At 55.6% G+C, this 60025-nt stretch overlaps 2 protein-coding genes across 9 annotated transcripts; one reads left to right on the top strand and one right to left on the bottom strand.

The window, feature by feature from the left end:
• The first annotated feature begins 1112 nt into the window (after positions 1 to 1112).
• On the top strand, positions 1113 to 19071 carry KATNB1 (katanin regulatory subunit B1). Of its 3 annotated transcripts, none has more exons than XM_070388359.1 (19): positions 1113 to 1241; positions 2390 to 2676; positions 9470 to 9587; positions 12693 to 12793; positions 13191 to 13232; positions 13871 to 13954; positions 14169 to 14284; positions 14635 to 14706; positions 14852 to 15002; positions 15149 to 15339; positions 15445 to 15575; positions 15985 to 16035; positions 16932 to 17023; positions 17145 to 17264; positions 17356 to 17505; positions 17705 to 17781; positions 17867 to 17941; positions 18179 to 18295; positions 18635 to 19071. In XM_070388359.1, exons 2-19 carry the CDS (start codon positions 2428 to 2430, stop codon positions 18765 to 18767), a joined length of 2070 nt encoding a protein of 689 aa, XP_070244460.1. In that variant the 5' UTR covers positions 1113 to 1241; positions 2390 to 2427; the 3' UTR covers positions 18768 to 19071. The 3 variants fall into 3 exon arrangements, with proteins under 3 accessions (XP_070244460.1, XP_070244461.1, XP_070244462.1); XM_070388360.1 differs by lacking the exon at positions 1113 to 1241 and adding an exon at positions 6868 to 6998 and having other exon boundaries at positions 2493 to 2676; XM_070388361.1 differs by lacking the exons at positions 1113 to 1241; positions 2390 to 2676 and adding exons at positions 6864 to 6998; positions 8455 to 8579.
• Positions 19072 to 19873: 802 nt separating this feature from the next.
• KIFC3 (kinesin family member C3) lies at positions 19874 to 54701 on the bottom strand. Of its 6 annotated transcripts, none has more exons than XM_014479462.2 (21): positions 54550 to 54701; positions 50224 to 50431; positions 47761 to 47903; positions 43909 to 44047; positions 40781 to 40983; positions 32180 to 32245; positions 31567 to 31710; positions 31186 to 31425; positions 30492 to 30665; positions 29869 to 30016; positions 29653 to 29783; positions 28380 to 28491; positions 26895 to 27076; positions 25803 to 25907; positions 23809 to 23939; positions 23175 to 23298; positions 22817 to 22946; positions 22499 to 22728; positions 21955 to 22089; positions 21450 to 21558; positions 19874 to 20738 (listed from the first exon to the last, which is right to left on the bottom strand). In XM_014479462.2, the coding sequence occupies exons 2-21, from the start codon at positions 50387 to 50389 to the stop codon at positions 20713 to 20715; spliced, it is 2838 nt and encodes a 945-aa protein (XP_014334948.1). In that variant the 5' UTR covers positions 50390 to 50431; positions 54550 to 54701; the 3' UTR covers positions 19874 to 20712. The 6 variants fall into 6 exon arrangements, with proteins under 6 accessions (XP_014334948.1, XP_070244456.1, XP_070244455.1 ...); XM_070388355.1 differs by lacking the exon at positions 54550 to 54701 and adding an exon at positions 50991 to 51055; XM_070388354.1 differs by lacking the exon at positions 54550 to 54701 and adding an exon at positions 20935 to 20963.
• Between the last annotated feature and the right edge of the window lie 5324 nt (positions 54702 to 60025).

Genomic DNA, 60025 nt, shown 5'->3' with positions numbered 1-60025 from the left:
TTGGAAGGAAAGTTATGACCAACCTAGATAGCATGTTCAAAAGCAGAGACATTACTTTGCCAGCAAAGGTTCGTCTAGTCAAGGCTATGGTTTTTCCTGTGGTCATGTATGGATGTGAGAGTTGGACTGTGAAGAAGGCTGAGCACCAAAGAATTGATGCTTTTGAACTATGATGTTGGAGAAGACTCTTGAGAGTCCCTTGGACTGCAAGGAGATCCAACCAGTCCATTCTGAAGGAGATCAGCCCTGGGATTTCTTTGGAAGGAATGATGCTAAAGCTGAAACTCCAGTACTTTGGCCACCTCATGCGAAGAGTTGACTCTTTGGAAAAGACTCTGATGCTGGGAGGGATTGGGGGCAGGAGGAGAAGGGGACGACAGAGGATGAGATGGCTGGATGGCATCACTGACTCGATGGACATGAGTCTGAGTGAACTCCGGGAGCTGGTAATGGACAGGGAGGCTTGGCGTGCTGCGATTCATGGGGTCGCCAAGAGTCGGACACGACTGAGCGACTGATCTGATCTGATTGTGATCCACACAGTCAAAGGCTTTGGCATAGTCGATAAAGCAGAAATAGATGTTTGTCTGGAACTCTCTTGCTTTTTCGATGATCCAGGGGATGTTGGCAATTTGATCTCTGGTTCCTCTGCCTTTTCTAAAACCTAGATCGCCGTTTTACCCCAATCCAAGATGGAAGGTCCGCGGCTTCACGCTGCTCCTGATGTCCCCTTCCTGTTGGCTATCCTGAAATTGGTTTTCCAATAATACGGTTGCTGATTGGTCAATTTTGGACGGTTGCTAAAGCGATTGGTGCAACCGCCCTTGGAGGGCGTTTCGAAAAAAAATTAAGTGCAAACTAGTTTTCGTGAGAGACGGAAAGGGGAGGAAAGGGAAAGCTTGAGGCGGAGGCGGAACCAAGAAAACGGCAGCTCGCATTGGTTCACTAGAGGCCTAGGGGCGGCTCTTGAACTCTCCTTCCTCGTGATTAGTCCAATTCAGGAAAAGAGGGCGGGGACTTAGGAGAGGCGGCAGAAGCGCCTGCTTCTATTGGTCATACCCGAAGGGCGGTGGAGTGCTCGCGGCGGCTGATTGGTGCTGGGGGTGAGGAAGGAGGGGCTCTGAGCCGGAGGTTTTGTTGTGAGGGTCGGTTGTCAAGCAGCGGCCAATCAGGCCAGGGGATGGAGGCAAGTGGGGGTCGCGCCTGGAGCGGAGCCTCGGCCTGCCGAACCGCAGCTGCAGGTGGAGTGGGCGAGGGGGCGAAGGGGCGAGGCGGCGAGGGGAGGTTGAGCCCTGGGCTGGGCCGAGCCAGGCGGGGCCACGCCGGGATGCGACGGAGAAGGCCCTGGGCAGAGGGGGGCCGGAGCCAGTACTGAGAGGAGTGGGAGGGTTAGGCAAGGCCGAGGGACCATTTCCAGCTTCGGGAGGGGCGGGACCGGTGTGGAGGCCCAAGGGGAAAATCCTGAGAGGCCGGAAGGAGAGCGGGGGGTCTGCAGGAGGAGGGGGGATGAATGGGGACTCTTGAAGCAGGAGAGTGAATGAATGGGGATACTGATAGCAGAGAGAAAGGGTGGGACTTAAGAGGGTCTGGCGAGGCAGGGGCCAAGTTAGGGAGCCCTGGAGACCGGATGTGCACACATAGGCGGCAGGGAGAAGGAGAGAATGGAGAACTAGAGAGGCAGACCTGGGGAATCCAGGAGAAAGGCTTGGGGGAGCGGATAGGAGACTCCATGAGGTCGCCTTTTAATGCTGAAGAGTCATACCGACTCATGTCCAGTCTGGAGGCCTAGTTCCCAGCGCTGTCCTTGGGAATGGCAGGGACCTGGAGTAGTTCCCTTGATACATACTGGACTCCCAGGGCCCTCTTCAAGACTCTCCCTAGAGAAAACTTAAGTCTCTCTCTCTCTCTCTCTCTCTGTCTCTCTCTCTGTCTCTCTCTCTCTGTCTCTCTCTCTCTCTCGGGTGCCTCTCGTGGCCCCCTAAACTTAGTCTCTGACTCCGCCCCCTTCCCATACGTCAGACAAAACTGACTCTCTGAGATCTATCAGAACTGCAGACATGTGGTCTTTCTTCCCCGCCCCACTGCAGCATTTCAGCTGCATTTCAGGCAGCCAGCCTCCTGGAACAGAACCTCCTCCCATCATCCTGGCCTCTGAGAGAACCTTCTTTTTCTCTGTGCTTCAGTCACCCTGCCTGAGATAGCCCCTCTCCAGATTCTCAAACCCAGCTTGCAGTGGAGCTCTTGTTTCTGGTGTCTTTGGTGGGTGTCTGTTTTTATCAAGTGGCCTTGGTCATCCAGGGAGCTGCAGCTGCAGTTCTGTAAACCCAGCGACCTCCTGAGCTTCCCCTGAGTGTTTACTAACAAGCCATCACCTCTGTTTGTATTCCAGCCCAGTGTTGAGCTGAGATGGCTCAAGCCTGACATTCCATGACCCAGGATCCCAAAAGGCATGCACAGGGTGCTGCTGTGGATGATTTAAAACCACGAGGTGGTCTGGAGACGAGGCATTCCCTCTGCCTGCATGTGTGGAAACTCCCTGCCAACTTGATTGGTGGATCTGGGGGGGATCCACCCCCACCCCACAAGGAAAGCACAGTCTATTGTGGGTGGAGCTTCAGGTGCCAGCCAGCTGAAGGATGGCCACCCCTGTGGTCACCAAGACAGCCTGGAAGTTGCGTGAGTGGCTTGCTTTCTTACCCCCTTTATCCCGGTAGCTGTTTGTTGGTGGGTGGCCTGGACCCTCAACCTTGTCTCCCATTCTTAGCACAAGGGGAGACTCCCAGGCTTTGGCATAAAAAAGACCAACATGCAAATCATGACTTTGGCACTGAGTGACATTGGCTCAGTGACTTAACCTCTCAGAGGTTTAGTTTCCTGTCTGTACGATGAGATCATCACGCTTCCATGCTAGAACTGCTGTGAGATTCAAGTGAGAAAATGAACATAATGAAGCACTTAACAGGATTTCCAGTTAGGCTAGCAGATGGGGTGGTGCCTCTCAAAGATGTCCTTGGTGTTTTCAGACGTCTCTCCAGTCAAGCTCCCCCATCAGATGAGAACATCTTGGGACTGGGGCGGAGGTGAGAGGGTAGGCAGAGGGCTGCTAATAACCTCTGCAATGTATCTGAATCCAGGTACCACCCACCCCCACCATTACTGTAAACTGACAACTCTAAACTCTTTGATCTTAGGACGCTTTTATATTCTTAAAACTTATTGAGAATCCCAAAGAGTTTTTGTTTATGGGACTCATATCTACCCACATTTACCACTTCAGAAGTGAATATTGAGACATTTGAAAACATATGCACAAACACACTGTTAGTGATGATGTCATCACATGTCATGTATCTTCTGGAAAACTCCACCATATTCTTGTGAGCAGATGAGAGTATAAAAGTCAAACTCCATCTTAGTATTATGATAAAAGTAGTTTTGTTGTCTTGGATCCCCTGAAAGGATCTTGAGGGTCCCACGGTTCCCTGGATCATCTTTTGAGACCTGTTGCTTTGCACCTGGTGCCTCTGTGGGCCATGTTCCTCTAGTAATAACTGGTTGGCATAGATCTGGTGTGTCCAAACTGGTCATCCTTTGCTATGAGCTGTCCCTGGGCTGTTTTCAGAAGCAGGGCCGGGCTCCTCCACTTTTTAACTGTGAGAACCTGAGCAAAACTCTCTGCTGCGTCTCAGTGTCCTCATTTGTAAATGAGAAGATTGGGCCATGTTCAAATTGCTCCTCAGTCCCAGGGTTTAGGGAGAATCATGTTATGGGCTCCCAAGGAGGTGCACTTTGGACAGAATGGCTCTGTATTTATTGGGGTTATGTATATATATACCTTTAACAGCTGGTTTTTCCTGAGAAACCAGGAAAGAACCAGGCACTGGGGAGCCAGTGGAGGGCAAAATAGGCAAGGTCCCGGTACAGTGGGGCTTAGAGTCTGGGGAGCACAGCACATGGGAATCAGGTAATCACACTCACCTGACTCTCCTTCTCTGATTTCAAGCTGGAACTTGTGCTTTAAATCAGTTCACTACATGATAGAGGGGTGGGAGTAGAGGAGTGTGGTGGGCTACCTAAACAGCATGTGGCAGGAAGCTTGGTGGGTTTCAAGGTCTTGGAGGAGGCCATGGGCTGCAGCACTTTGGGGGAAGAATGTGGTGTCGCATAGGCTGGTAAGGTCTTCTGGGACCTTACCCAGCCCTTCTGAGGCTTTGCCTTTATCTGAAAGGTGAAGCCAAGCCATCGGAGCATTCAGGTGGGAGGCGACGTGATCAGGCATTTGGGCATCTGCTGACAATTTCATGTGCACAGCAGTTTCCGTGGGTATAAATTGTCTAAAGAGCTCAAAGGCCAAATGACCTCTGGCTCCTTGTGGCTCTAGAGTCTGAGGAGGATCAGAAAGTGCTTGTTGAAGCCTAGTTCTTTGCACCTTCTGTTGGCATGCAGGTGCTTAGCACTTCTGACCAGAACACAGTGTCCCCCTAGCTCTGGCTGGGATGTGGGGTCCAGAGTGTGCCCCTGAGCTTGGGAAACCAGCGTGAGCCTGGGGCCCCATGGTAGAGCAGCAGCCATCGGCCTGGCCTGCCGTGAGGACTTCTATTTGTTTGCATTTAAATTTGGTACCCAGGCCCGGGCCACTGCAGGATACCATCCCTCAGGCCAGACTGGGAGCTCTTGGGCCAGTGCCCTGTGCCGAAGCCTTCTCTGCCTGATGCCTAAGGAGTGCCCCCTCTCCCCACCCCACCCACTGGTCCCTCCAGGGGTTCCAGCCAATCCCCTGGTCAGGCTGCTTGCAGGGGAGTAGTCTGAGCCCTTCTAGAGGGGCCCAGTCTTCAAATTCCACTTGCCCTAAAATCTGTGGTTCCTTGGGCTGGATGCCCTGTCCCCGGAGCCACCTGCCCAGGCTGGAGCATGGAGACGAGGACCTCATCACTGTCACTCCCCACCATCTCTCAGCGCAGGGCCTCTAGCGGACACCCAGGAAACGTTCATGCTATGTATTGATGGCTGTCTCTGCAGGCAGCGGTCTGGAGATGCAGAGAGGGGTGACAGTAGGCCCAGGAGACCCAGTGTGGTGGGACCCAGCCCGAACTTTCCCTGGGAAGGCTGAGAGGCAGGGTGCACAGCTAGGCCTCCTGGTGGGTCACGTGTGGAGGGCGTCACATGTAGGGAGTGTCTTCAGAGAAGGGGAGGGGCCGTGGGCTGGGGGGTCACAGTGCTCAGGCGGTTTGGCCTCTAGCTGGGTTGGGCAGTCAGTCTGGCCCAACAGAGGCTCATGAACAGATAACTCTGTGACCAGAGCCCCAGGGCACCCATACATCTGTGCTACAGTGTCCAGGGGACAGAAGGCTCCTTGCCGAGGTGTGGACCAGAGAGACGCCCAGCTTCCTCGACTCCAGGGGCAGGGTCCCCTAGGCCCTGGCTCACATTTGGGCCTGCCAGGAGCTCTCACCCGGCTGGGGCTGGCCCCGCCACCCCTTGAGGTGGGATGTCATCTGTGAGGTTGAGTTTGGGGCCTAGTCCCCCAGGCAGTTCTGGCATCCCCTGTGAGGCATGCCGCGTGGCCAGCATCCTTCCCCAGCCCAGCTTCCCAGCCTCCCTGCGGTCTGAGGCTGGCACCGCGGAGACCCCCAGGCAGGGCAGAGGCTGGAGCAGGCACCGTAGACGGGCCTCTGCAGAGCAGCTGCACCGCCCTCCCCCTCAGCATCGCCCAGGCTGGCCTCCCAGCTGCCTCAGCGCGTCAGCACGTTTCCCTCGTCTGTGTGGGGACACTGTTTCTTTTCTCCCTCTTCTTAGCAGAAACTACTCAGGCCCTGGCTCGGAGTCCCAAGCAGCCTCTTGGTTCCTTGCCTGTTCCTTCCCTGGCGATGCCCTCTGAGACTTACATCTGCTGCACCCTCACCCCCCCATGCCCAAGCCATGGGCCCTCGGGGCCACCCACAGTGACCTTACCTCCTTCTCTGTCCATTTGGCCCTCACACCTGACCCCTCAGTTCGACTGCCTCCTGCTCCCTCCTCACACAGCCCACCTCCTGGATTTCTCCTGGGCCGCAGTGCCCACTCTCCATGATGTCTAATCTGTAGCCTGCCTAGCAGCCATGAGTATTCAGCCCCTCAGAGAAGCTCACAGGATTGTCCTTAGTGAATCTTCAGCAGTCCAGTGAGCCACGTACCATTATTATCCCCATTTACCCCAGGACGAGTGCAGCACTCAGAGAGGGTGAGCAACTTGTCGAAGGCCACACTGCCTGCAATAGAGCGCAGACCAGAGCCCAGGCCAGGATTGTGACGCTGTGGGCTGAAGCCCTGGCTGAGCTCACCTGGGGACAGCTTGTTTGCCTTCGACCTATACAGTTCTGAAAATGGGTTTCCCCAAGCAGGAACACCAAGCGGCAGTTGAGAGGTTCTTAGGTGGTATGTGGGTCAATATTTCTTATTTCAATTGTTGTTTTTATTTTTCTTTTTCTATCATAGAAAAAATGTAGTGAACATATCAAGCTTGTAATTTTCATGCATGTTATTGCTTAAACGATAGAGCTAAATAAAAGTAGCAAGTCAGTTTTTAAAACTGATCATAGTAACTTAATAATAGTACCCATTCATATGCAGAAAAAGGAAAAAATTCATGAGGCTTAAGGGTAGGATGGGAGTGACTGAAGTTGAGAAATTATTTCTGTCTCAGGCCCAAGCCCTGCACTGTCTCACCGCTCATGGGGTGTGTCTGGGCACCAAAGGGAACCGCAGGGAGCAGGGCCCTTCTGGGCTTCCAGTGCCAGGGATGGGGGCCGAGCAGGATAAGGCCCAGCCTGCCTCCACGTGGCCTGTCAGGCCCCCGACTGTCTTCTCCCTCTGCTCTTCCCTGTATAGAGGAGATCGTGGCCCACGCCAGCAATGTGTCCTCGCTGGTGCTGGGCAAAGCCTCGGGCCGGCTGCTGGCCACGGGCGGGGATGACTGCCGCGTCAACCTGTGGTCCATCAACAAGCCCAACTGCATCATGGTGAGGTTCGGTCGGTGGGCGGGGTGGGGCAGATGGGCAGACCAGGGATGGGCGCTGGGAGTGGGCAGCTCTGCAGAAACCCAGCACATCAGTGCTCCCCCCACACTTGTCTGCTCAGGGAAGTCCAGGACAACCCAGATGGCTGGGACAGTGGCCAGTCCTCAGGAATGAGGAGCGGGGGCGGTCATCTGGTTGTGGGAAGGAACTCTGGGGAGCCTGTATGAAAAGGCTAAAATAAGCCTACAGGCCCGAATCTGAGCCTCCCCTGCCCATTGACCTGTCGGCTCACCTGTCAGTTACATGCAGGGTTATTTTGATTCATTACCCACCTCATTCCACAAAAGGGATTGGAATGCCCCTGGTTGGAGCTGGTTAGAGGACTGGTTCTTTAATAGTGTTAATGAACTCAACTTCACTTGGCTTGGGAGCCAATACATGAGAGGCAAGTGTTGGTTGAAAGGAAAGGTTGCTTTATTCAGGAGGCTGGCAGCTGGTGGGGAGGCGGTCTTGTGTCCAATAGCCAGTTCCCTGCTATTGATCAGAGGGCAAGAACTTTTACAGGGGAGTTTCAGAGGTGTGTAGTTGATGCAAGGGAGCTACGTGCGGAGCAGCACAACCAGGTCTGGCGTCATCTTGAAGTCGGTTGTGCGGTGGTCCACCCAGCAGCACCTTCAGCCCCACGGTCTGTTTGTTCCCGTTTCTTTGAGGCCAGTTCTCAGAACTGTGGCATCTTAGGCTGTGGTGACAGTCTGGTCGTCATGTAGTCAGCTTCTTCCATCTGGTGGGAGTTTCGATATCTACAAGACAGCTCACAAGATAGGGTTCAGATCAGTATCCACAGTCCTTGAGAAGGAACCAAAGTTCCTCAACTTTGTTTAATGACTAAGCTCTTATTATTTGGTCCTATTTGACTGCTTTCCTTTGCTTCTTCTGCATTTTCCTTATTTCTCTGATTAAATTTGTTCTCTGACAAAAGTTTTTCTCCAGACAGAAGGCAGGCAAAGGACATGGAGGTGGGTGGTGTCTGTCCTAGGAAGGCCCTGTAGGGTTCTGCTCCCATTTCATTAGCACTGTCCCCCTGGTTACACAACTGTATTCAATGCCAAAAACCGTTTTCCAAAACAGGAAATCACACAGAAGGGAAACAAATACAGAAATGAGTTATATGCAGTTTGATTATCCAAGGACCATTACACCTGGTACTTGGGTCTGTGTGCTGCTAGGGCCTGATACAGACACAGGTGCGTGCACGTGTGTGCAGACTTGTGCCTATGTGTACACGGGCAAACATGCCCACGTGCACACAAATATATAACAGCATGTTTCCAGTACACTGTCTTACTCTTCTGTAGCCTGTTTTTTTTTTTTAATATAGCAACAGTGCGAGTGTTTTCCTGTGTCAGCAAATACCCTTTTACAACACGATTTTTAATAGCTTTGTGGTATCCCATTGTAGGGTTGAGCCTGGCTCCCAGCGTGGAAGTCACCGCGAGGTTTTTGGCTCAGCCCAGCCACAGTGGGGCACATCCTCGTCTCCCTAAATCTTCAAACAGATCTGCAATCATAAGATTGAATCTGTGGGTGTGTACTGCTTATAAAGCTTTCAAAACATATTGCCAAACTGCCCTCCAGAAGTCAATTTACATTATCATCGATGGCACTGAAGCTTGCCCTCTCCCCCTACAATCTTGCCGCACAGGGCGGTATTCTTTTGACTCTTGACCGAGTAAAGATAAAAAGGAGGTGAGGTTTATTAGTAGAAACATAATCAACTCAGTGTTCTTATGAGATCCAGCAGACAGCTGAGATCTGACCCAAACCGCGGCCAGGGTTAAGGTCAGAACTGAGATCAGGTTAAGAAGAGAATTGAAATTGTTTTGGGGGTTTCAGATGTGTTTGCCTCTCCCTGAAAGTCCAGAGTAACACACCCTAATTGAAAAAGACTCAACAGAGGCTGGTCTGAATTGGGAAGAGTGTCCGTGTTTCCAGCAGAATCACTCCCGGGTCCTCTGGTTTCCAGAGCCCCTGCCTGAGAGCGTGGCTGGGTCCTCTGGTGGGGGTCAGCCCCTGGGGACCTGGGGGCTCCAGAGGCCGCTGACGGGTCAGACCTCAGTTCTGCCGTGAGGGCTGGGCCAGGCAGAGTAGAGATGAGAGCAGTTCTGCCTCTGGAGGGCTGGGCCAGGCAGAGTAGAGATGGGAGCACAGTCCAGGAGGACAGTGCTTTGGACTTGGGACTGAAGGGTCAGCTACCCCCCCGCAGGGTCACTCCTGCAGGTGACGTTCCTGTCGGGAGCACAGCGGGCAATGGTGGAGCATGGCTGGGGTCTGGCCCACTTTCAGCCCTGGGAGCCGAGAGGCCTGGGGGGGCCACAGGATCCCTGCTTGATGAGCTTCCCGGGGATCCAGGATTGGGGGCAGCAGCTGAGGGTCTGTTGACACAGCGCACCAAAGCTGCTACCTTCTCTCCTCAGAGCCTGACGGGTCACACGTCCCCCGTGGAGAGCGTCCGCCTCAACACCCCCGAGGAGCTCATTGTGGCCGGCTCCCAGTCGGGCTCCATCCGTGTCTGGGACCTGGAAGCTGCCAAAAGTAGGTGTCCACGCCTGCCTCCCCCCACGCATGCCTGCGGTTGTGCTTGTCCCCAGCTTTCCTGTCCAGCCACTTTCTCCAGGAGGCCTGTGCTGACTAGGTTGGGTGCTACTCTCCTGGTTCAGTGACCAGATGGTGTGTTTTAGGTTCCAGGGCTGCTTTGGGAGGTCATCCTAGATCCCTCACGCGGGACCTGCTTCTCTCCTCCCCTGCCTCTCTCTCTCTCTGTAGGCTTGTAGGATTTTCCTCCCAGTGTCCTCAGGTTTCACAGTGAAGGGCCTTGGTGGGCATGTTCTCGTCCCTGTACTGGGTCCTCACTGGGGTCTTGGTCTGTAGACTCATGCCCTCAGTTCTGGGCCAAATAGGGAGTCCCACTTTCCCTAGAATGGGAGCTGCCTCTCAGCCTCACTGGCTGTTGCCACACGGGAATGTGGGCGCAGTGTTGCCAGCTCTACAGATTTTTTAAGAGAAGCTGGGAATCTGGGCGTTTATGTGGAATCCACCCATTTCTAAAGGTTGACAGCTAACTCAACATACTTTTCAGAACACTGTGCAGGCTGACACTCAGAGGTCCAAGTAAAACCTGTTTGCTCACTGCTTTTGCCAGCCTCTAGTCTGGACCTCGCAGCATGCCAGGTGGGAGGCCATCTGCTCCCTGAAGGATGGGAGAGGAAGGAGTTGCGTGGTTTTTTGCCGAGTCTGCCTCTCCCAGAAACAATGCCCTCTTTGCTTGGCTGAGACTTAAAGGTCATTCTGGCCTCTCCTCTGGTGCCTGCAGGATGCTCTGCTGCAGGATGGTGGCCAGTGGCCACATATGCCCAGTGGCCACACATGCCCAGTGGCCAGGTTCATTCTGCTCTCGTATAGGTGTTCCTCAAGTTAGGACCTCACTTGAGCCTCTTGGGTGGTACTTGCCCACCCAGTGGCAGACTGTTTCAGAAAGACAGAGCCCCAGGACCTCTTAGATAATAAACAGGGGCTGCGAGCTTAGCATCTCAGCATGCAGTCCCACTGCCTGGCCACACATAGGACCCACAAGGCGGGGGCATCGCTGGACAAGGGGCCAGGGAGGCTGGGCTCCAGCCAAGAAAGCAGAAAGGCTCAGGCAGCAGGTGGTTCACCTCTAGGAAGCCTCTGCCTGCACCCAGATCCCAGTGGAGGGTGCCAGCCATTCGCCATTCACAGAGGAGCAAGACATAAAGAGAAGGCAAGAGCTGTGATTTCACAGCCGTGACTCTCACGCACAAGGGAGCGTGAGGAATTTCTTGAGGTAGGCAAAGAATGGAGACTAAAGACGTCTGGAATTCCTGAGCCCTGGGCTCCCAGGGCTGGCTGTTCTACAAGCAACCTGTGACACATCCCAGACCTCACTCCCAGAGAGACTGACTCAGGAGAGGGATGGGCCCAGGATCTGGCTTTCATAAGCTTCTAGCTGGTTCTGATGCAAAACCAGGTTGACACTGTCTCCTTTTTTGACAGATGGGTAGACAGGCCCAAGGAGGGCCCTGAGCTTGGTAAAGACTCCACGGCTGGGGTGTCTGACCTCGAATCCTGGTGTCAGGACTCCCATCCCAGTGCTGTCTGCCCTGCCATTTGGCAGGGGTGGGTGGGTTTCAGTGACAGAAGAGAAACTTGCCCTCAGCATTCTCGGCAGGAAGAGGACCTCGGGCCCACCTCCACCCCCACCCATGTGGGAATGATACAGAGGCAAACTGGCACCTCTCGCGCAGAAAGGGGTTGGTAAAGGGTTGCCTGGCTGTGGCTTCAGTTGCCCATCACTGTAGGGTCCAACTGCTCAGCTGGAGGGTTTGGAAGTTCCCATGTGGGGTAGACAGGCCCTGGAGGCCCCTGCTCTCTGCAGCTCCTGGATCCCGTGACCAAGTGGGGCATCAGGAGGCTCCAAGAGTCCTCCCAGGACCGAAGAGCGAGGGCAGAAATCACATCAGAAGAATGTGGTCCTGCCTGCTTTCCATGGAGAGCCAGAGGGCGAGGGCGGGTCAGCCCAGGATCCCATAGGAAGGCAGTCTGGGCTTCATGAAGCCGGCCTACGCAGGGGTGGGACCTGCCGCATCCTCTGGGGTGGGGCAGGATTTTAGAAGCCTGACTCTGGGATGCAAAGCAGGTGGGCTGGCAGGGGCGGCGTGGACTGGAGCATGTGCGAGAGGAGTGTGCACCCTCCAGGGCCTGGACTGGGCTTGCATGTGCCCGAAGACCCCTTGGCCAAAAAGGCAGTGCTGAGCCCCCGGTGGCATGTGACAACTACAGTGTGGGGAGGGCAGCTGCTCAGATTGTAGGGTCTTTGAATTTTGTCCTTAAAGCATTATGTCTGGAGTCTGCTTGAACACCTGCTCCAACAGAGCGCTCACCACCTCACAAGGCAGCCTGTTTCACCTTGGCTCAAACCTGAGGGTCACTGGACTGCCACACTTCTTTGCGCCAGCACCCCTGGCAAGATCAGTTTCATTCAAACAGCAGAATTATAAATCTTCTAAAAAGCAAGGCGTATGAGGCCAGAGAGAAGAGGCAAATTTGAGTGGTACCAGAGAAAGCTCTGATACAGAAACGCAAGCCTCCCTCATCCACCACCTACTGACATCCTGCTCAGATACCACCTCCTCCAAAAAGTCCCCCTGGATTTCTGTTTTCAACCTAGCAGCTTCTCCCCCACCTTGGACCGCTCCTGCATCCCTCTCCTCGCGCTGTCTCGGGTATGATGGGATGCCTGGCAGTCATAAGTTCCGTGTCCACAGGGCCTAAACCGAGTGCAGCAGCTGCTCGACTCTGCTGACTCCGGGGCTTCACTCTTGTGAGAACACGTTGGCACAAGCCCAGTGGCACAAGCCACATGGCGCTTGCAGGGAGTTTTCTGGGGGCTCATGTAATGGCAGAAATGGCTGGCATCTCTCGGGAGGAAAATAAGAAAAGTTAGTTGTTAGGGTGGTAGGACTCTAGTTGAGCTTCCTCCCCATCTTGAAAGTCTGTGTAACTGTTGTGTTTTTCTGTGCTGTCAGTATGAAAGCACACACAGAAACGAACACTGGAGCTCTTTCTCTGCTCGCCGTCCTGTTCGCCTCTCACACCACTGTCTGCTCTCTCCCTTGTTAGTCCTTCGCACACTTATGGGACACAAAGCCAACATCTGCAGCCTGGATTTCCACCCATATGGCGAGTTTGTAGCCTCGGGTTCCCAGGACACAAACATCAAGGTGAGACACCACTCAGCACCCTGGCTGTCCCAGGACTGGGCCGCCAGTGGAACCAGGCTGTTGAGTCCCACCCGAGGGGGTGGGCTTCGGCTCTGCGGGGGCACCTCCCACTTGTGCTGCAGCATCCATGTCCCCCCAGCCCCACCCAGGCAGGGAGATGTAGGAGCACTGGCCAGACATTTGTACTCGGAATGCCCAGCTTTACTGAGCAGTTTCCAGACCCCTGTCATTTTGGGGTGTAGTGACCTGGAGGTGCTCAGAGCCCCTCTCTGCTCATGGCCGTCTACTGCCCTCTGACCCAAGCTCCAGGACTGAGCTTGGCTAGGCCTCCCCAGCGCAGCCCAACTTTGTTGTGACCTGTCCTGACCCCGGCCCCTTTCTACTCCCCACTTCACAGCTCTGGGACATCAGGAGGAAAGGCTGTGTCTTCCGATACAGGGTAAGTGAGGCCCCTCTGTCCATCATTCCACAAGCACCCTGAGGGCATGGACCCTGGGGCGGTGCCCAGACCCTGGAAGGGGCTGGAGGAGCTGCTCATCCAGCCTGGGTGAGAACGTGAGAAACAAGAAGTCCAGATGAGAAACGTGCATCTGGAGCAGAGCAGGGGTGCGCTGGGTGGCCCACCTGGACACCCAGCTTTCCATGCCTCCCCACAGAACCGTGTTCACCGAACTGTGCTCCACAGTTTGTAGGCTGGTAATAGGTGTTATTAAGTGAAGTGGGTTCCTGTTCATATGAATTTCAAAGCACTGAGTTTAATAATTATTTTTCGAAGTTGTTAGACCCTTTGACATAAGAGGAGGCATTTAACTCTCCAAAAAGAGGCACAGGACACATTGCTCCTCAACCTGTAAGACCATGAGGTCTTGATCTCCTGGAGTGTCCTGTAGGACTGGGGGTCCGTGACCACCTGTGGAAAGGCGTTTCTCTGTGGCACCTCCCGCAGGTGGCCTTCTGTCACCTCTCTGCCTGCTCCCGGGAAGCACTTGCTTGTGGAGGGCAGGGAGGAGTAGGGGGTGGGGAGGGAAGCCCACAGGGCCCAGCCCCTCCAGCGCTCATGCTGTGTCCTGTCCTCAGGGGCACAGCCAGGCTGTGCGGTGTCTCCGGTTCAGCCCCGACGGGAAGTGGTTGGCATCAGCCGCAGATGACCACACGGTGAAGGTAGCTCCCAGCCAGACGTGGGCCCAGGGCTGGGGACTGGGGTCTGCTGATTACACCCAGGTTGGGTCTTCACCTCCCTCCCCATCGGGCTCGCCCGCCCCAAGACTGTCCAGAGTGGGAGGTGGTTCGTGGATAAAGAGCACGGGCTGGATGAGAGGGTGATCCGGAGGCTGAGGACCAGGCTGGTCCTGACCTCCAGCCCACCCTGCCCCAGCTCTGGGATCTGACTGCTGGCAAGATGATGTCCGAGTTCCCTGGCCACACGGGGCCTGTCAACGTGGTGGAGTTCCACCCCAACGAGTACCTCCTGGCTTCTGGCAGCTCTGACAGGTGAGGAGGAGGAACAAGGCCTGTGGCCTGTGACTGCCGCACCTCTGTCCTTTGGATGTGTTTCTGTCCCAGTCTGTCTTTGGGTCCTGGGTGTCACATCCTACCTGGACTGAACTGACTGCCAACCAAGCCAGCCTGGGACCCAGTCACATCTCTCTCCTGACTCCAGTTCCCCGGCCCCAGTGTCCTGGGCCTTGCTGGGGTGTCTGGATCTAAGGCAGATGTCCACCTCCCACATGCTTAAGAGTGGCCCTGACCTGGGGGTGGGTGGGCAAGTGTCTGCAGAAAAGCGGGTTTTCCCAGCCACCGGCCTGCGGATAAACCAGCATGGGGCCTGGCTTTCTCTGCAGGACCATCCGTTTCTGGGACCTGGAGAAATTCCAGGTGGTGAGCTGTATCGAAGGGGAGCCCGGGCCTGTCAGGTAGGCGGGTGGTGGGCGGGGCCTCCTCCTGGCCGTGGGGCATGGCTGCGGTGGCCCTTTCCTTTCTCCACTTCCGCTCTGGTCCTGGGTTCCCCGGAGCCTCTCCAGAGGCTTCTGACCCACAGGCCCCTCTCGCCTGGCCCAGGAGCATCCTCTTCAACCCCGATGGCTGCTGCCTGTACAGTGGCTGCCAGGACTCGCTGCGCGTCTATGGCTGGGAGCCCGAGCGCTGCTTTGATGTGGTCCTCGTCCATTGGGGCAAGGTGGCCGACCTGGCCATCTGCAACAACCAGCTGGTGAGAGAGCCACCGCCCACCTTGCATCTTTCTGCCGGGCCGCCGGCCTCCTCCCGCTCAGGTCCCCAACTCCCTCCTGGCCCTGTGGGGACCCTACCCTCAGAGCCCCGTGAAGGGTCCCGCCCCAGCTCTTCCATTTCCTGCAGATAGGCGTGGCCTTCTCCCAGAGCAACGTCTCCTCTTACGTCGTGGACCTGACGCGGGTCACCAGGACAGGCACGGTGGCCCGGGACCCCGTGCAAGACAGCCGGCCTCCGACGCAGCAGCCGCCCCACCCCAGTGCCCCGCTTCGCCGCATCTACGAGCGGCCCAGCACCGCCTGCAGCAAGCCTCAGAGGTGGGGTGCTCGGGGCCTTGGAGGACACTGGGGGGTGCAAGAGGTGAGCCCCCCGGCCTCACCGCCCCCCCCCCCCCGCCTCCCTTTGCTCGGCCGGCCCCCCAGGGTGAAACAGAACTCGGAGAGTGAGCGCCGCAGCCCCAGCAGCGAGGACGACCGGGACGAGCGGGAGTCTCGGGCGGAGATCCAGAACGCAGAGGACTACAATGAGATCTTCCAGCCCAAGAACAGCATCAGTGAGGCTCTCCCCTCCCTTCCCATCCCCGCCTAGCCCCACCATTCCCCTCTGGGACGCAGAGGCAGATGGTCCTTTCCAGGATGGTGTCCACGTTGCTGCGCCCCCCTAGCCTAATTTCTCACCCACATCTGGGCCTGGCTCTGTCCCCAGGTCCTCTAGGCCCCAGCAGAAGCCCAGCAGCCCCTTGGTGCTCAGCTTGCCAGGGGCCAGGGCATGAGGAGGGGCAAGCCTGAGGGTTCAAACCCTAGGAACAGATCACGGTCTACAGCTGTATGTGTACCCTGGAACCACTTGCCCATCTCCTGCATCCTATGGGGCCCTGGGGTCCCCGCTGACTGGGCCCTGAGGGCTCAGACAGCAGCCCTGGGCTGGCCCATGTGAGTCCCCAGCCCCCTTCACCTCTGCAGGTCGGACGCCACCCCGAAGAAGTGAGCCCTTCCCTGCACCCCCAGAAGATGGTGAGTCGGGGCAGAGCCTTGCCTCCCGGGCTCCCCAGTCTTCCTCTTCCAGGCTGCCCCTCCCACAGGACAGTTCCAAGCCTCTCTCTCCCCTTGGGTCTTTTCCCTCCATTCACCCAAAAAGCACCTAGTGTGTGCCAGGTGCTGTGCTAGACCCTGGTAACAGCGTGAAAAAGTAGGCAGGTGCTCACACCCAGTGAGGAAGGCAGGTGGTAGACAGCCGTGTGGGAGGAGGAGCCAGGCGTGGTGAGAGGCACTAGGGCCCGTGTAAATGGGGAACTGTGAAGCTCTGCAGAGGCGGTGCATCAGGCAGGGCTGGGGACCAGGTGAGGAGATGGGAGGGAACAGCCTCAGGTGGGAGGGAGCTAAGAGGAGGGCGGGGGTTTGGGGGGCCAGGTCCCCAGGCCCTGGGAGTTGGGTTTCGCTGCTGGAGGATTTAAGAAGGGGGAAAAACCTGATCTGCTTTATGATTGGAGAAGGTGGGACGGGGCACCCTCATCTTCCAGCCCAGCCTCACCCCTCCCCCGCCATCAGCTTTCTCCTCAAGGGGCCATCTTCCCGAGCCCCTAAAGCTGGGATCCTGAAGCACGTCTCTCTCCCACACTCCTATTCACCATCCACTCAGCACCAACCCCCCCTGCAAAACACACTCCATTCCTAGTGAGGTGTCAGGGCCACCACTCCCTGGGTCCCATCCACACGTGGTGCTTGGTTCCTGCTTTCTGCCAGACCTGTGGTTGAGTAGGTGGAGAGGGAGGGGCTAGGCCCACCCCCTCCGCCAGACCTCCCCTGTTAGAGGTGAGGCGCCACCCAGAGTCCCAGCCCAAGCCCTGCCTTCCCGCCTGTCCCTTCTCCCGACCTGACCTGACCCAGTGATCTTTCCCTTCTATCCCCAGACATGGCCACAGCCAAGGAGGCAGCAAAGCCCAGCCCAGCCACAGACGCACAGTTCCCGGTGCCAAACATATGTCCAGGCGGAGCGGGCACGGTATGAGGCTCAGAGAGGGCCTGGTGTCCTGAATCAGGGCTGGGGTGACCCTTGCTGGAGAGAGGGGCAGAGGGGGAGGCCTTGGGCTGGCTGGCTGCCTGCTAACTCCAGACCCTTCCAGCTTGAGGTCCTATCCCGGCCCCCAGTTGTCACTTCCACCCCTGCACCCAAGGCCGAGCCTGCCATCTTTCCTGCCACCCGCAATGAGCCCATCGGACTGAAGGCCTCCGACTTCCTGCCTGTGAGTGGGGGGCCCAGGCTGAGAGTGGGTGGAGGCCCATGGGGCAAGGGCAGAACTTGGCTGCCAGCATCCGGGCACCCGTCCCACACAGGCCGTGAAGATCCCCCAGCAGGCAGAGCTGGTCGATGAGGATGCCATGTCCCAGATCCGCAAAGGCCATGACACCATGTGCGTCGTGCTCACCAGCCGCCACAAGAACCTGGACACTGTGCGGGGTGTGTGGACCACAGGCGATATCAAGGCAAGTGCCACCTCTGCCTGGGCTTGGAGCTGAGCTGAGAATAGAGCTTCCTGGAGTGGGGTTGGAGGGGTGGCAGGCGGCTCCGGTCACCACACCTTGCAGTTTTATGTACACACCCCAATAAAGCCCATGATCACATCACACCCAGGCAGGGCCACTGTGTCCCTGGTCCCCACTAACAGGCGCTCTGTTTGCACAGACATCGGTGGACTCAGCCGTGGCCATCAATGACCTGTCTGTGGTCGTAGACCTCCTTAACATTGTCAACCAGAAGGCGTGAGTGGCCATGACGGGGGATGGGAGGTGGGGGGCGTGGGCAGGGCCAGGTGCTGAGAGCACGTGTCCCTGGCCCTCTCCCCAGCTCCCTGTGGAAACTGGATCTGTGCACCACGGTTCTGCCGCAGATCGAGAAACTTCTGCAGAGCAAGTATGAGAGGTACGCGTGGGGAAGCCACACCTGCCTCACAGCGGGGCGGGGTGGAGGTGGACCACAGGAAAGACCCCCAGGGCTGGGGCACGTGTGGAAGGGCTGCACCACGCTGCTGTCCCCTCCGAAGTTGGAAGGCCAGTGACCACAAGTCCATGCTGCCTCTGGCCCCGGCTCTGCCCCGCTTTGTCTCCGTGAGCCATGCGCTCTGTGTGTTTGATTCTATCCATCCCTCTGCCCTTGCAGCTACGTCCAGACGGGCTGCACCTCCCTGAAGCTGATCCTGCAGCGGTTTCTGCCCCTCATCACAGACATCTTGGCGGCCCCGCCCTCTGTGGGTGTGGACATCAGCCGGGAGGAGAGGTGAGGAACCCGGGCAGTGGGGAGGGCTGTGTGGCGTGTCTGTGTCTGTGTGTGCATGCCACGTCAGGCAAGAGCACACAGGCCTGCTTGTTGATGGGCCTGGTGAAACAGCCAACAGAGGCAATCACTGTGCCTGGGACAGTCGCTCAGGGCACGCGGTGGGGTTACCAGAGCCTGGGCTCCTCCATGGCCTGGTCTGGCCTGGGCCCTGCTCTTTGGGTCTCAGCCTTCCCCTGGGAGGAGGGCTGGTGTGGTTAGTACAGGAAAGGCCCTGGGGTTGGGCGGGGGTCATGGGACTGTGCCGGCTGGCCACCTCCAGTGCTGACCCTATGCCCACAGGCTGCACAAGTGCCGGCTCTGCTACAAGCAGCTCAAGAGCATCAGCAGCCTCGTCAAGAGCAAGTCGGGTTTGAGCGGCCGCCACGGCAGTGCCTTCCGCGAGCTGCACCTGCTCATGGCCAGCTTGGACTGAGGGGCCCAGAGAGTGGGGGCACCCTCAGGCCTGGCCTTGGCCCCCACTCCTGTTCCCTGTACGCCCACCAGCCCATAGAGCCTCTGCCCGGCCCCCACTGCTGCCCTGTGGCCATCCTGGAGGCAGCAGCGCTGGCCCACTGGCTACTCCTCAGCCCTGAATTCTGACAACTTCTCTGCAGCAACAGTTGCCCAGCTTTGTCCAATTCCTGCTTCCTGGGGTAGTGAACTGAGCCCTGGGGCTGCTGCTGTAAGGGGCTGCTGCTGTAATTTATAAGGTGAATTTTATTAAATTTGTAACTATTCCCTGCTTTCCTTGCTGGGAGGTGCATCCTCGGGCAGCCACAAGGCTCTCCTGGGCCCCTGATGGCTTCTTCAGAGAGCAGACCGTTCCTTCTCCCAAGACCCAGAGGTGGTGCGCCACGCTGGGTGGCCAGCAGGGGGCAGCAGAGTGATGGGCCGGTGGGAAGGGGTCAGTTCAGACTAATCTGGGGGAAGGTGGGCACAGCAACTCCCTGTTTCATGGCTAGAAGAAACAGGTGAGGGGTGGGCTCAGGCTCTCCAGCCCAGCCCCTCTGTCTCAGCCACTCCCACCTGTCCAGTGGATGCCTCTGAGGCCAGTCGGCAGCTGTACCCTGCAGGGGGCTGGGACTCCAGCCTTGCAGTGGGGCCACTTACTGTGGTGGCTGATCCAGAGCTCACCGCCCTCCCTCCACCCCCGGAGGCCTCCAGGGATGGGACCAGAAAGGCCACTACCCCATGCTCTGAACAGCTGCCCCTCCCTGCAGGGCCCCTAGTGCTGGCTGGCCAGAACAGCTCCCCTGACCCAGAGGTCACCCTGCTTCTCCTCCTGAGGCCACTTCAGCTCATTTGGTGCAAGGACCCCACAGAGCCCTGCACATGTTTCCCCAAGGCTGGGACCAGGTGCAGACCAGCACCACTTCCACGGTGGGGAGCCTGGTGGGCATGGCACCCATGGTTGGGGTGCTGTAGGCAGAGGGAGGAGGCGGGTAGCACTGACCTATGGCCATTCACCTAAGGGGGCAAGGCCAGGGCAGACGGCAGGCAGTGGAGTAGGGACCACTGTGGCTAGGTTTTTGGCAAGCCTTTGGAGAGCTTGAGTTTCCCGTTTATTAGGTGAAGGTGCCAGTACTTGTATGGGTCAATCATGATAAGGATGGGGGGAGGACACTTGATCCTGACTTAGTGGGTGACAAGCCAGAACTGGGGAACCACCCACAACATGCCAACACCCTGCTCCCTGCATCTGATCAGGGGCTCACAAGACCAACTCTTCCAGACAGTGCTTGTGTAAAAAGGTTATTTAATAAGTAAAAATGGCTAAGCTTCCAAAAGTTCTTAAATAGGATTTCAGAGGGAGGAAAATGTCAAGAGGCTAGTGAGCAGGGAGACAGCCTGGTGCCAGGCAGAAGAGGGGAGCAGCAAGATCCCCACCCACTGACCTCCTGCCAGCCATAAATAAAGCCCGACCCGCCGCGGGAGCGGGCCTCCTGTGTACATCTAGGAACACTATACACGCCTGGCGAGATGCTCTACTCCCGGAGAAGAGCAGGACAGGGCTGCCCACCAACCGCCCAGCTCCCACAGTTCCTGTGCCTTCTGGAGAGGCCCTGCGGGCTGGGGAGGGTTGGGCCAGCCCAGGCGAGGGCCCACCCTCCCACACGACACACTTGCCCTCCCCGCAAGGGCCCACACTGATGGCCTGGGCCTGCCCTTCCAGCCCGTGCCACCTGCACCCAGAGCCACAGCCAAGAGACGTGGTTTCCTTCTGAACATGTTTCTCATCTCTAAGGGGAGATGGGGTCAAAGAGGCGCCTCCACTCTGGCCTCTGCCTTCACAGGCTCCAGACGCTGCAGCAGGGGTGGGCCAGCCACGCATGGAGACCCAGTCGCTGGTCCCTGGTCCGGCAGGGTGGGCATGTCCATCACACAGGCAATGGCCTGGACTTCCCTATGGGAGGGGATAGGTTTTGTCAGCACCGGGACTGTCAGCCTCTGTCCTAGAGCAGGAGGCAGCCGGGCAGAAGCACACAGACAGCAGGCAGCGAGCCCCAGACCCAGCCAGCTTCCCGGCACAGCCCTGCAACCCGAGGCGGCCAGGCAGGCGGGTGGGCGGGCAGCCCTGGGCTGCTGGCCCCCACACTCACCTGGAGACTCTGCAGCCCCAGCCGTCAGGCTGAAATCAAAGCAACAGGTGTCTCACTGGTAGGCTTCCCTTGGGCTGGGACCCACCCCCCAGGACCCTGCTGCCCATACCCCCTTTAGACTCAAAACATTTGCCAGGCCCTTCTGTGAGGGGGTCAAGCTGGGGACTGGAGCCCCGGATTCTAATCACCCATCCACGGCCTAGTTGGGAGGCCATGTCTTTCATGAACCCAGCCTCAGAGAATTGCGCCCTGGGCCTCACATCAGCGGCCTAGCTAGGAGTCCAGAGGGCTGGCCTCCCCTCCTGACACTCCATCTCCAAGGGGCCTTCAGTTTCCCATCAATAAAATGGACCCAGCACTGTCTGCCCTGACTACTTCCCAGGGCCAAGGAAGGTTGTGAAAGTGGTCTGCAGAAGTTTTATAAATTTAAAGCCCACTCCAATAAGGGCAGCCCAGTGGCTGTGATCAGCCTATGGGGGAGGCTCCCCACCCTGGCTCACTCCCTGAAGACTCACCTGAGGGCTGCAGCTTCCTTCTGATGGAACCTGGGCGGCTAGTGGTCCCAGAGCCGGGGGCCGAATGGGCTCGCGCTGAGGGCTGTGGTGTCTGGCAAGCTGACTCCCACTGTGGGCAGAGAAGGGCAGGTGGGTGGGTCCCCTGCCACCCATGTGTTTCCCCTCCCCAGCCACCCCAAACTGTTTTCTCATCTGCAAAATGGACATGACAATGATACAATAACTATGGGAAGACGGAATTAATAAAGAAGTAAACACTACTGAGCATCTGTGTGCCAGCCTGCACCTCCCTGCCCCACGTCCAACCAGCTGATGACCCCTAGGTACCTCTGAGGTCAACAAAAACACCTGGACTGAAGAGACTACTGGGTTTGGGTTCAAGTTCTGGCTCCACCTGCTCTGGTATGTTCCCCTCTTCCCCACTCCAGGCTGTCCTCCCCACCACACCCTCCCTTCTGCCCATGACCGGAAGTCTTTGACCCAGTGCCGGCGGGGGTCCCTGTACCTCTAGGTGCTCCTGGCTGGACCATGACCCGAGCTCTGTCCTGCGGGACCCAGGGCCCAGCTCCACAGAGCGCACCCTCTCAGCAAACTTGAGGGAGTAGAGCGTCTCACTGGTGTTCTTCTCCACAGGGGACACCTAGGGGACACACGAGAGCTCACTCTCCACCTGGCTGGCCAGCTGTCCTCACGGAACTGGAAGGGGCATCAGAGGGAGCTCACAACCAGGGGATTCTAGAAGGCTCCCTGGAGAAGACGAGAAGGAGGGGAGCTGGGGTGGGGTGGGGTGGGGCAACTTCACCAAGGTGGCTGAAGTGGAGGAAGCTGCAAGCAAAGAGTGACTGTGGCCAGGTCTGTTGGGAAGGCTATGGGGTGGGGGGCACATGTCACTGACTCTGAAGCTGCTGAAGACAAGAGGCTTTTCTCTGCACAGCCTGCGGGCTACCTGGGCTGCAGGGGAAGGAAGGGGGTGGGAACCCCTGTTCTTGGAACTGGCCAAGTCTGTACACACTGATGGCCACACTGTCCGGCCCACCTGAGGCCCTCACCTGCACCACCATGAGGGTCTTGCTGTCCCCGCTGAGCGAGTCCTGCAGCAGGTAGGTGAGCTTGGAGTTGCGGAAGGGCACGTGGCCCTGACGGGAGCGCAAGGCGGCAATGACATCGCCCAGGGCTGACAGCGACTTGTTGATGTGCTGCGCCTCCCGCAGGCGGCTGCCCTCCGCCCCCGACTTGCCCACGCGCTCCGAGCCGGCCAGGTCCACCAGGTTCAGCTTCCCTGTGGGGAGGGCGCGGGCAGGTCAGGGCCGCCCCGGGAGAGGCAGAGGTGGGGGTGCTCAGGCAGGGCGCTGGGGGTCCTGGCTCACCTGTGGTGCGGAGGCCGGTGCTGCAGTCCACGCCGCGCACCGTCACGATGAGCAGGGCGTGCGAGCGCGAGCTGTGCTCGTTCAGGTTGGTGAACTCCGTGGTGCGGTTGGTGTGGCCGAACTCGAACACCTGGAGGTGGGAAGGCCGACGCACCGGCTTTAGAGTGGGGTCTTCGAAATCCCCAGTCCTGGGGCATCCCTATCAGGGGGCGTCACCCGCTAACCTCCTCAGCGGGAGGAAACAGGCTCCCAGAGGCCTGCGGACCCAAAAGAGCCTGCATCTGAGCCCTATCCCTTCGGGCGGAGCCGATCCGCTGTGGGCGGAAGCCTCCCAGCGTTGGCCCGCCCAGCTCCTCACCTTGTTGATGTCCTCCACGCTCTGCACCTGGAACTCGGTCAGCCCCGGCACGTATAGCTGCCCGCTGCCATCTGGACACAGCCGGATTTCCAGTTTCTCCTGGGGCTCCTGTCCCAGCAGGTCCCTGAGGGCAGGAAGGACGGTCACGCCCTCCTCCCAGTCTGCCTTCTGCTTACACTTGCACCGCCCCCCGCACCCCCCCAACCAGCCTGGAATGTTCTCCCAACCATCACACTTCAGGATGCCTTCCTGGACACCAAGGGGCTCAGCCCTTCTCCCTCCCCAGCCCCAGCTCCTCTCGGGCACTCAGTTTGCTGAAGGGCAGAGGCAGGAATGTTCCCCAAAAGTCCTGGGGTGGTGGTAACTCCAGTCCCCATGCTGCACTGAACCCCTGGAGGCAGGTTTCCCCAAGACCCCACTCTCACTTTTCACCACCCAGTGCAGCCTGCAGGTAGGGTGAGGGCACTTCCAGAGGAAAGGAGGGCCTTGGTCTGGGTGTCCCAGGTGGGCTCAGTGGGCCGCCCCCCTCCTGCCTGCTAGTGCCTGGAACCGGTGGATTCTCTGGGCCTAGTCACAACATTCAACTCCCACCTGAGGCCCCCATCTGAGGGCCCTTCACCTGAGGGCCCCTCACCTGAGGACCTCATTGTAGATCTCTGCGGCACTGACGGTGATGGTGTATTCCCAGTCGGACGCTTTCTCCTGCACCTCAGAGAAGAGCAGCCGCAGGGCCCGCTGGTTGATGCCTGGGTTCTCAGGGGTCCCCTGGGGTAAAATCAAGGCCCCAGTGAGCCAGGCCTCTCCCCTTTCCCCACAAAGGCTGACCTGTGCAGATGCTCCCCACCTGCTCTGGCTACCCCTCCCAGGCCGGCCTCCCCAACTTAAGCTGTCACATGCCAGCCTGCCCCCTAAACACCCTCCACCAGCTACAAGCCGCTTCACCTCCTTGGGCCTCAGTTTTCTCACCTTTAAAATGGCCCCACCCTGCCAAGATTGGGCCTGAGACTTAAAGCAGAGCACCAGGTGGAACTTGGCCTGGGCCCTGCACACAGGGCCTGCTGATGGACACCTGGCCCTGCTGGGCCCCCTGGGAGGAGCCACTGGGAATGTGTGACTTCCCTGCTGCTGCCCAGAGTTGGGGCTCAGTGTCAGGTGGGCCGTGAGCCAGGTTCTGCGGGAGAGCTGGCAAGTGAACTGGGGCCGGACAGGCTGGCTGGCCTTTCTAGAAACAGTCTGGAGTCCTCACCTGGGCCTCCCTTTGGATGGCACCTTCCACCCCCACTTCCGCTTCTGCCACTGGGGCCTCAGTGTCCTCCCCACACCCTCCAGCCCCGTGGCCTCTGCCCCGCTGTCCCCTCTGCCCCACATTCCTCTCTGACTGGCTTCGGTGTCTGCACCAATGTCACCTCCTCAGGGAAGCTTCCTTTCCCTCCAAACACCAGATCCCCCCCCACCTCACTGTTGGTTCCTTGTTCCTGGCTGAATTTTCCTCTCTAGCACCTGGAGGACACATGGTGACTTGCCGTGGGCACTGCCATCTCCCCATGGGTGGGCCAGCTCCTCAGGGCAGGCGCTCTGGTCACGGCTGAGCCCCAGGCAGGGTGCCTGATGCACGTGGAGCCTCAGCCTGGATGAGTTGGAGGATGGGTGCCCCTGGTGTCACCTCAACTCTGGGCACCCCAGACAGAGCTGGGAGCCTAAGGGTGTTGCACACACTCCCCTCAACCACCCCCTCCCTCTTCCCATCTTCTTTTGGCCTGCCTCTCACTAAACAGTCTAATCAATCCCTTCTTGAGGGAAAAGAAGGTCCAGATTGGGGAAGAAAGGCCCACCACGGGAGCCTTCCCAAAGGGTGTCCAACAGCCTGGGCCAGCAGGGCCCTCTCCCAGCCCTTGTTGGGACACCAGGTCACCTGCCCTCCTCCTCTACCTGGAGAATCCCGTAGCAACCCTCAAGAGCCAGGGAAATGCTAACAAACCAAAGACACGCCCTGTGACCAGCTTTCCATTTTTGTCTACAGTCAAAATTCTTCCTCCTCTCAACACCCCTATTCCAGGCCACAGTCCATGGAGGCATGGGGCGTGGGGGGGGGAGGGGTGGCACATGCGTGGAGATGAGGCCCTGCAAGCTGCAGGTAAGAGCTGGGCACCCCACAACAGCCTCCATTGGCCAGTCTCTCCCGCTGCCCAAGGATCTCCTTGAGGGTCGAGGTCCCCCCTCATTCATCCCGACACGCCCAGAGCCCAGCATGAGCAGCCATACAACAGGAGCCCAATACATGTGTGTGGTTGAAATGAGGGCAATCCTGAGATACGTCACAGCAATCTGCCCTGGACTCTTAGCCCAACCCAAGACACCTCTGGGGCCAGAGGCTGTTGTCAGCACACCTTCCCCTCCCCCGTACCTACTGGGACCACGCAGGTGTGCTTAGGCAGGGCACCCCCACTTCAGGCCTGGTGCCTTAGGGTTAACACAAATAATTATGGGCTCAGCTCTAAGGCTGTGAAGCCCAAGTGAGGCAAAACATGCCCCACACAGAACCTCAAGACCAATGAGGGGCACCCCCATCAATAGCAGCAAGGGGGCAGTCTTCACTCTGAACCCCTGCTCCACCCAGTGGGTACCCACCTCCATTGTGTATGTCTTGCCAGCACCCGTCTGGCCGTAGGCGAAGATGCAGACATTGAAGCCATCAATGCAGGAGGTGATGAGGGCCTGCACCTCCTGGAACACCTGCAGAGAAGACGTAGGATGGAGGATGTGGAGCTGCCAAGGCTGCTGGCCGCCCCCAACCCCAGCCACCTCCTCCTGACCACTCCCCTTCTTCAGCTACAATATGGCACATGTTATCATGGGCAACCAGCTCACTGTGGAGGAATTTGTGACTAATGAGTCATTTACACTAGTCATCAGTGGGCAACCTCATTGCCGAAAGACTGAAAGGAAGTCAGGGTAGTAATTACTGCCCACTGGCACCTGAGGAAGGGGCAACCTGGGCCAGGAGCTCAGGAGCCCTCCCCCAGCTTTTCCCCCTCTCAAGGGAGAGGCAGCATGTGCCTGGCACCTCCACTGGCTTGCCTGCCAGCCAGCAACAAAGGACGGGGGCAAAGATAAAGCCTAGCCTGGGCACAAGCAAAACAGGCCTCTCAGGTTGGCCCTTGCAATGTGAGGGAAGAGCAGATGCTGAAAACACCTGGCTCACACAGGCTGCAGGCTCCTCCCTGGGGTCTGCGCGAGCAGCATGGAATCCCTAGAAAGGCCCGTGGGGCTGATAAAGGTGGTGCTCCTGGCTGGAGAGGCCTGCCTCCACACAAGCCAGGGTCCAGTGGGTGGGCGGGGCCATGTGAGTGGGAGGGGCTGAGAGTGGGTGTGGTTGATTATGGGCGGGGACGGTTGGGTGGGAGGGGCTATGAGGGTGGGTGTGGCTATAAGGATAGGAGGGATCACCCGAGTAGGATGGGCCCAAGAGTGGGTGTGGCTGAGATGGGCGGAGCCACGGGGGGGTTGCTCTAGCTTATACATGCATCTGCCCTTCCGAAGCCCTTTTTGCCTTCCCACCCTCTTCTCTCCTCCAGAGGTAAAGAGAGGGACCTTGTAGCCCTAGGCTTCTCCATCCTGTCTCCCCTCCCTTACGTTTATTTTCGTCCAGCCCTCACCCATCTCTCCCCCTTCATGTGAGGTGTGTCTCTCTGTCCCTCTCTCGGCAGGGGCCACACTCACGTCCTGCTGTGAGGCCTGTGAGGAGAAGACCTTGTCCAGCTCGAAGGAGACAGGCTTTCCTTTGTGCAGCAAGTGAATGATGGAGTCGTCGTCGGGATCAAAGGTCACAGCATTGGTCGCCTCAGGTCCTTCCCCGTCCTCTTTGGTGACTGGCCGGACACGGGCAATCACCCGGATGTTTCCTAGATTTGATGGGGCAGGAGAGATGGGTACAGGCCAGGTCAAGACCAGATTGCCTCCACACTGGTGTCCACTGGTGTCTGGAGCAGGCCAGTGGCTCAAGAGATCCTACCTTCTTAGTAAGGCCCCCAAGGGCAAGGTGGCCCACAAAGCTGTTCTTAGTCATTCACACTATACTATGAATTCATGTATCAATACATTTTTTGCTAAGCAAAGCAACTGAGGGTGGCAGCCTCACCTTGGGGACATAGAGGAAAGGTCAGTTTTCAGAGTTGAGACTTTGCACCTTGCACCCAGTTTGAGTGGGATACCAAAATGGACAACTCATTACACATCTGGACTTCAGTTTCCTCACACACACAATGAGGGGCTTGGATCCCACTAAGCCTAGGAGCTTGTTCTCATTCTAGAAGGGCACTGTGAATGCCAGGACAGAGTCTGGGAATCAGATGGGCTGACGGGACCAGGCAGAAGATGGGCACAGGCAACAGAGCAGCCCCGGGGTTGACTGGGGCACAGATTCAATCACGCCACCCGCCTTGCTTCAAGCCCTTAGATGGGATCCCAGAGGCTTGAATGAAGAGAATGAAGAGAAAACTCCCCATCACATCTAGCATGGCCCCACCTCCCTCCACCTGTCCACTGCAGCTCACAGTCCAGGTCTCAACCCTGGTTCCACCTCCTACAAGAAGCCCCCTCGACACCCTCAACTCTCAGATATTTAGGAGCTCTGAGAACCCCTCCCCAGCCCAGGTAAAGGGGCACTGATGGGGTTCTCAGGGTGATTAATGATCACTGTCTGCTCCCCTCCACTGAAACTGAAGGGAGCACCATGAGGGCAAGGGCAGGTTCTGTGGGGTCCAGAGACATATCCTCAGTGTCTGGAACAGCATGTGGCACAGGGCAGGTGCTCTCTGGACCGCTGGGCAGTGAACGGGTGCTCTCTCAAGCTTGACCAAGCCCTACATCAGAATAAGTGACATTCTAGCCACCCACCACCCAGTACTTCAATGCCCTGCTCCTCCAACACCTGGCAGGCTGCCATGGGCACGAGGAAAGGCTTCAGAGTTGGATGGATCCAAGGTGCAAAGTTTGTTTACTCGCCATGAAGTTTTGAGCAAATTCCCTGTGACATTCCTGTGCCTCTGTACCCTTATTTACAAAGAGGGCATCACAACAGTCCCTCAAAATGACAGGGCACAGCTCCAAGGACTGGCACTGGGGGCCAAAGGCAAGGGCAGGAGCACCCCCGAGGCAGGTCAGGGCCCCCTCTGCTGGGCACCCCCTAACCCACACGGCAGTCACCTTTCAGCCGCACGAGCTCATTGTGGCACTTTTTACGCAGCTGCAGCTCCCGGCGGTACTTGCGCAGCAGTTCCTGGTTGTTGCTATTGACCTCCTCGATGGCCTGGCCAATCTGGTGGGGGAAGGGCAGTGCCATCAGGGGGCCAGTTCCACCCACCTCACATGCCCGGCCGCTGCCCCCCCACTGACAGCCTGCTCATCGCTGCCTGCCCTGGACTGGGCACCTAAGCTGAGCTGTCACACGTCAGATTTTCCCAATAACCCCTCTGGGTAGGTACTGTGACCAGACCCATTTTACAGAGCAAGAAACTGAGCCCCAAAGAAGCTAAGCCAACCTCAATGTTGCCCTGCTGATGAGCAAAGAGCTGGGACTCAGCCCTCACTCCACAGCACCAGCCCTTGACTACAGGATTCAGTTGGACCCAAATCTCAGCTCTATTCTGAAGAGCTGGGAGACCAGAAGCAACTGGCTCAATGTCTTCGAGCCTCAATTTCCTCATCTGTAAAATGGGAATTCATAGGAGCTGGTGATAAAGATTTCAAGTTCCATTCATAGGGAAAAGAAACAAGATGCAGGCTACACTCACACCTGTTCCCCTTTGTTGGGAGAAAGGGAAGTGCGTGTACATGCACATACATGTCAATAGTTTTCAACATGCTCAGGATACCCTTTAGGGGACATGCTGGGAGAGGTTTCTTTTGAGGAGCGGGCTGGGTGGCAGAGAGAGGCCTTTCCTTTTCATCCGACGCCCATCTGTGAAGTCTGTAGTTGCAACATGTCCATGTATTATTGACATGATTTTTTTTATTAAAGGAGAAGAACTATTTTCGAGTCCCCAAATATATGTCTATCCTGCGGAGCTGTCACACAGACTCAAGGAGCTGATGGCTATAAAAGGCTCGGCATGTAGGAGGCACTTTAGAGACGTTGGTTATTCTCATACTGCACAAGTACAGCTTGAAAAAATTAAACCTAACAGATGTAAAGATATGTGTAGCATGTTTGAGATATAAAGATATGTGTAGCCCATATGGAATATAAAGATATATGTGACGTGTTTGCTTTACAGACTCATAACAAGACAAATATCCAAATACCTACCCCTGATCAGACTGTTTTTCCAATGGTCTGAGGACAGCTGTGTGTGTGGTAGGGAAGGGAGCTGCCGTCTGCGGGTTTGTCTGAGTTTGAGAAGGGCGTGGTAGGGGATGCTGTGTCCACCCAGGGGCTCCAGAGCCTCTCCCAGCCCCGCCACCCAGGGCCTGCACTCACCTCGGCCTTGACACTCTTGAGGGCCTCCTGCAGCAGCAGCGGGAAGCCGCGCACCTGACGCTTGAGCCCATTGTAGTCATTGGTCAGGGTCCGCAGTGCTGGCTGCAGCGTCAGCAGGTTGGTCCGGACGCCTATGGGGACACAAAGGGGTGAGAGGCAGATGGGGTGAAGGGCCGTGGTGTGAGGAGCAGGCTAGCGCTCAGCCGGCCGGCTTACCTGCCAGGTTCTCGTGTACCGCCTTCATCTCCACCTGGGCTCTGGCGAAGGCCTCCTCGATGGCCCGGTTCTTGTCCTCCTCCAGGGACTGCATCTCTTCCAGCATCTGCCCGTGGGCCCTCTCCAGCTCCGACTCGTACATGGCGATCTGAAGCCAGGGTCAGGAGCTCAGTGCAATGCCCCACGGGAAGGTGAGATGCCCCCCCACACACACACATGCACGAGGGAGGGATAGGATGGCCGTCTCTCTCCCCAAAAGGGCTGCCAGCTCCGTGCAGCTACTTCCCAGCATCAGCCCAGCACCATCCAAGGTCCCATAGGCCCTGGGAAGCAGGGGAGAGGATCTCTCATCAGTTATGATACGGACCAGGGTACCCTTCCAAGAGCGTTGTGTGCCAGGCCCTGAGTCAATCTTGCAATGAGGTCAAGCCTCACTGGGAGCTGGGTTCTGCGATCAGACCATTTTACAGATGAACAGAAACTTGCCCTTGGTCACGACGGCCAGCAGGGAGAGGGGGACTGGAACACGGGTCTGTGGGACCCCAAGTGCTCAGCCTCTGCACTGTGCCAGAGTGCGACCCCAGCGTCATGCCGCCCCGACAGCCACGCGATGACCCACACACCTGCGCCCGGAGCTGTGCGGTCAGCTGGTGCGAGCTCTGCAGCTGCTGCTCCATCTCCTTCAGCACCTGCCTCTGCATGGCCACCTGCTCCTGCAGGTGCTGGTTCCGGGCCTGCGACTCACTGAGGGCCTGCTTGGTCTTGGACGACTCTACCTCCACTGTCTTGATGACATACTGCGAGGAAGGGGCGGAGGGGCAGGCACACAGAGGTGTGTGGGTGCCTTGCCCTCACCCTGGGACCCTGAGGGGACCCTCAGGAGCATCCCACTAACATCCCGCAGAAAAAAACTAGAGGAGCCCTGAGGTCTTGGCTTTCCAGAATGCTGCAGGGGCCTCCTGGAATCTTCTCATTTTCACGAACCCACGAGGAGCCTGGCTGTGGCCCAAGACTGGGCACAGAACAGACAAGGAGGGCAAAGACGAGAGCAGAACATAGTGAAGCATCACATCCATGCCTGGCTCATAGCAGGCACCCCAAGCCTCGGTTGCTGGACGCCTACATGGCCTGACCCTGGACAGCAGGAAGGGGAAGGGGCCAGGCTGAGTGCAGACCTGGAAGGATTCCTTCAACCCCTTGCACCTACTTATTCACCAAGACAAGCCTGTTCTACGTCTGGCCGTCCTGGGCTCCAGAGACCAGTGCCGAGGCACAGCCCAGGTGCATACAGCAGGCAGCCACCCAGCCCCAGCTCACCTTGATGGGCGGTGACTGGGCGCGCAGGCTGGCGATGGTCTCGTGGCTGTCTCGCAGGCGCCGGCTGAGCCTCTCCTCCTCCTGCGCCTTCTCAGCCAGGCAGTCCTTGAGCCGCAGCTCCACCTCGGCCAGCCGGTCGGTCTTCTGCTGCACCTCCAGGTTCAGCTCTGACAGCAGGCCTTTGTTCTCCGCCACCTCCAGCTGTAGCTGGGACAGTCTGTCGCGGAGCTGGGCACTCTCCTGCAGACGGACAGCCACAGAGGCATGGGAGGTGGGGATGGGTCAGGTGTGAGACCAGCAGGCAAGAGTCAGCGTGAGGAGCTGGGGTGACTGCTGGGAATCAAGCCCCCTGTCCCCCGACCACACTGGTCCTGGGCCCACCTGGCTGTGCTCGCAGCCCGTGCAAGGGGCCGCCGGCTTGGCCCTCAGCTCCTGCAGCTCCGCCTCGCAGCGCCGCATCTCCTGCCTCAGTCGCTCATTCTCCACCATCAGCAGGTCCCGGTGCTTCTCCAAGTCGGTACCTCCCTGCAGAGAGCCAAAGTCGAGGTGGGGGCATGTGGCCAGGGCAGGTGGGGGGAAGGATGGGGCAGCGGGGAGGCAGAGACAGTACAGGGTGCAGTGGGCAGAGGGCCAAGATGGGGAGGAAGAGAGAAGGAGTAAAGAGAAAGAAAGGCCGGTGATGGACGGAGAGAAGAGAGAAGGGGCTCCAGAGAAGATAAAGACAAAGATGAGGGCAGAGGAGAGAAGAGATGGAGGAGGGTGGTGAGATAGGAACGGCTCCTGGCTACACCCCAGCCCTCTCATTCTATTTTCCTGAGTGTGAAAGTAACAAGGAAAGTCATATTTATATACACAGAGATCACACTCCTGCTTTACACCAGCAAACAAGTATTAACCTCCCTCCCATTATGGGTCATGCAAGCTCGTGGTGATAAGTACCCTGGAAGCTTCTCCCCACCCCTCAGCCCCGTTAGGATGGCGTTGTTGGGCTCACCAGCTCAGATCGAAGGCGGCTCACTTCCTGGGCCTGGCTTATAAGCTTCTCCTTCAGATGTTCCACCTGCCAGCACAAAGCCGGGGTGGTAAGCCTGGTTCCTCACTCCCAGGCCTCTCGCCCAACCCCATGGCCCCAGCCCTCCCTGTGTTCATACATCAGACCACACCTGAACTCCAGATGCAATGCACCTGACCTGGTCCTGACAGCTCTCAGCACACTCTCCCATCACAGAACCGGCCAGCTTGGGCTCTCAGGAGTCCAGGGAGCAAATGCAGAGAAGTGACCCCTGGGCCCACTCCAGGGGCAGCTTGACAGGGGCCTCAAGGGGCTGACCCTCAGGACACCTGCCTTGCCCAGACCCCTGCCCAGGCCTGTAGCTACTTTTGTATTTGTAACTTTATATCTTTTTTTTTCTTAAAAGGCCTCCAAATTGTATAAACTCCAGGTACTACAAAATGTGGATTGGTCCTTGTCCAGCCCCTAGAATTTCCCACTCTGAGTGGTTCCTGGGGAGTCTGTCTATGGAGACACCAGCCTGCCAGTGACCAGCACAACTTTAGGATCTGCGTCCACCCTGGCTTCCAGTCTGCCTTGCCGGAGAGCCGTGGGATGTGCACTCCATCAGGAGGTGAGGGTGACCTGGTTCAGCCAGAGCCCAAGGAGGAGAAACCAGCCCCCAGAGAGCAGGGTTCCAGGGGGGCTGCCTGTTCTCCCCGCAGGCCTAGACCCTGGTTCCACATCAGCCTGCCCCCAGGAACTCTCCCCTTGGAAATAACCCAAAATGCAGATGAGGACTTTGGCACCAGCATTCATCAGAGCACGTGTAGGGATTTCCCTGCAGAACATTCTGTGATGACCACAGGGAACCTTGGGAAAGGTACCGTGAGAGAGTCAGGCTTCCTCCACGGAGATAAGGAGATGCAGTTTACACAAGCAGGCCACAAAGCCTTGGGCTGGCTATTACTACACACCAGGAGACAAAGCCTACTGCCTACAGGGTTCACCAGCCAGAAAAGCAGGTGAAAGGCAGAGCAGGAGCAGACGCCCAAGATCCAGCTGAAGAAGGTGGGAGTGCGGCGTGAGGTGGGGACACAGGCCCAGTGTTGCCAAACTTCTGACCTTTCAAGCGAGGCCAGACATGGGGATTTTCAGGTTGTGCATATTAAATCTCCCCACTACGTATGGCTGAGATGTCATCAACAATCGGTTGAGCACAAGCTCAGAACCAACCATCTCCTGGGGCTGGAGAAGGCAGCTGAACCACAAGTTGGTCTCTGCTTCTCTGAGAGGGTTGGGGGAGGAACTGGGTAACAGGCGTGACCCCACCTCCGAGGAAAAGACCAGTGACACCAGCGAGCTGCTTCCTTATAGTTGAGGAGGTGGAGTACAAGACCCAAGACCCAGAGAGGGGTTGGGAGGACCAACCTGGCTGCCCAAAGCCTGCTGGCTGGCAAGCAGGTGACTTAAGGGAGGGCACCCAAGAAGGTCACCTCTGTCACCTGCTCCACCAGCACATTCCTTCCTAGCAATGCACGGGACGTGGACCAAGGCAGGTAGCAAAGCCTATGCCACTTCTCTGCCCACTCCAGCGCCCCCTTCTGTTAAGAGCCTGACACACAGAGCGTTCAGTCCCTTTGCCCTAGAGGGGAGTTTGAATAAAGCAGCCTATCATTCCTTAGTCATGAAACTGGCAACAACCTGAATGCCCAGCATCAGGGGACTGCTTAGGTGGGTCACGGTAAATGCACTCATACACTACTGTGTAATTGTTGCTTATATGCTTATCATGAATTTGAAATGATGTAGGGAATGGCTCCTCAATGTATTAAGTCAAAGAAAAATACAAAAACAAAATTGGATTTGTAATACAAGAAAGTAGAGGGTGCTGGATAGCAGGATTATGTTTGACAGGCGTTTAGCACTTTGCAGTAATTTTTAAGTCTCAAAGAATATATATTTCTCTTGTACTCCTCCCACCCTGAAATAGGTGGGAGTCCACCTCGTTTTGAAAGGTTGGGGTCTCCCACCTCCCTTCCCTTCCTCAGAAATCACCCAGTAAGATCCACTTGCACAGAGTTGGTGCCCCAACAGACTGCTTCCCTGGCGCCGGGCTGGGGGTGCTCAGACTTCGTGTGTCCCCGACACCACTGGCACTCAGATCCAGTGCAGAGAAAGTGGGGGTTTCCAGTGTTTACCTGAGGGGGGTGGTCAGGATGCTTACCTGCCACCTGCCTGCAGCCCAGTTCCTATTCTCTTCTTACATCACAATCGGAACTCTAGGAGCACCAAGCCTCTGTCTGGAATTTCAGAGGGGTACCCCCAAAAGGCAGAGGCTGCCCTGGGGGCCCAGGCTAGGGGTGAGGTGGGGCATGAGGAAGAGGCTGTAAAAGGCCCCTCTTGTCAGAGATGTGAGACCCTCGTCCTCTCCCGGCTTGTGTCGGGCAGTGGGGGACACACCAACACCTTTGGTCAGGCAGCAACCACCCCATGGCGTGCGGTGGCTGCGCCCTAGCTGGCCAGCTCCACTAGGGGCCTGGGAGTGAAGAACACGTGCTGCCCAGGCGCAGGATCCCTGCCCACCACAAAGAGGGCTCAGCTTTAGCGGGGGGGCCACGGGGAAGATGGCAGCTTTCTCCCAGCCTGGGAAGTGGAACAGGTGAGTCCCTCAGAGTCAGGGAAAACAGTGGGCAATGGAGACAGCGACAGGAGGCAGGCTCAGAGCAGAGACGGGGAGCTGAGGGTGAGCCTGACCCAACAGGAAGCAGAGCTTCCTGTTGGAGGGGGCCCCACAGGCCCCCCCGCCCACCCACCCAGCACAGCTCTGAATCAGCCACCATACCAGCATCTGTACACAAAGAGGGTTCAAAGAGTCAGCCAGAAGGCCAAGCAGGCTCCTAATAGGCTGCCATGACGACCCCAGAACAGCACGCAGGCAACCCCAGGCTGAGAAGGGACCAGGCTGAGTTTGTGCAACATTCTCCCTGGGGCTTCCCAGGTGGCACCAGTGGTAAAGAATCTGCCTGCCAGTGCAGGAGACATAAAAGACACAGGTTCGATCCCTGGGTTGGGAAGTTCCCCTGGAGGAGGGTATGGCAACCCATTCCAGTATTCTTGCCTGGAGAATCCCAGAGGAAATACAGTCCATGGGTCATAAAGAGTCGAACATGACTGAAGCGACTTAACATACACACACTGCCTGAGCTCAGTCTCATCATCCAGAGAAACTGAGTCACAGGCCTGGTGCAGGGCAGCCTCAGGGGAGACCTGGGAGATGGGGCCCGTCTGCTGACCTGACGCCAACCCATAGTTACATCTCCCAGCAGAAGCAGGCTCAGCAGAGGGTGGGGCTGCTCGAGCTGGTCTGCGTTTTCCCAGTTGTCTGCTCCTCTCAATGTAGACAACCTACTGATTACCTACCCTCGACCTCCCACCAAGCCTGGCCCTCCATCATCAGCTGTCTTCGGAGGAACGGAGGGCTGTCCCAGTGGCGAGACCAAGGGATTCCTGAGCTGGGAAAATGAGAGGGCCTGCAATCCAGACAGCCCCAAGGAAACAGTCCAGAGGCCTGAGGGGCAGCCCCGGGAAGCATACTGTCTTGCCCCCAACACACTCCCCATTCCACGAGACCTGACTCCTGGCTGCCTACATATGTGACCAATGACCAAGCCTGGCTGGCTACGTCCACCCACCCTGCCTCTACTGCTGGGTTTTCACATGTGAGTTCTCTGCCACCAAGGGTCACTGGGATTATGGACTCTCAGGCCGGACTTGCCCAGCTTTGTAATACAGACATTGCCCTAATGTGCCGGACAACCATGGATATGTCTCAAGTCCACCATGCCTCTCTCCATATCCTTGGCTGTAGAGTGAGGCTACCTTACCGAGGAGGTCTGGAGGATTAAGTCAGATTACAAGAGATAACATATATGCAAAGTGCTTAGGACAGGGCCCAGCACCGTAATGAGTTCTATTAACAGAATGAAAGTTCAGATATGCAGAGATATTTGTCTATTGTGTCAGCGGTGTACTCCCAGTGCCTAGAATGGCACCTGGTATACAGTAGGTGCTCAGTAAACACATATAGAAGAGTGTTGAATGCCTGAGTGAGCTGAAAGGCAGGGCACGGGGCAGCAAAGGTGGCACAGGCTGGGGCTCACTGAAGGATGCTCCCTTCCAGCAAAGGCAGGAGTGGCTACTGGGCTGCAGGCAGTGGCTGCCATGTGGGAATGTCGGCCCAGAGGTGCCACATCTTCCGATATTTTATGACAAAAAAAAAGGAAGCTGAGGTTTTTATACGAACTTAACTAAGATTTAAATGGTGGCAACTAACTTGAGCATTAAAAAAATCAGGCCAACTGGAACTAATAAATTCAGCCAAGTTGCAGGATACAACACATTAAAAATCAGTTGTGTTTCTATGCACGAATACTGGACAATACAAAAAGGAAATTAAGAAAACAATTTCATTTACAATAGCATCAGAAAGAATAAAATATGTAGAAATAAAGCAACGATGGAGGCAAAACCTTGTTCACTAAAAACTATAAAACGTTGCTGGAAGAAATTAAAGATGATAATGGTAATGGAAACACATCTTGCATTCGTAGTTTGGAAACAATATTGTTAACATGTCAACACTACCCAGAGCAATCTATAGATTCAATGCAATCTCTATTTAAATCCTAATGACATTTTTTGCAGAAATAGAAAAGTCCATCCCAAACTTCATATGAAATCTCAGAAGATTTCAAAAAAAAAAAAAACAATTTTGAAGAAGAATAAAGTTGGAAGACCCACACTCCTTGATTTCAAAACTTACAACAAAGCTCCAATAAACCAAAAAGTGTGGAATTGGCATAAAGACAGATATATAGACCAATGGAGTAGGACAGAGAGCCTAGAAATAAACCCTCATATATCTGGTCAACTGATTTTTGACAAGGGTGTTAAGATTTCTAATGAGGAAAGGATAGTCTTTTCAACAAGTGGTGCTGGGAAAATGATATCCACACGCAAAAGAATGAAGCTGGACACTTACTAACACCATATACAAAAATTAACTCAAAATGGATCAAAGATCTAAACACAAAAGCTAAAACTATATATAAAATTCTTAGAAGAAAACAAGGAGAAAGCTTCATGACATTAGATTTGGCAATGATTTCTTGATTAGATCTTTACTTTGAACCCCTCAATCCTCTGAGGTACATACTATTATTATCTCCATTTTACAGGAGGAAAAACTGAGGTCCCAAGAGATTAAGCCTTGGTTAATCTTGCTCAAGGTCACTGGACTATTAAGTGCTGGTGCTAGAATTGGAGCCCCTGCAGAGCCCTCAGTCTTAACTACTAGGCCACGTGGCTTTTCAGGAAGAGCAACATGGCAAAGCCAGTTGAGTTCAAAGACAAGTCTGGACAAGAATGGGAACCAGGAGGCATCCTGAGAATGAGGTGGAGGGTACTCCATGGTGGGCTTTTCTTAGAGAAGCAACATATAGAAAAACCGAGAAGGTCAATCTGTGTCAAATCACAGTGAGGCTGACAGGAAACCAGAGCACACAGATGTGACACCTCACGAGGCACAGCATTTTACAGTTTATGGTCCACTCTTCTGTCCAGTTTCACAACTGAGCTGCTCAGTAACCATGAAGCAACATCTATTAGACCCAGTTTAGAGATGGGTAAATGAAGACTCAGACAGGAAGTGACTTACTACAGCTGCACAGCCAGTACTCAAACCCTGCGCACGTGATTCCAAATCCAACACTCCTCCCAGTAACAGTGAGGGTACTGATGGCGGTGACACCAATAACACTGGTCCTCTCACCAGATACTGTTATTATGTCCATTTTACAGATGAGGAAACTGAGGTGCAGAGTGGTAATTAACTAACCCAAGGTCACACAGCTGATGAGCAGTGCCAAAGTCAGGACGTGGATGGGACTCCGGGCCTCTCAGCTCCACAGGGTGAGACCCTTCCAAGAGTGATTCAGAGACCTGAACCTTCAGGCGCACCTCCTGAGATACTTTTTCAGACAAGAGCTTGCAGGAATAAAACATGACCCAAGACCGGGAACCATTCTGAATTCTCCAGATCATCCAGAGGAGTGGAGGCTGGGATAAGGGAAGGGGTCAGGACTGCCTGGAAAGCTGCAGCTCAAAGACACCAAAAAGGCTGAGATGCTTAACACTCAGCTTCCCGTCTAAAAAGTAAGTCAATTTTGCTAATTAAAGGGAAAAAAAAATGTTTCTTAAACATTCATTTAGGGGCTTCCCTGGTGGCTCAGTGGTAAAGAATCTGCTTGCAATGCAGGAGCCACAGGAGATGTGGGTTCGATCCCTGGGTTGGGAAGATCTCCTGGAGAAGGGCACGGCAACCCATTCCAGTATTCTTGCCTGGAGAATCCCAAAGACAGAGGAGTCTGGTGGGTTACAGTCCATGAGAGTCACAAAGAATCAGACATGACAGAAGAGACTTAGCATGCACACACACAAACATTTGTTTAAAGTCACAATAGGCCACATATTATTTCATTTATATGAAATGTTCAGAAAATATCAATCCATATAAACAGAAAGCAGGGCACAGGACTTCTCTGGTGGTCCAGTGGTTAAGATTCCATGTTGCCAATGCAGGGGACACAAGTTTGATCCCTGGTCAGAGAACTAAGATCCCACATGCCATGCGGTGAGGCCAAAAGATTTTTTAAAAACCCAGAAAGCTGGGCAGTGGTTGCCAGGGGTTGGGGGAAAGGGCACATAAGGAGTGACTTAATAGGTCTTTGAAGGGTGACAAAAATGTTCTAAAATTAGACAGTGGTGATGGATGCATCATCACCTTAATATACTTAAGACCATCCATTGTATACCTTAAACGGATGAGTTCTATGGAATGTGAATTCTATCTCAGAAAACTTCTTCAAAAAACAAAACTTGTTTCAAAAGTGAAGTGCCCAGACAAACTAAACCAAGGGAAGTCGGGGAAGGAGGAGCTCTCCCCGCTACAGGTCCTGATCTCCCTGACAAAGGCATCTGGTAAGGGCCCGCATGCCCTCTGTGTGCGCCCGCCAGCAGAGACTTCGTTACTCTCCCACCTTTACATAAATGCAAGTGACAAATGTCTGTCCTCCCCTAGACTGCAGCTGCCACAGGCCAAGGCATGCCTGTCCACCTGGGCACCCCCACTGCTCAGCTGGGTGCCTGTACAGACCAGGCACCCAGCAGCCATCTGAGGCAGGAAGGCAGGAGGTAACGGTGATACAAAGTTGGTGTGTTACACCTGCCATGAAGAGCTCCCACGAGTGGGGCACACCAGCCCAGGGCAGCAAACAGTGGGGTCAATGTACGAGGAGACAGACAGACTGGGCACCAGGGAGGCCCCAGGGAGGCCCACCCAACTCAGCAAAGGACAGGTGGTCAGGACAGAGAGAGCCTGAGGATACACTTATAAGCATTTTTCCAAAACGCTGCATCTGGAAAGTGCATGAGGACTTCCCTGGTGGCGCAGTGGACAAGAATCCACATGCTGCAGAGTAACTAAGCCCGTGGGCCACAACTACTGAACCTCAGCGCACCTAGAGCCTGTGCTCCGTCACAAGAGAAGCCACCACAATGAGAAGCCTGTGCACCGCAAGGAAGAACAGCCCCCGTTGGCCGCAACTAGAGAAAGCCCACATGCAGCAACGAAGACCTAGTGCGGCCAAAAATAAAAAAATAAATAAAAGTGCATGAAAATAATCCGCTGCCCCCGGAACTGAGAACAAGTCACGGCATCCAGTAATGAGGAACAGAAGATCCACAGGCTGGGCAATCACAGAGAAAGAAGCTGGTCCACCTGAAGGCAGGGCGTTCTACAGAGAGTCAGGCCCGGGAGCGCAGGCACAGGTTCCAACACGGAGATGGTGTGCAGACAGGGCTGGGGAGCTTGGGGAAGTGGGAAAGGTCAGACTCAGGCCTGAGAGACACTGACGATTAGAGTGGGGAGTTGAGCCCTAGGAAAGGGGCCTCGGGGCCCACATGATGGTGGGAAGGAGTGAATTGGCCAGGCACTCGGGGGAAGGCCAGGGGGTCAGCCCAAAGGGCCTGTGGCATCCCCAGCATCCTCCTGGCCAGCTAATGCAGGAGACAACACTGGCTAGCATGAACCTTTGCTTTCTCTGGCTCCCAGAGATTTGTGAGCTCCCTTCTCTCCCTGGTACACACCCCAGCCTCTCTTCTCCTGCCAGTTTTCCATGGGGCGACCTCTGCGATGAGTTTGGTCCATGTGGGCTGCCCGAGCCAGGCCAACTTAGAAGATGGAGCGGACTCAGCACCAGCCTCAGAGCAGGAATATCCCTGCGCCTTCCTGCTCCGCCCACGTCTACACATGCTGCCTGTCACTCATGGAGATGCGGATCTGGCCCCCTGGTAACCACGAGGAACGGCACGTGGAAGACCAGGACGGGAGGCCCAGGCCTCCATGTGTTCCCAAGCCAGGGGAGGAGACCCCATCTGTCCATTGTGCGGGTGGCCTGGAGGGTCCCAGGTACCCTGGGCGATGTCCTCTGACCTGTTCCACGGTGGGCAGTGGCCTCAGCCCGTCCCACCCTCCCCAGATACCTGGTTCTGCAGCTGCGTGGACGCGGCTTGCTGCTCACTGTCGCGGACAGCCAGCCTCTCCCGCAGGGCCACCAGCTCCTCCTGCAGCTGGGCTTTCTCCTCCCGCAGCTGGGACATGGCCTCCACCATCCTATGTACCACGGGGGCGGCACTGGGTGACCCCGACAGGCTTGAGCACCTCCCGCTGCCAAAGGGCCTCCCACCTATGAGCAAAGTAGCGGCTGATCAGCGGGGCAGCAGAGGCCTCAGCCTGGCTGAGGACAGGGGGCCTGTCATGGCAGGATGGACCATGGGGATGGGGAGTGGATGTAAGCAGAGGGGACAAAGGAGCTGGGCAAGGGCTGGGGCAGCAGCGGGAGTTAGCGGGTGCTGGTGGGTTAGTGGGGGGGTCTCCAGGGCCTGCCTTGGAGGAAGCCACTTTAGTGGGAAGTTTCTGGTGGGTAGAACTGCCTGGACCAGGAGTCAGGAAAGCAACTTCCACTCATTACTCCCCCAAAGCCTATGTTCTAGGTTTGATGGGCAATATCCTCTCCATGGCCAGCCTGCAGGGACCTGCAGTTGAGAAAGATGTGCCTCTGGCAACCGCTGTTGTCTCCCCGGAAAACACTATCCTTGGTGGAAAATGATTTCTTTACGCCCCAAACCTTCTCCAGAGTAGAGAAGAGAGGTGGGGGCTCACCAGCCTGGCCCCTGCCCTCCGCAGGGAGTGATCACTGCACAGAGAGAGAGAGCAGGCGGAGGTGTGCGTGCGCAAGGGACAGACAGACCAGGACACAGGAACAAACGCAGCAGCATACAAGCAGAAACATCACCAAGCGCGCTCCCAGGCAACCCCTGTGGGACTGAGTGCAGGGACCACACAGGCAAGAGGGAGGGATAAATACTGGGGTGGGCGGGGGGTCTCCGCCTTCCACCATCCTGTCACCAGCAGAAGAGACACAGACAGACGGACAGGACAGAGACACAGAATCAAGGCCTGGGACCTGCTAATGGGGCCTGGCATGCCCATCACAGCCTGCTTTGATGGCACCAAGAAGGACCACTGTCTCTGCAGGTGGGGAGCTGGCAAGGGGGTGGGGCAGTGGACAGAGGAGAGGCTGGAAGGGCAGGGATCTGCCTCCCACCTTGGGCAGCCTAATCCGGGTCCTGGCCAAAGTAGGTGAGGCAGGATGAAGTGTCCAAGAGAGGCGTGAAGAGTTGCTGCAAGCCTCCACCCTCACGGAGCACCAGAGCGTCCAGGCTCCCTCACATGAGGTCCCAGAAGCTGCAGCCCTGTGTGGGCAGGACAGCGGGGAGACCCCAGACTCCAGAAACAAAGCCATCTGCACCTGAAGTCACACAGCCCAGCTTCAACCCACAGGAAGGTGACAGGTGTGTTCAATGAGACGGCAGAGAAGCTGAAACGGCAGCCTGGCTCTTGGACTAAGCGGGAACGTGGGGCACAGATGGCACTGATTCCAGGCTGGACAGAACAGCTCAGCACTGGGCCCAGGAGGGGTGGACAGTGAGAAGACATCCACTATTGAAGGAGCAGGCCCTACACACACAGACTCCCTTTCCCTTCCTCCCAACCCCAAGGGTTGGCTCTGACTCAAGGCCTTCTGGAGAGCCGGAACGGGGGCCAACGCTGGTTGGCCAGGGGGCTCTGGCCAAGCGGCCTGCATGTGACACAGCATGCATGTCACACACAGCTGGCCAGGCTTCTGCTCTCTGTTCTAGAGAGCTCGAGGTCAGATGGATGCTTCCAGGCCAGCACCCAGAGCTGCCATAGACAGCATGTGACCAGCACAGCCCTGTGCTCTCTGCAGATTGCCATGGGGTGGCAGGAAACGCTCTCAGCTCTAGGTCCAAGAGTTGGCACTGCCACTTCAGAGCTGGGTGGGAGGATCCCTCTGGGGCTTCCCTTGTGAAACAGGGACCATGGTCCTTGTCCAAAGAGGCAACCTTGGGCAGGCACCTGGAACCCATGAGGGGTGCACGGGTGTGTTGCCCAACAAGACTGGAATAGCCCTCCTTGCTGGAACACGGCTCATCTCACCCTCAGCCCACAGCCGGGGGGCTTCATCCTAACCTTGGCATGGTGCCCATGTGCCAAGGGAGCCGCAAGGGGCCTGGAGAGCATTTACTGGGGAGGAAAAGACCTTGAGGAAGCTAACAGAGAACAGCAGAGAAGGGAGAGATGCGATTAAAGGAGAACTTAAAAGGGGGCTAAGGGACCACTGCACCATCATAGTAGGTCAGCTGTCCATCCACATTCTCAGAAGACAGTTTCTTTCTCTGAGACCCTGCCTGGACACTGCCCCTCAAGGGCACCCAGGCTCGGGGAAGCTCAGCCCCGGACCCACAAACCAGAGTCAGAACTCTGGACTGGCTGGACAATGGCCCTGCTTCCACAGCCTGGCCAGACCCCAACACCCGGCCCCAAATGAATGCTGGGCCCAGACAGGTGAAGGAGGCCCTGGATCAACCTCAGAGAAGGGGGTGGCTCCTTCCACCTTGCAAGTTCAGACACAAATCAATCTCTGGTGACAGGAGAAGGCAAACAAGAGGACGGCCAGCTCCTTTCCCCACTCACTCTTGGCCTTCCCCTCGGGCTTCTTGAGAATGCCCTTCCCCAATAGCTGCTGGGCTCTGGGTTCCTGCTGGGGAACTCCACAAAGGGGGCCCACAGAATCTTCCAGAACTGTCAGCCTCGCCGGAAAAGACTGGAGCCATCAGCTCCTCTTTCCCAGCCTCGACACAGCAGAGCAAATCCCCGTCCTAGGGCCTCTGGGTCCCTGACGGACCCACAGATACACAAGTGGAGGGGGTCAGGCCTCTCTCTGCAGGCGGTGGCGTCTTCGCGGCTGCCACCCTTGCCCTGCTTTTGACAGGCGCTGGGGAAAAGACAAAAAAGCAGGGAAATTCAACCCCAGCGTGTGCTGGCCAAAGCTGCTTATCACCGGCTGGCGCCCAGCGGCACCGGGAGGAAGGTGTCCCTGGAGTCAGGATGAGCAGGCTGGGGTCTCCGAGTTCCATGTCAAGGCGGCCACTCCAGGTGAGGAGGACAATGTCTGGGGACAAGAGCCTCCCCTCCGACACCAGTGTTAGCCAGGGCTGTGCCAGGCGGGTGGGCAGACTTCCTTTACCTGTTTTCTCTACATTCATGGTGCCACCAGCTTCCTGGGCCTCCCGGTCCCTCCTGGGGGCCGGCGCCTGCCTCTTCAGGGGCTTCTCTTCTTTCGTCCCCTGACTCTTGCTCTCGCACCCCTTGTCCTGCAGGGCTTGCTGCCAAGACACAATCAGAATCCTCACGTGAAGAGGGGGGATCGCAGTGGGGAGGGGACCCCAGTGGAGCCTGAAGATGGTGCATGCTCCCGGAGCTGGTGAGGTCCCCAGACCTAGCCGGTCCACCCCTCACTGTGTGGGTAGATGGGAACAAGGAGGCCCGGAGTCCGGAAGAAAATGCGCCCAGATCTCACAGCGAGAAAGGGCAGTGAGTTCCCCTGGCCCTCATTGGCAGCCGGCCCTCAGGACCAGCAAACAAGGTTCTTGGGCACATAGAAATCCTCAGGTGAAGTTCAGCTGGCCGACCTGTGAGCCCTGAGTCACCAGTGCAGTGGCCTGCTTGCTTCAGGTGTACCCTCGACCCACCATTCACAGGCCTGTCCAGCCCCAACAGGCACACGGCAGTCTCAGGGCAACAACCCCAACCCGTGACGTCAGCTGCCTCCATCCCCCTGCAGACAGCACCAGCCTGGGACTGCCAAGGAGTGGGCACACAGGTCCACACGAGCAGGGCAAGGCCATGGTCCACGTGCAGGCATGGCTATCTGGGACCATGAGACCTTGTCTCCAGGAAGGAGGAATCAAGGCAAAGAAGGCTGGAGAGAAGAGACCAGTGAACTGGCAGGGAGATGAGGCGAGAGGCAGAAAGAGGCTTTCAACCAGAGAAAATCACGTGCAACTCACACAGGACAACAGGTAAGGTGTGAACAGAACCACAGGTAAGGTGTAATCCCATTTAAGGATAATGGAAATAAAAGAGGCTTGCCCCTCCCTCTCCAAATCTGGTTTCCTCTGGAGGCTGGGTGATGTTACAGGGGTATCATCTAAATTTGGGGGGTGGGCTTCCTTGGCGGCTCAGTGGTAAAGAATCCACCTGCCAATGCAGGAGATGTGGGCTCAGTCCCTGAGTCGGGAAGATCCCCTGGAGGAGGAAATGGCAACCCACTCCAGTATTCTTGCCTGGAGAATCCCATGGAGAGAGGAGCCTGGCAGCAAAGAGTCAGACATGACTGAGCAACTGTGCACACACGCAAACTCTGGGGAAATCAAAAGAAACTTGTTGCAAGAGAAAGTGGAGAGAAAGGAAAGGCTTTATGTTTCATTCTGAACCTTTCTGGCATTTGCATTTTTAAGCTTGTAAGCATCTGTGGTGTTCTGCTTTGTTATCTTTGATAACAGAAACTATCCAGAACGGGAGATTACAGGCACTTTTTGGTGTGTCTTTGTGCCAACCTTATTCAAAACAAAAAGACAACTGCTATATTTAAAAAATATTCCAAATCTAGAGTCGGAAAGGCCTGGGTGTGAAGCCTGACTCAGGTGAGCTGTGTGACCACGGGCAAGTTACTTAACCCTCCCTAAAGCTTCATCGTCCCATTCTTAAAACAGAAACTCCACTTTCTACTCCAGAAGGAACGGTCGTGATCATGTCTCGTATTTAGGAAAATTCCCGCCGACTTAATTTTATCCCCACCCTCTGACCAACTGCCACACCAGCACGAGCAGCCTTGTCACTGGCGGCGGCAACAGCGGCAGCTGGAAGTTTCCATTTGCCGTCCAGAGCAAAGGTTACACTATTTCTGGCCGGTTGGCCAAGCCACAGGAAGGGCAGACAGGCCCCTGGGGGTTGGGAATTTCTGCAGCCTCCAAACGAAGCAACTCGGGTTTTAACTGCTTGAGAAGCTGGTGGGGGAGGTCACCAAGCCCACCAGGTCACTTCACTGGGTCTGGGTCCCTGTTTGAGCCTCACAACCCCCATCTCGAAGCTCCTATAAACATAACGAAGCTTCACCAGCCCAGAAGAACACGCATGTGGAAACTGGTGGCTGGCGGCAGCGTCTCACATCCTCAGTAGATCTGCTGACCCCAGGACTCAGCAGCAACCACAACCCAACAGCCCATAATCAAAATTCAAGAACAGAGCCTCCACCCAACTCAAGGCTGCCTGTTTCTGACCACCTCCCGATTTAACTACCAATGGCTTGAGTTAGATTAAAAAAAAAAAAAATGATTCTCCAGTTTTTTTAACTGTTCCTGCACCAGACCTGCATTTCTAGCAGAACTTACAGTTAAAAAAAAAAAAAAAAAAAAACGGACCATTCAGTTCTATCTTCAGATGAACCACACCAGAGGGGATGAGAAAAACCAGGAAGCCCAAGACTATCTCTGAAGCAACAAGCAAGGGGTTCATGTTCAGATCAGGACTTGAAGCCACACGTTCAAAGGGCACCTATCTCCCACACCCACCCTGCCTTCCATCTGCATGGGTCCCTTCAAGGTAGCCCCTGCCACACACAATCTTTCTTGTGGGGAGGGGCCTTGGCAACACCTCCTGATAACTCTGATCCTTCATCCTCAGCCATTATGTCAATGTTTGCCCATCCTGGCCTCTCTGCTAGACTGCCGGGTCTATTTCTCTTTTTGGCTGTGTGCCAGCACAGTCTTCTAACATAGAGTAGGCACTTGCAAAAATATCTGTTAACAGATGCATCCATTTAAAAAATTACAAGGACTTCCCTGGCAGTCCAGTAGTTAAGACTCTGCACTTCCAGTGCAAAGGCCTCAGGTTCAATCCCTGGTCAGGAAACTAAGATCCAACATGCTGTGTGGTACAGCAAAAATAAAACTGCAGAGCCTGTGCTATCCTGAAATTGCTCAAAGTTTTAGGTGCACAAATGCATCGGTATTTGTTTAAGGAGCTCTTTGCAATCAGAAACCATACAGAAGATCAGTGAGATAAACCCTGAAGTAGAATATTATGCGGCAGTTTAAAAGAATGAAACAGTTCTCTATATATTGACAGGCATGAAGAAATCACCAAGACTCACTGTTGAGGGAAAGAGCTAGTCACAGAATAGAAGGCAAAAATAAAGAATAAAAACTGTATAAACGCAATCAAGTAGTTGTATAGAAAAGATAAATAAATTAAGAGTGGATTTCTCAAAGACACAGGACCACAGGAGACATTCAGTTTCTAGATATTACATGCCACATGTGTGAGTTCTTTATACCATTTTTAAAGCTGATCATGTTCAGACCCCAGCTTGCTGTGTGACCAGTAGCAAGTCACTTAACCTCTCTGAGCCTCCTTTACTTCACTCATAAAACAGTAACTATGTCTTGGACTGATGTGAGACATATAATATATGCCACAATGTCTGGTATAAAGCCAGCGTTCAGTAAATATTATTACTGCTATTAGGACGTCTTCATTCTACAACCAAATACTATACATATAAATGTAAAGTCAGTGTTTTGAAAGTCCCATGATAACTGACTTGCAGTGATGACTGCAAGAGAAAAGAAATCAAGTTTTGGGAAAGTCCTCACTTTAAATGAGGAAATTTAAGTATCGCTGCCCCCATGGACTCATATGCCCCAGTGGGAATATACAGCTCCCCTAAAATCCTGCCCATCTTTCTAATAGCTTCTCACTGAAGGCCCCACATTTCCCACTTTAACACTTCAGTCAGGGCGTGGCTGAGAAGCTCCTGTCATCTCCTGTGAGATTTCCCGCCAGATAACCTAATAAAGCAAATTGTCCCATGTAGGCAGGCTCCCAGTGGGTGTGCTATGAGGAGCTTGGCAGGAGGTGTGAGACCCATCTCCTTCGTGGCCTCCTTCCCCAGAGGAGCCCAGCGGCTGGTATTCAAAGGGCCATGGCATACCTGCCCGGCTAGACACCTGGCTTTTCTGACAGCCCCTGGACTTACCTGCAGGGTCAGGTAGAGCCTGTGGGGGCTCCCGGGGCCAGCCCAGTCCACGCTGAGGGCTCGGCACTGAGCCAGGGCCGGGCGAGCTGCACTTCGGGTGCCCAAGTCCTCGTCACCGCCAGCCGGGCTATCTTTTCCACGCCCTGTCCCAGGACAAGAGGAGACGGGTGAGATGCCGGATGCTGGTTGGAGGCTGCTGGCCAGGGATCAGTGGCCAGAGCTGAGGCTTAGCTCCCCTTTCACACACTCAGGGCGGCCCAGGCACCGCCAGGAGGGACTCACACGCCCTCACATGCTTGCCTGGCACAGAGGGAAGGCCTGGCGCTGAGCAGGGGCTGCGCTCTTTCTTCACCACAAACCGCCAGGGGATCCTCTGCAGGAGGTCGCCCAAGACCTCCCCCCGGAGGTGGCGGCTTCCTCTCCCTCCACGGTGGCCTCAGGGCTGGCACGTGCCCACCAGCAACCCACTACAGAGAGCAGCAGAAGGAAGCCGACGCCACCCCGGCTGTGCTAATCCTCACAGGAGGTGCACCCCGGGGCCGTGACCTCATTACCAAAGCCGCCTCTAGGTGGCAATTTCTCCCCTGCCTTCAAAAAGAGCAACCCCACACTGGGTGGCCTGGTCCTCGCGGCCTTCAAAAGCGCATCCAGGACCAGTTAAAGCACATCCTCTCGAGTCTCTGACACATCGCCTCCCTCACGGGATGGCGGGAGAGGGCTGACTGTGGCTTCAATACCCCATTCACCCCTAATCCCCAGCCCTCCACCGCAGCTTGTGGGGCTGGACGGGATGGGAGAGGGGACACCCTGAGAGGTGTGAACCGGAGGCCCGGAAGGGTTAATAATATGCCCAGGGTCACCTGAAGCCAGTGTTCCAATCCCATGTGCTAACCCACCTTGTGCTTGCTGTCTCTTCTCAAAGTGGCAGTAAGTGGGGGGGGGGGGGCGGGTAGAGGGGCCTAGGGACACCCATACTGGCTAAAACTCTACCCAGTAGCAGGCACCATGATTGGCATTTCACACACAGGATTTCATTGGACCTTTGTCTTAAATTTTAAAAGTGGATAAAAGTCTGTATGGTCATATAAGCCTCATAATACTAATTTAAGAGAGCAATATGCACATGCAGGACTGGAAGGAACTATATAAAATGTTTAGTGACAAGCTTCTAGGTGAGTCTTCTTTTTTATACCTTTCTGTGGTTTTTTTTTTTTTTTTTTTGGCTTTCCAAGATAACATGTTTTTGTTTTTCAATTCTTGCTTTCTTTTTTTTTTAAGCCAGAAAAGCAATACTATTCATTCATATTACAGTCTTAATCCTTTGGACAATCTGGTGGAGTAGAGACCATCTTCAGCTCCTTCCAGACAACTGGGGCCACCTGATTCAAGAGCCCAAGCTTTCCCAGGAGGACTCCAGGGTCAACCCCAGCCTCACTGTCCCGAAGAAGAGACAGACCGTGGAGGGCAGCGCTTTGGCTGCCACTGATGGTACAAGTGAGGTGGGAGACAGGGAACTGGAGCTTGCTATGTGCCCACTCTGGGCCTCGGTTTTCCCTTCTGTACATGGAGGGGCTTGGCCTTATGTCCCAGAAGGGCTCTGCTAACTTAGACAGGCTGGCCTTCTACAGCCCTCTCCCAGTAGGTCAGGAGCAGTCAGACAGCAAACTCCTGAAGGCCCCCTGCCTGAAGACACACCCTCTGCCCCCACACTTCCAGGAGGACCTGCCCAAGCCAAGGCTGGCAGACACCCAAGGGCAGCTCCCCAGGCCTGATGATCTAGCCCCCACCGGGAATCACAGAAGCCGCCCACTTCTTGATGTTGGCAGCGCCAGGGGACATGACCCAGAAAGGAGAGCCCGTGTTGACAGCTCCCCCAGGGGGAGGGAGGGCCCAGACTCGGGGACTCCCTCACTACCCACCTGCTGTCGGGGCCACCTTGGATGGCACCTAAAAGGAGCGCATGGCACCCACCCTCTGCCAGGCCACGCTGGGGAACAGCCTTTCGTCCACTCCGCGCTATCCGCCGGAGAGCCCCGGCGGGATCAAGTGTCGGCACCGCGCAGGGCGCCGGGCAGCTCTGTACCTACCTTGTTTACCAGCTGCGGGCAGAACCCGGGGCGAGACCACGAGTGCTCGGCCGAGGACGGGCGGATCACAGAGCCACAGCGACCCGGCCGGTCAGGGAGCGCGTGGCTGTCCGCCGCGTTCTCCGCTCCGCGCTACAGACTGCGTTAACGTTTAACTCGGCGTCCCGGGCCGGTCTTTACAGACGGGCGGGCGCGGGGCAGGAGCGCCCAGAGAAATTGACGCCCTGACTCCACGCCCGGCTCGCGGGCTGCCGGTACCCTGTAATTACCTGACAGCTCTGACTGAGTCTAGGAACTTGCGAGAAACCCCAGTCTCATCGTTGGTATCTGGAGGAAGGAAGGGAAATAAAGAGGCATTTTAAAAATGCGGACTCACCAGTTCTCAACCTCCCCGGGCCGGTGTGTGGGAAAGGGCGGGCGGCCGGGCTGGCTGGGGCGGGGCGAGCCATCCCCGGGTCGGGCTCCCCGGCCCGGCCCACTCGCCACAGGCCGCGCAGCGAGGGCGTGGCTCCCAGGTTCCACGTCCTGCGAGACGGGACCATGGCCCGGCGGGGCTTAGTAGCCTCCTCCGGGCACCGGGCAGCCTGCGGAGAGAGCAAGAAAAGCGAGATTGAAGCCCGCTGGCCGGCACCTTCCCCCGCCTCAACCCCAAGCAGATCGGAGACTGCCATCTGCAAGGGTCCAAGGGACTGGGTCACCTGTTAACCCAAAGCCCCAATTCCAGCGTCCCCCAGGGACCCCCCTGGGCTCACGCAATGAAACAGGCCTAGCACCATTTCAGGGTGCTCATTAAGGAGAAGGGAGGCTCAGAGGTGGGCAAGCAGCCCACCAGGTGCACCTGCAGCACAGTTGGAGACCCCACATCTCAGCCCTCCCCTCGGAGCCTGGCAGCATACAGACAGGGCACAGCCCCACATGGAGGCACCACCAGGGCCTCCAACAGCATCTCCATGAATCTATTATGAGGGGACCCTGACTGTGGCCCTGACAAGTCAGGCTTATATACATCAAAATTCTCTTTAAATCAGCTCATTCATGTATTCAACTAGCCCTCACACTGTACTACGACTGGCAGACACCCTGCTAGGACTCGAAAATACAAAGATTCATTCATTCTTCATTTAATACTTATTTACCCAGTACCTGCTGTGTGCCAGGCACCTGCCTGGGGTCCTCTTTGATCAGCAGAGACATGGCCTCAAAGCTCCCTGTCAGGAGGGAGGTAAACACTTCAACAAACCTTCACAATCAGAACAGGAGGTAAGGGGGCTCCAGGTGGTATGGAGAATGGGGCTGGGGGTAGGAAACACTGGTCTGGGTAGAAAGCCCCATAGGGCCCTTATGCACTGAGCAAATGAACAAGACAGACATAATTTACTTTACAAGTCTATGGAACACCTATTGCGTGCAAAGTGACTCTGAAGGCATTTAAGGTGATACACCAAGCTACAGTCCCAGACTCAGACAGTAAGTGGTGCCATGTTTGAAAGAAGCCAAGTCAGCTCGGAGAGGTAATGTGGAGTTTGCTTTGGGTTTAAAATGGAGTTGGAGGCACCCAAGGATTTCCTAATGATGCCACCTGGGCTAGAGACCACTCTCCCCATCCCTCACTGCACTGATTGCTTTCTACCAGACTATTTAAAGCTATTTAAACAGTGTCCATTCCCCCTGACCTTCTACGGTTCCCCAGGGTGAGTCCCATGGCACCCAGCCTGGAGCAGCAGCTACATCCACACCAAACAGCTGGTGAAGGCTTACTGGGTGAATGCCTTGATAGGAATGCACACGAAAGCCTGAACTGAAAGCTTGGAAGACAGCAGGGCTAGAGATGAAATCACTGAGTTGAGAGGCTGATGGGGGTCACCGTGCTACAGGTGAGGATCCAATCATCAAAGGTAGTGCAAGATGAAAGGCAACCAGGGAGGACAGAGGTGACTCCGAGTGGGAAGGAAAGCTGGAGAAGGAAGGTCAGAGGTGGCAGAAGCAACAGACAGGTGCAGAGTCCTCAGAGGTGACCAGGAGTGAGGAGAGGATGGTCAATTACCAGGGAACCATGCCACGGACAGATCAAATTGGAAGAAAGGTCAATGGAGCAGAGCAGAGGGCAGGCCTGGGAAGGTCTAAGGTGGGGTGAAGGTGGCTAGAGGAAGCTGCCACTTCCTTCTCTTTGGAGAAGTTGGCTAGGACGGGAAAGAGAGGATGTGGACTTTAGAAAAGGAGAGATCTGCACATTCTGGGTCAACAGAGGAACAGGAACAACTGAAGCATCGAGAGGCAAGAGAAGGAAGAGCCCAAGGATGGGTTGCGTGAGGTTCGCAGAGCTGAGCCCTGGAAGACTGAAGAAGACCCAAGAAGGCTCTTGGCTAGGGAGTCCTGGTCTCTGCCTTCCTTGATTAAGGAAGACACCTTGGAGGAGGAGTCTCCTGGGTGCCCTCTCCCTGGCAGGGGTCAGGACTGCGGGCGCAAAGGGTAGAATGGACGTTAATGCTGCCTATAGGCAGCTCCGCTGAGGAAATGGAGATAGACCAGTGTGGAGTGGAGATGTAGCCAGACATCCCCTTCTCCAGGCTACTCAGCACAGAGCTGGGCACACAATCTGCCCTGAGGATCAGCTGCCCAGTGGGTAAAGAAGGAGGGAGTGAGACAGGCTCCACCTGCATGCTGAGCTGCTGGAAGGTGAGATGGCAAAGGGCACTGAAGGTCGATTCCATGGTTGAAGGAGACTTTCACGTGCCTCTGGGCTTAGTTGTGTTGGACTCTTTGCGACCCTTTGGACTGTAGCCCACCAGGCTCCTCTGTCCATGGGAATTCTCCAAGGAAGAATACTGGAGTGGGTTACCATTTCCTTCTCCAGGGGATCATCCCTACCCAGGGCTCATCCCAACCTAGGGATCGAACCTGCGCCTCCTGTGTCTCCTGCATTGCAGGCAGATTCTATATGCGCTGAGCCATCAGGGAAGCCCCTAGAAGACTTTTAAGGAGATCAGCTAAGCCTGAGGGGCAGGGACACAAGGACACATTATTTCTTGGCTTTCAGGAAGGGAAGTTGGGAGGCAGGAAGATATCAGGAAGAAAGAGGAAGGGTGTGTGCAAGATCCTGAAGAGGAAAAAGTAGCTGAATTTACCAGTCTGTGGGATGTGAGAGTCAAACGCATCAAGGACTTTCAAACAGCCCAAGACTGGAGACTCAAAGACCTAGGTCATAGGACGGGGTGATGGGGGCACGGTGTGGTTACGACCAAAAGCTAGTTCAGAGCCCAGCTGCGCCACTTAGTAGATGTGCAACCCTGGGAGAATGACTTTGTCTCTAAGCCTCAGTATTTCCATCTTTGAAATGGGAGAACTCTACCTTAATAGTGTTGGTGTAAAGTTTGGACAATACATATACACAGCATTAAGAACAATACTGACATATACAAAGAACCCTCCCCCCCACAAATTTAATGTTTCAGTGACCTATGTCCAGCGGTGGGTGAGCGCAGGGGCAGGCTGCAGGAGAGCCCCATCGACCTCTCCATGTTTAGGCCAGGGTGGCAGAGGTGCAGCCCCCTTCCCCCAGACCAGGGTTGCTGCAATGATTGAGGGACAGACTTGACAACTGCCCAGAGACCACTGCCCAGGAAACATAGTCTCCGTCTTCCTGGGAGAGGGGGCAGAAGGTCTGGGAGGGTGGACAAGGGCTGGACCTCCCCTGCGCACAGTCACACATCCTGGGTATCGCAGGTCAACCCAGATTTCAAAGCCTCTGTTCCTTGGTGCCCAGAAGGAAAGCAGAACTCATTACCCCCACATCCCTCAAGTCCAGTCACTGCAAATACAGGGCCCCATTCTCAGACTGCATTCTTCGCAAATGACGCTCTGGCCAAGGAGAGGGCTACTTTTATCAAGGGCATGGGGAACAGCCTGGGCCAGCAGAGTTGCTCGCTCAGCCTCAGGCGCACAGAAAGCCAGAGAAGGCGAAAGGCCAGGTGTGGCCAGGACCCCCAACCTTGAGACAAATGTGTGTGGGGGGGGGCGGGGGGGAGCTGGTGACAAATCGTACTTGAGAATTTAAATACAGCTTCCTCTTTAAAATCTGCCAGGACCAGGCCCTTCACTGCGCCAGAGTTCCGCTCTAACTCACAACAGGGTGCTGACAGAGGTGGCTTGGGCTGGCCCTCCCAGCTGGGAACCCCTCCCCAACCAGGCTGCAGCTGTCAAAGGCTCAATTTCCCCACTGCCCAGGGGGACGCCGGCCCAGGCCCTCCTTCCTAACCTGCGGCTAGCCCACCCCATCCCGGCCCTGCGAAGGGGAAAGTCAACTGCCCAAGGGACCTACGCGGTGGGAGGGCTGGAAACTGCAGCGTTCAAGGGAGCCTTGCGGACCCGGGGACCTCGGCCCGGGGAGGGGGCGGCGCTGACCGGCACGCGGTTCCCCGGCAATCTCCGGCTTTCCCGGGCCATTGAAATCGGAAAGGGGGTCCCGAGGCTGCTCGCATTCCAGGGGACGTGTCGCCCCCATGCTCTGATCGGCTCCGGCTGGACAGCGCTGGGGGCGGGGGTTGGGGCGGGATAGCGCAGGTCTGGGTCTCCCGGGCCCGGCCCTTCCCGCGCCCCACCTCGGGATTGGGCAGGGGGATCCCGGACGCGACACCCCGAACGACGGGCTGGGCGGAACCCGAGCGCCCAGCCCTCCCTCTTCCCGCCCGAGCCCCGGACTCACCGGCCTGGCGGAGGCAGGATCCCGGCGTCGCCGCAGTGCCCGGGGCTCGGCCCGGCCCGGCCCGCCGGCGGGAGGCAGCTCCACGCCACCGCCTCCTTGGCCCGCCCCGCTCCCGCCCCGCTCCGGCCCCTCCCGCACACTTTCCACAGGAAATGATTAACTCGGGCCGCGGCGCGTTCCCATGGCAACCGGCTCAGACCCCGGCGGGGGGCGGCGGCACGCGCGCGCGCTCCCGCGTGCACACACACAGAGACTCACACTCTCACGCGGGGCCGCCCGCTCCTCTCAGACCTTTCTTCTGGGTCTCCCGGCGCTCCGCACAATCCCGTGCACACGGGCGCGCTCACCCCAGACGCACACGAGCCGTCCTACGTGCTCACATACAATACAGGCGGCTCTCACAGGTTTGCACACACGCTCTAGTCAGTCCACATGAACACATTCACAGTTCTCACACACATCCCAACGTTCGTTCCTACGTGCATGCTTTTGCACTTAAACTGACATTCTCATCCACACCTTCTCAAACCCTAGTACAAAACTTTTGCACACACTAGTTACTACTAACACACAATTCTCACAAGTGCTCCTTCGCCACCTTTCACAGTTTCTCACAAACAGTAGTACACTTTTTTTTAAACTTTCTAGCACACACACTCTAGCTAGTATGTGTGCACACTTGCACATTCTCACACACTTCCAATGTGCACTCACATTCCTGTATGGAGTTCAGACTTTCCCCCTTGTTTTCCCACAAATGCTGTACATGCTTCTTCACATGCTCTTGAACTCTTCCTCACATTCCACAGAGCAACATTCCTATGTTGTTAACCCCACTACAGACTTTCATGGGCTTCCCAGGTGGCTCAGCTGGTGAAGAATCCACCTGCCAGTGCAAGAAACTTGGGTTTGATCCCAGGTCCAGGAAGAGCCCCTGGAGGAGAAAATGGCAACCCACTCCAGTATTCTTGCCTGGGAAACCCCGTGGACAGAGGAACCTGGCGGGTTACACTCCATGGCGTTGCAAAAGAGTCGGACTTGACTTAGCAACTAAACAACATACGCTTTGGTGAGCACACATGCACATGCATGCACTGTCACACATCAGCACACCCGTTTTCACACATACATTCTCACTAGCTCTAGTAGGAGTACACAGGCCAGGTTGCCTCCCTAGCCAGGGCACCACCTGCTGCCCCCTGTTCCTCCCTGGCCCTGTTCCCCTCTCATACCCCCTCTCAAGAGATAGATGTCTTGCAGAGCAGGGAAGCTGTTTGGGATTTTTTAAGGTAAAATAGTCCTTTAATCTCCAGTGAAAACACATTCAGAATGCCGGCTCGGAGCAGACAGCAGCTCCTGGTGTAGACCCAGACGGCCTTCCTCAGAGGATGTCCCAGAAGCAGCCTGGGGGAGGCAGGGAGGCAGGGAGCCTGCCAGCCAAGGAGAGCCAGCTGACCCGGAGGAGCCACTCTGTTCTTTGTCTCCCAAACAGAGGCGGCATTTTATTCCAGAGTCAGCAGCAATATTCCCCCTCCAGGGTGCGGAAGGAGGAGAGAGCAAAGAAATTCAGGAGCCAGCCCAGTGCAGGCTGATGGTTCCCGCAGATAATCCCAGGAGGGTGGGTGCTCTCTGCCTCTTCCTGTTTAACAGGAGGGGAGGATGAACCGACTGGAGGGGGACGTGCAGCTCCAGGTGGATTCTGTCTCGTGTTGCTGAGCAGGCACTGGGCTGGCGGTCAAGAATCTCAACCAGAGGCAGAGCCAAGGTCCTGGGCCTCAGATGGTCCTGGATGCTAGACCAGGACACTCCCAATCTCCTACTAAAAATGGATTCATGTGTTTTATCTTCTCACTGAGATGTCCCAGTGCAAGCCCAATAAAGGGTGCCTGTCACTCTTCTGGTTTTTGTTTTTATATTTTTGTCCAAGCCACAAGGCATGGGGGATTCTAGTTTCCGGACCCAGGATCAAACCTGCGTCCCCTGCATTGGCAGTGCGGAGTCTTAACCACTGGACCACAAGGGAAGTCCCGAGTCGCTCTTGTGGAATGGTTTCCTATAGAGTTGGATTTCTAACTAAGAACCCCAGAAAACCCTCCCAATAGGAGAGCCGGTCATAATTTGAGAGGCACTTTCTCTTTGACTGCCCCGCAGACAGCAGTGGTCAGGGGGACTGCAAGGTCAGATGAGGACAAATTTTCTCTAGATCCTTGACCAAGTATCTCCTTTCATTATAGACCCTAATGTTTGACTGGGCAGAGGGATCGGGTGGGAGTATCTGTCTTTCCAAGTCCTGATACAGAACCGGATGCCCTGTCTTACTTACAGCCGGCACGTTGACATTAACTGCAGGTTCCTTTCGACAAAGCCGAAGCCAGATTTTTAAATTAATAATAACATTTATTGTTCGTTTCCTCTGATTACAAAAGTAATAGATGTTCATTGTAACCATAATCCCACCCACTAGAGATAAGTGCTGCCAACATTTTAGTACAGTTTTTTTTCCTCTCTGCACATAATAGCTACCATTTATCACAGTTATCACTGTGCCAGGCACTGCGCTGAGCTCTTTAAAAACAAGATCTCGTTTAACCCCAAGCACCTATGAGGTGGGTACCATCATAGCCCCCATTTTCAGGAGGGGAAACTGAGCCTCCTAAAGTTCATTGACAAACCCGGTGTATGCTACTGCTGAGATATGAACCCAATAGGAGTGTGTGTGTGTGTGTGTGTGTGTGTGTGTGTGTGTGTGTACATGTTGTTGTTGTTGTTCGGTCGCCAAGCTGTGTTTCACTCTTTGCAACCCCACGGACTGCAGCCTTCCAGGGTTCTCTGTCCATGAGATTCTCCAGGCAAGAATACTGGAGTGGGTTGCCATTTCCTTCTCCAGGAGATCTTCCTGACCCAGGGATTGAACCCATGTCTGCTGCATTGGCAGGTGGATTCTTTACTACTGAACCACCAGGAAAGCCTGCGTATATATACATATACACAAACATACAGTATAACCATATATATATTGGTGCTGGAGTTTACTAAGTTCAAAGCACCAGTGAAGGAAAAAGAAAATTGAGATGGTTGAGGAAGCATTTGCCAAATTCCAGTAAAACTCTGACTTGAAATGCAAAACCAAATTGCTTTATGATTGCTGGAATTTAGTTTAAGGTTGCACAATGTCAGAAACTACATATCAGTGACTTCGGGGTATATTTCTATCCCAGAAACTTCACTGATGGTTTGATATGGAGGCTGCCAATTCTCCCCAGCCACACGGAAAGTGAAACTTGGCCACCTCGATGCTGAGGTCCTGAGCCCACGAGTGAGGACTCTTGGGTTCAGCCTACCTGCCCCCTGGCAGAGGCATAGATGCCCCTGGGAGGGCCATAAGAATGCAGTGGCCAGAAGCTGAAGCTCCAATACTTTGGCCACCTGATGCGAAGAGCCGACTCTTTGGAAAAGACCCTGACGCTGGGAATGATTGAAGGCAAAAGGAGAAGGGGGCAGCAGAGGATGAGATGGTTGGATGGCATCACCAACTCAATGGGACGTGAGTTTGAGCAAACTCCAGGAGACGGTGAAGGACAGGAAGCCTGGCATACTGAGTCCATGGGGTCACAAAGAGTTGGACACGACTGAGTGCCTGAACAATGGAACGCTGCAGGCTCGTATCCACACTGACCCATCCTCCAGGAAAGAGGGGGCAACACCATTGTTGTTCAAAGAGTCTGAAAACCCTTAACTTCAGGCACCCATCTGAGAGGTAGTCAAGGGCTCAAGGGGTTCTTCTGCATAGAGGGCAGCAAAAAGGGGGTGATAATAAGCCAGTTCTGTTTGATCTGATTCTTATAGCAATCAGAGTTAAGCACACCTAAGATGTACACGATTTTCCAGTTCTAATGACTGAAGTTGAGACTCAGTCACCTTCAGGCCTTTGTAATGCTATTCTCTAGAGGCCTCTCTTCTCACCTCATTCCTACCAGCCTCCACCCACCTTCACCTGGGCAGCTCCTGTTTCTCCTTCAAGCTTAGAGGTCACCTTCCTTGACCCTACCAGGCACTACAGTCTCCTGACTGCTCACTCCCCTGCAGCACCCCCCATGCTGGATTGTAAAGGTCTCTCCTGTCTACACCATCATCTCCTTGAGCTCAGGACTCATTCCTAACTGGATTACAGGGAAGGCCTCTGCTACAGACTCTGGTCCAACAGGCAGTAGGTGCCTGGCATCACATCAGGTAAATAAAGAACGAGATCACACAGGGATCACAGAGGGAAAGAACAGGCTGCGCTAAACATGTATGAACAGACTTTCTTCCCGTGTAAATAACATAAAAGACTTAATGAGACGCACACTGCTGTATTAAACATGGATAACCAACAAGCGTGATCGAAAGATTGAAGGCAGAAGGAGAAAAGGATGATAGAGGGTGAGATGGTGGGATGGCATCACCAATTCAATGGACATCAGTTTGAGCAGACTCCAAGAGGTGGTGAGGGACAGGGAAGCCTGGCATGCTGCAGTCCATGGGATCTTGAAGAATCAAACATGACTTGGTGATCGAACAACACAGCCAAGGACCTACTGTACAGCACAGGGAACTCTGCTCAATGTTATGTGGCAGCCTGGATGGGAGAGGGGTTTGGGGGAGAATGGATACATGTATATGTATGGCTGGGTCCCTTTGCTGTTCGCCTGAAACTGTCACAACACTACTTGTTAATTGGCTATACCCCAATACAGAAGAAAAAGTTTAAAGAAAAAAAGGAGTAAGTGAAAGGATTCTTAGGGAATCATTCCAATGTGATCAGTTAGGAGCCCCCTGCCCCTGTGAAAAGCGTGATCAGTACATGTTCCTGTAACAAACAGCTTCTTGAAGTCAGAGGGTACCTCCCGGAGCTGAGTCACACAGTAAGTAATTCTGACTCAATTAGCTGCTGTTTTGAAGCCTTTTCAGTAGACTTGATACATCCCGTCATGGACAGTGCAGAAAGAGCTTGGAGGATCCCAGGAGGGCACAGGCAGGGCTCTGCACCCAGCCCTGCAAGCACGAGTTTGACTCCTCACCAGCAGCAGGACTCAAGCCTTTGATCTCTGAGCATACTTGGGGGCTGGCCCTTTGCAGGGGTAGGGGGGTGCTGGCCTTTGATTCACACCTCCCAGCTCTGAGGAAGTCACGCTTCTCAGTGGACGTGAAGGTGTGGGCTCTTAGATGACCCCGGGGCTGGACTGTTAATCCTGACTCTCCTCTGTTACAGGCTCAGCTTAGCACTCAGTGCCCATCGGGTATTTGAACAAATGGTCCCCGCCTCTCCCCTCTCCCCTCCCCTCTGGGCCCTCCCTCCTTCTAAAAGCTGTATTAACGAGGAAAAGCTTGTTCCCACTTCCAAAGGTCTCTGCTGGGAATCAAGGCAACCTTCCCCCCAGACCACTCTTGCTCTAAAATATTTAGACAGTGACTGACCTGCTGCATTTGCCAGGGA

This window comes from Bos mutus, chromosome 18 (assembly GCF_027580195.1).
Source record: "Bos mutus isolate GX-2022 chromosome 18, NWIPB_WYAK_1.1, whole genome shotgun sequence".
Lineage (NCBI taxonomy): Eukaryota > Metazoa > Chordata > Mammalia > Artiodactyla > Bovidae > Bos > Bos mutus.
This window is presented reverse-complemented; position numbering and strand designations above follow the sequence as displayed.

What these genes read in the sequence shown, in the direction of transcription:
- KATNB1 (XM_070388359.1), top strand. Translation starts at nt 2,428, where the DNA reads ATGACCCAGGATCCCAAAAGGCATGCACAGGGTGCTGCTGTGGATGAT. An exon ending in GCCTGCAGCAAGCCTCAGAG is followed by an intron (nt 15,340 to 15,444) that starts GTGGGGTGCTCG and finishes CCGGCCCCCCAG; the next exon opens with GGTGAAACAGAACTCGGAGA. An exon ending in CCCTGCACCCCCAGAAGATG is followed by an intron (nt 16,036 to 16,931) that starts GTGAGTCGGGGC and finishes TTCTATCCCCAG; the next exon opens with ACATGGCCACAGCCAAGGAG.
- KIFC3 (XM_070388355.1), bottom strand. Translation starts at nt 51,041, where the DNA reads ATGTCTCTGCTGATCAAAGAGGACCCCAGGCAGGTGCCTGGCACACAG. An exon ending in TCAAGAGTGTCAAGGCCGAG is followed by an intron (nt 28,492 to 29,652) that starts GTGAGTGCAGGC and finishes TTCCCCCACCAG; the next exon opens with ATTGGCCAGGCCATCGAGGA. An exon ending in TGAGCTCGTGCGGCTGAAAG is followed by an intron (nt 27,077 to 28,379) that starts GTGACTGCCGTG and finishes CATCAAATCTAG; the next exon opens with GAAACATCCGGGTGATTGCC.